This window comes from Pecten maximus, chromosome 7 (genome assembly GCF_902652985.1).
Source record: "Pecten maximus chromosome 7, xPecMax1.1, whole genome shotgun sequence".
Lineage (NCBI taxonomy): Eukaryota > Metazoa > Mollusca > Bivalvia > Pectinida > Pectinidae > Pecten > Pecten maximus.
The window spans coordinates 13,681,322-13,753,410 of NC_047021.1; the positions used below are offsets into that span (position 1 = coordinate 13,681,322).

General features: G+C 38.5%; 1 protein-coding gene across 1 annotated transcript; it reads right to left on the minus strand.

Moving 5' to 3' along the window:
- Nucleotides 1–14,059: 14,059 nt before the first annotated feature.
- LOC117331675 lies at nt 14,060–42,629 on the minus strand. The gene is made up of 6 exons (XM_033890507.1): nt 42,521–42,629; nt 37,976–38,055; nt 37,388–37,496; nt 17,623–17,848; nt 17,176–17,277; nt 14,060–16,814 (listed from the first exon to the last, which is right to left on the minus strand). Exons 3-6 carry the CDS (start codon nt 37,469–37,471, stop codon nt 16,357–16,359), a joined length of 870 nt encoding a protein of 289 aa, XP_033746398.1. The 5' UTR covers nt 37,472–37,496; nt 37,976–38,055; nt 42,521–42,629; the 3' UTR covers nt 14,060–16,356.
- Between the last annotated feature and the right edge of the window lie 29,460 nt (nt 42,630–72,089).

Below are 72,089 nucleotides of genomic sequence, written 5' to 3' on the forward strand. Positions count from 1 at the left end.
AGTATATACGGGTAGGAGTGACGTATCCGTACTATGTACCACAGGTATGTACGGGTAGGAGTGACGTATCCGTACTATGTACCACAGGTATATACGGGTAGGAGTGACGTATCCGTACTATGTACCACAGGGTACGGTAGGAGTATCGTACGGTGTACGGTAGGAGTGACGTATCCGTACTATGTACCACAGGTATGTACGGGTAGGAGTGACGTATCCGTACGGTGTACGGGTAGGAGTGACGTATCCGTACTATGTACCACAGGTATATACGGGTAGGAGTGACGTATCCGTACGGTGTACGGGTAGGAGTGACGTATCCGTACTATGTACCACAGGTATATACGGGTAGGAGTGACGTATCCGTACGGTGTACAGGTAGGAGTGACGTATCCGTACTATGTACCACAGGTATGTACGGGTAGGAGTGACGTGTCTATACGGTGTACGGGTAGGAGTGACGTATCCGTACTATGTACCACAGGTATGTACGGGTAGGAGTGACGTATCCGTACGGTGTACAGGTAGGAGTGACGTATCCGTACTATGTACGGGTAGGAGTGACGTATCCGTACGGTGTACAGGTAGGGATGACGTATCCGTACTATGTACGGGTAGGGATGACGTATCCGTACTATGTACCACAGGTATATACGGGTAGGAGTGACGTATCCGTACGGTGTACGGGTAGGAGTGACGTATCCGTACTATGTACCACAGGTATATACGGGTAGGAGTGACGTATCCGTACGGTGTACGGGTAGGAGTGACGTATCCGTACTATGTACCACAGGTATATACGGGTAGGAGTGACGTATCCGTACGGTGTACAGGTAGGAGTGACGTATCCGTACTATGTACCACAGGTATATACGGGTAGGAGTGACTTATCCGTACGGTGTACGGGTAGGAGTGACGTATCCGTACTATGTACCACAGGTATGTACGGGTAGGAGTGACGTATCCGTACGGTGTACAGGTAGGAGTGACGTATCCGTACTATGTACGGGTAGGAGTGACGTATCCGTACGGTGTACAGGTAGGAGTGACGTATCCGTACTATGTACGGGTAGGAGTGACGTATCAGTACTATGTACGGGTAGGAGTGACGTATCCATAAGATGTACGGATAGGAATGACGTATCTGTACGGTGTACGGCTAGGAGTGACGTATCCGTACGATGCACGGGTTGGAGTGACGTATCCGTACGGCGAACGGGTAAGAGTGACGTATCCGTACGATGTACGGGTAGGAGTGACGTATCCGTACGGTGTACGGGTAGGAGTGACGTATCCGTACGGTGTACGGGTAGGAGTGACGTATCCGTACTATGTACGGGTAGGAGTGACGTATCAGTACGGTGTACGGGTAGGAGTGACGTATCCGTACGGTGTACGGGTAGGAGTGACGTATCCGTACTATGTACGGGTAGGAGTGACGTATCAGTACGGTGTACGGGTAGGAGTGACGTATCCGTACTATGTACGGGTAGGAGTGACGTATCTGTACTATGTACGGGTAGGAGTGACGTATCCGTACGGTGTACGGGTAGGAGTGACGTATCAGTACTACATGTATGTACGGGTAGGAGTGACGTATCAGTACTATGTACGGGTAGGAGTGACGTATCAGTACTATGTACGGGTAGGAGTGACGTATCAGTACTATGTACGGGTAGGAGTGACGTATCCGTACGGTGTACAGGTAGGAGTGACGTATCCGTACTACATGTATGTACGGGTAGGAGTGACGTATCAGTACTATGTACGGGTAGGAGTGACGTATCCGTACTATGTACGGGTAGGAGTGACGTATCCGTACGGTGTACGGGTAGGAGTGACGTATCCGTATGGTGTACGGGTAGGAGTGACGTATCCGTACTATGTACGGGTAGGAGTGACGTATCAGTACTATGTACGGGTAGGAGTGACGTATCACTGCTATGTACGGGTAGGAGTGACGTATCCGTACTATGTACGGGTAGGAGTGACGTATCAGTACTATGTACGGGTAGGAGTGACGTATCCGTACTATGTACGGGTAGGAGTGACGTATCACTGCTATGTACGGGTAGGAGTGACGTATCCGTACGGTGTACGGGTAGGAGTGACGTATCAGTACTATGTACGGGTAGGAGTGACGTATCAGTACTATGTACGGGTAGGAGTGACGTATCCGTACTATGTACGGGTAGGAGTGACGTATCACTGCTATGTACGGGTAGGAGTGACGTATCCGTACGGTGTACGGGTAGGAGTGACGTATCAGTACTACATGTATGTACGGGTAGGAGTGACGTATCAGTACTATGTACGGGTAGGAGTGACGTATCCATACGGTGTACAGGTAGGAGTGACGTATCCGTACTATGTACGGGTAGGAGTGACGTATCCATAAGATGTACGGATAGGAATGACGTATCCGTACGGTGTACGGCTAGGAGTGACGTATCCGTACGATGTACGGGTAGGAGTGACGTATCCGTACTATGTACGGGTAGGAGTGACGTATCCGTACGATGTACAGGTAGGAGTGACGTATCCGTACGATGTACGGATAGGAGTGACGTATCAGTACTACGTACAAGTAGGAGTGACGTGTCCGTACGGTGTACAGGTAGGAGTGACGTATCCGTACGGTCTTCGGGTAGGAGTGACGTATCCGTACTATGTACCACAGGTATATACGGGTTGGAGTGACGTATCCGTACTATGTACGGGTAGGAGTGACGTATCAGTGCTATGTACGGGTAGGAGTGACGTATCCGTACGATGTACAGGTAGGAGTGACGTATCCGTACGATGTACGGATAGGAGTGACGTATCAGTACTACGTACAAGTAGGAGTGACGTGTCCGTACGGTGTACAGGTAGGAGTGACGTATCCGTACGGTCTTCGGGTAGGAGTGACGTATCCGTACGGTTTAAGGGTAAGAGTGACGTATCCGTACTATGTACGGATAGGAGTGACGTATCAGTACGATGTACGGGTAGGAGTGACGTATCCGTACGGTGAATGACTAGGACTGACGTATCCGTACGATGTACGGGTAGGAGATCGGTATCCATACGATGTACGGGTAGGAGTGACGTATCAGTACTATGTACGGGTAGGAGTGACGTATCAGTGCTATGTACGGGTAGGAGTGACGTATCAGTACTATGTACGGGTAGGAGTGATGTATCCGTACGGTGTACGGGTAGGAGTGACGTATCAGTACTACGTACGGGTAGGAGTGATAGTGAAAAAAGGAAAATGGGATTCTTTTATACTATTTTTGAAGTGCATTGGCAGGACAGATATATTTTCCCCAAATTAATATGGTCATGGGATTCGTGACCTGAATGTAAATACCACATTAATCAGAACTACACGAAGATAATTGAATGTTGCAGTATGGTATCTAAGTATGTGTTATGGATATTGTGCGTGCATATCATATTGATTAAATGTATATATATTGTTTCAATACTTTTTTCTGGTACATCAATATGCATCCTTAGTGTTTGTGTGTTACCTGTAGCTGTGAGTGTTCGTGCTTTTTATGACACCTGACAGACAGACATTTGATCGGTCCATGACTGGCTAATCAAATTAGTCGGAGCTTAAAGAGCAGGAAGAGCTAGGTGATATCTGAGAAGTCAGTCAGCTGAATAGTGTGTACGGCAGGACATGTACAGTCATATACTGAAGTGTCTAAGACTCAAAATGGAGTTGGCGGGGAAACCCTTGCCCAATTATGCAGGGGTTTGTGCTCGAGTCGAGCGACGTTTGCCTTTCACCTAAGCGGCCGGAGTTCGATTTCCCGATCGGACGTGTAAAGGTTAGAGGTCACCTGCCCGACCACGTGGGTTTTCTCGGGAGTTTCCTCCCACAATAAGACCCCCTCACGCGCTTCCATCCGGGCAAACAAGCATGACTGATATAAGTTGATATAACATGTTTTGCAATTGTTGTAAAATAGATCAAGTTTACTTACATACAAATCGACTGGGTTGTCTGTGTCATGCTTTTGACCCTGTTACAAATACATCATATGGACGTTTATTAATTATATCACTTCCTTATAAGGACAAATGATATTACATTATTGTTAATTAACGGAAGTTTTAATGTTTTTACAGAGCACGTTTCACTGCTTAATTTACCGGACAATTCTGAATAGTTTCTTTTCTTTTTAAATAATACATTTGTTTGGAATCTATGTTATATCATTAAGCCGATCCTTGTGTAATTGATTGGTATTTAACATTTCATGTAAGTAGCATGTTGTTGTACAAGGTCGAGTTGTATGTATATAATAAACATCCCTTTTCCTCAAATTCTACCGCTGTACACATTCAATTGACACGATGACGCACATACATGTAACTATATACATGATCATGCATTCTAATTAATCATATACACAAAAACACATGCAAACGTTTTATCGAGTGTAGTCGGATGTATCAAGGTAATCTAGAACACGTGGCCTTGGGAAATAGCTGACTAGGTTGTCCCTATACTGTTTCGTACATATGGCTATACGAAGGCTTGTAGGGTGAAAACGAAAAATTCTTCTTAATGATTACTTGTCTTTGTGTATAAAAATATAGGTAAGTGTAAGTTAAGACTTTTTACCTTTACCATCATCGTGTTTAAAATGAACTTAAATAAACATTAATTGGACCTTTGTCGTAATCGCCAGTTAACTTTTTACCTGAGATAATTCCACCCCTCCATTGCTATCATAGTTATCAACAGTCCATTATTGTTTGTTTAATCTACCCAGTACAGATAGGCCATTCTACACCATCAGGTGATGTACTCTTCTCCTATTGTACCCGAACATGGCACCTGCCTGCTCGCCTATAATTTCCATCTTCGCTAGCCAAGGCTTCTGATTACGTTACACTCCACGAACCCTTGGCGGATATAGTGGTGTTCAAACCATCGCGCCTTGGAATCCCAGGGCAACCAATCAAATCGCGTTTTACATTCAGGCTTGGTTTCGCATTACACAAAAGCTGCGGCATCCAGTGCAGAACTACATTGTCGACTATGTCATGGCATTTTACCTAAATACAGAGACGTACAATAATTGGAGAAACATTTACAGTGTTTGATCAATTTATATAAGTCATTGATCACACATCTCATCGAAATCGACACAAGCCTTCATGTGTGTCTGTAAACATCACCGATGAAGTACATTAGTCACGCTCATTTTGATTGGTCGAAAATTTCATGAATAAAGGGTGGTAATTTTGAATCTCCGCTAGAGGGCCAGAACTGACGACTATATCCGCCAAGGGTTCGTGGAGTGTAACGTAATCAGAAGCCTTGGCTAGCGAAGATGATAATTTCCTGTTATCCCTATTGGTATTCAGATCATGGTGTCTTCACATGTTATTATTTTCGTGCGAGTTTAAACCATAAGCACAGGCTCTAAAACGTCATGTAGTGCTGGACTTTTTTTCCACACAGAGTTTTAGGAATATTAAGCATCTTATTTACCGGACAGAAAGTTTAAAAAGTCTACATGAAGCGGAATGCGTCAAGCGCGAAAATTGTTATACTAAGATTATCACCTAAATGTATAAATTTACCGCACGTGAGATGGCCCAGTTTTCATTATCTTTCCATCTCTTAAGCAAATTCCTTAGAATAAGATTTTCAAAAGAAAAGAATTTCAGAATTTAAGAAAAATTAAGATTGTTTTCTTAAATCCAATAACGCTATAGAAAGGAAGCGTTGTCTTACTTAGAACGGGAGCGTGGTCTTACTTAGAACGGGAGCTTGGTCTTACTTAGAACGGGAGCGTGGTCTTACTTAGAACGGGAGCTTGGTCTTACTTAGAACGGGAGCTTGGTCTTACTTAGAACGGGAGCGTGGTCTTACTTAAAAAGGAAGCGTGGTCTTACTTAGAACGGGAGCGTGGTCTTACTTAGAACGGGAGATTGGTCTTACTTAGAACGGGAGCGTGGTCTTCCTTGGAACGGGAGCGTGGTCTTACTTAGAAAGGGAGCGTGGTCTTACTTAGAACGGGAGCATGATCTTACTTAGAACGTGAGCCTGGTCTTACTTTGAAAGGAAGCGTGGTCTTACTTAGAACGGGAGCGTGGTCTTACTTAGAACGGGAGCGTGGTCTTACTTAGAAAGGGAGCGTGGTCTTACTTAGAAAGGAAGTGTGGTCTTACTTAGAACGGGAGCGTGGTCTTATTTAGAACGGGAGCATGGTCTTACTTAGAAAGGAAGCGTGGTCTTACTTAGAACGGGAGCGTGGTCTTACTTAGGACGGGAGCCTGGTCTTACTTAGAAAGGGAGTCTGGTCTTACTTAAAAAGGAAGCGTGGTCTTACTTAGAACGGGAGCGTGGTCTTACTTAGAACGGGAGATTGGTCTTACTTAGAACGGGAGCGTGGTCTTCCTTGGAACGGGAGCGTGGTCTTACTTAGAAAGGGAGCGTGGTCTTACTTAGAACGGGAGCATGATCTTACTTAGAACGTGAGCCTGGTCTTACTTTGAAAGGAAGCGTGGTCTTACTTAGAACGGGAGCGTGGTCTTACTTAGAACGGGAGCGTGGTCTTACTTAGAAAGGGAGCGTGGTCTTACTTAGAAAGGAAGTGTGGTCTTACTTAGAACGGGAGCGTGGTCTTATTTAGAACGGGAGCATGGTCTTACTTAGAAAGGAAGCGTGGTCTTACTTAGAACGGGAGCGTGGTCTTACTTAGGACGGGAGCCTGGTCTTACTTAGAAAGGGAGTCTGGTCTTACTTAAAAAGGAAGCGTGGTCTTACTTAGAAAGGGTACGTGGTCTTACTAAGAAAGGGAGCATCGTCTTACTAAGAACGGGAGTCTGGTCTTACTTTGAAGTGGAGCGTGGTCTTACTTAGAAAGGGAGCGTGGTCTTACTTAGGACGGGAGCCTAGTCTTACTTAGAAAGGGAGTCTGGTCTTACTTAGAAAGGGAGCATGGTCTTACTTAGAACGGGAGCGTGGTCTTACTTAGAAAGGGAGCGTGGTCTTACTTAGAAAGGAAGCGTGGTCTTACTTAGAACGGGAGCGTGGTCTTACTTAGAACGGGAGCGTGGTCTTACTTAGAACGGGAGCGTGGTCTTACTTAGAAAGGGAGCGTGGTCTTACTTAGGACGGGAGCCTGGTCTTACTTAGAACGGGAGCGTGGTCTTACTTAGAACGGGAGCGTGGTCTAACTTAGAAAGGGTACGTGGTCTTACTAAGAAATGGAGCATCGTCTTACTAAGATTGGGAGTGTGGTCTTACTTAGAAAGGGAGTCTGGCCTTACTAAGAACGGGAGCGTGGTCTTACTTAGAACAGGAGCGTGGTCGTACTTAGAACGGGAGCGTGGTCTTACTTAGAAAGGGAGCATGGTCTTACTTAGAAAGGAAGCGTGGTCTTACTTAGAACGGGAGCGTGGTCTTCCTTGGAACGGGAGCCTGGTCTTACTAAGAATGGGAGTGTGGGCTTACTTAGAACGGGAGCCTGGTCTTACTTAGAAAGGGAACGTGGTCTTCCTTGGAACGGGAGCGTGGTCTTACTTAGAAAGGGAGCGTGGTCTTACTTAGAACGGGAGCGTGGTCTTACTTAGAAAGGGAGTCTGGTCTTACTTAGAACGGGAGCTTGGTCTTACTTAGAACGGGAGCGTGGTCTTACTTAAAAAGGAAGCGTGGTCTTACTTAGAACGGGAGCGTGGTCTTACTTAGAACGGGAGCTTGGTCTTACTTAGAACGGGAGCGTGGTCTTCCTTGGAACGGGAGCGTGGTCTTACTTAGAAAGGGAGCGTGGTCTTACTTAGAAAGGGAGTCTGGTCTTACTTAAAAAGGAAGCGTGGTCTTCCTTGGAACGGGAGCGTGGTCTTACTTAGAACGTGAGCCTGATCTTAGTTAGAACAGGAGCTTGGTCTTACTTAGAACGTGAGCCTGATCTTAGTTAGAACAGGAGCGTGGTCTTACTTAGAACGTGAGCCTGGTCTAACTTAGAACGTGAGCGTGGTCTTACTTAGAAAGGAAGCGTGGTCTTACTTAGAACAGGAGCGTGGTCTTACTTGGAACGGGAGCGTGGTCTTACTTAGAAAGGGAGCATGGTCATACTTAGAAAGGAAGCGTGGTCTTACTTAGAACGGGAGCGTGGTCTTACTTAGGACGGGAGCCTGGTCTTACTTAGAAAGGGAGTCTGGTCTTACTTAAAAAGGAAGCGTGGTCTTACTTAGAACGGGAGCGTGGTCTTACTAAGAAAGGGAGCATCGTCTTACTAAGAACGGGAGTCTGGTCTTACTTTGAACTGGAGCGTGGTCTTACTTAGAAAGGGAGCGTGGTCTTACTTAGGACGGGAGCCTGGTCTTACTTAGAAAGGGAGTCTGGTCTTACTTAGAAAGGGAGCGTGGTCTTACTTAGAACGTGAGCCTGCTCTTACATAGAAAGGGAGCGTGGTCTTACTTAGAACGGGAGCGTGGTCTTACTTAGAACGTGAGTCTGATTTTAGTTAAAACAGGAGCGTGGTCTTACTAAGAAAGGGGGCGTGGTCTTATTTAGAACCTGAGCCTGGTCCTAGTAAGAACTGGAACGTGGTCTTACTTAGAAAGGGAGCATGATCTTACTTAGAACGTGAGCCTGGTCTTACTTTGAAAGGAAGCGTGGTCTTACTTAGAACGGGAGCGTGGTCTTACTTAGAACGGGAGCGTGGTCTTACTTAGAAAGGGAGCGTGGTCTTACTTAGAAAGGAAGTGTGGTCTTACTTAGAACGGGAGCGTGGTCTTATTTAGAACGGGAGCATGGTCTTACTTAGAAAGGAAGCGTGGTCTTACTTAGAACGGGAGCGTGGTCTTACTTAGGACGGGAGCCTGGTCTTACTTAGAAAGGGAGTCTGGTCTTACTTAAAAAGGAAGCGTGGTCTTACTTAGAAAGGGTACGTGGTCTTACTAAGAAAGGGAGCATCGTCTTACTAAGAACGGGAGTCTGGTCTTACTTTGAAGTGGAGCGTGGTCTTACTTAGAAAGGGAGCGTGGTCTTACTTAGGACGGGAGCCTAGTCTTACTTAGAAAGGGAGTCTGGTCTTACTTAGAAAGGGAGCATGGTCTTACTTAGAACGGGAGCGTGGTCTTACTTAGAAAGGGAGCGTGGTCTTACTTAGAAAGGGAGCGTGGTCTTACTTAGAACGGGAGCGTGGTCTTACTTAGAACGGGAGCGTGGTCTTACTTAGAACGGGAGCGTGGTCTTACTTAGAAAGGGAGCGTGGTCTTACTTAGGACGGGAGCCTGGTCTTACTTAGAACGGGAGCGTGGTCTTACTTAGAACGGGAGCGTGGTCTAACTTAGAAAGGGTACGTGGTCTTACTAAGAAATGGAGCATCGTCTTACTAAGATTGGGAGTGTGGTCTTACTTAGAAAGGGAGTCTGGCCTTACTAAGAACGGGAGCGTGGTCTTACTTAGAACAGGAGCGTGGTCCTACTTAGAACGGGAGCGTGGTCTTACTTAGAAAGGGAGCATGGTCTTACTTAGAAAGGAAGCGTGGTCTTACTTAGAACGGGAGCGTGGTCTTCCTTGGAACGGGAGCCTGGTCTTACTAAGAATGGGAGTGTGGGCTTACTTAGAACAGGAGCCTGGTCTTACTTAGAAAGGGAACATGGTCTTACTTAGAAAGGAAGCGTGGTCTTACTTAGAACGGGAGCGTGGTCTTCTTTGGAACGGGAGCCTGGTCTTACTAAGAACATGAGCGTGGTCTTACTTAGAAAGGAAGCATAGTCTTACTTAGAACGGAAGCGTGGTCTTACTTAGAACGGGAGCGTGGTCTTCCTTGGAACGGGAGCATGGTCTTACTTTGAACATGAGCCTGGTCTAACTTAGAACGTGAGCATGGTCTTACTAAGAAAGGGAGCCCGGTCTTACTTAGAAAGGAAGCCTGGTCTTTGTTAGAACATGAGCGTGGTCTAACTTAGAAAGGGTACGTGGTCTTACTAAGAAAGGGAGCATCGTCTTAATAAGAATGGGAGTGTGGTCTTATTTAGAAAGGGAGTCTGATCTTACTTAGAACGGGAGCGTGGTCTTACTTAGAACGGGAGCCTGGTCTTACTTTGAAAGGAAGCCTGGTCTTTGTTAGAACATGAGCGTGGTCTAACTTAGAAAGGGTACGTGGTCTTACTAAGAAAGGGAGCATCGTCTTAATAAGAATGGGAGTGTGGTCTTATTTAGAAAGGGAGTCTGATCTTACTTAGAACGGGATCGTGGTCTTACTTAGAACGGGAGCCTGGTCTTACTTTGAAAGGGAGTCTAGTCTTACTTAGAAAGGGAGCGTGGTCTTACGTAGAACGGGAGCGTGGTCTTACTTAGAACGGGAGCGTGGTCTTATTTAGAACGGGAGCCTGGTCTTACTGAGGACGGGAGCGTGGTCTTACTTAGAACGGGAGCGTGGTCTTCCTTGAAACGTGAGCCTGGTCTTACTTTGAACGCGAGCCTTGTCTAACTTAGAACGTGAGCGTGGTCTTACTTAGAAAGGGAAATTGGTCTTACATAGAAAGGAAGCGTGGTCTTACTTAGAAAGGGAGCGTGGTCTTACTTAGAAAGGGAGCGTGGTCTTACTTAGAACGGGAGCGTGGTCTTACTTAGAACGGGAGCGTGGTCTTTTTTAGAACGTGAGTCTGCTCTTACTTAGAACGGGAGCCTGGTCTTACTTAGAACGGGAGCATGGCCTTATTTAGAACGGGAGCGTGGTCTTACTTAGAACGGGAGCGTGGTCTTACTTAGAAAGGGAGCCTGCTCTTATGTAGAAAAGGAGCGTGGTCTTACTTAGAACGGGAGCGTGGTCTTTTTTGGAACGGGAGCGTGGTCTTATTTAGAAAGGGAGCGTGGTCTTACTTAGAACGTGAGCCTGCTCTTACCAAGAAAGGGAGCGTGGTCTTACTTAGAACGGGAGCGTGGTCTTACTAAGAACGTGAGCCTGATCTTAGTTAAAACAGGAGCGTGGTCTTACTAAGAAAGGGGGCGTGGTCTTATTTAGAACCTGAGCCTGGTCCTAGTAAGAACTGGAGCGTGGTCTTACTTAGAAAGGGAGCATGATCTTACTTAGAACGTGAGCCTGGTCTTACTTTGAAAGGAAGCGTGGTCTTACTTAGAACGGGAGCGTGGCCTTATTTAGAACGGGAGCGTGGTCTTACTTAGAACGGGAGCGTGGTCTTACTTAGAAAGGGAGCGTGGTCTTACTTAGAAAGGAAGTGTGGTCTTACTTAGAACGGGAGCGTGGTCTTATTTAGAACGGGAGCGTGGTCTTACTTAGAACGGCAGCGTGGTCTTACTTAGAAAGGGAGCGTGGTCTTACTAAGAAATGGAGCATCGTCTAACTAAGATTGGGAGTGTGGTCTTACTTAGAAAGGGAGCCTGGTCTTACTTAGAACGGGAGCGTGGTCTTACTTAGAACAGGAGCGTGGTCGTACTTAGAACGGGAGCGTGGTCTTACTTAGAAAGGGAGCATGGTCTTACTTAGAAAGGAAGCGTGGTCTTACTTAGAACGGGAGCGTGGTCTTCCTTGGAACGGGAGCGTGGTCTTACTTTGAACATGAGCCTGGTCTAACTTAGAACGTGAGCATGGTCTTACTAAGAAAGGGAGCCCGGTCTTACTTAGAAAGGGAGCCTGGTCTTTGTTAGAACATGAGCGTGGTCTAACTTAGAAAGGGTACGTGGTCTTACTAAGAAAGGGAGCATCGTCTTAATAAGAATGGGAGTGTGGTCTTATTTAGAAAGGGAGTCTGATCTTATTTAGAACGGGAGCGTGGTCTTACTTAGAACGGGAGCCTGGTCTTACTTTGAAAGGGAGTCTAGTCTTACTTAGAAAGGGAGCGTGGTCTTACGTAGAACGGGAGCGTGGTCTTATTTAGAACGGGAGCGTGGTCTTACTGAGGACGGGAGCGTGGTCTTACTTAGAACGGGAGCGTGGTCTTACTTAGAACGGGAGCGTGGTCTTTCTTGAAACGGGAGCGTGGTCTTACTTTGAACGTGAGCCTGGTCTTACTTTGAACGTGAGCCTTGTCTAACTTAGAACGTGAGCGTGGTCTTACTTAGAAAGGGAAATTGGTCTTACATAGAAAGGAAGCGTGGTCTTACTTAGAAAGGGAGCGTGGTCTTACTTAGAAAGGGAGCGTGGTCTTACTTAGAACGGGAGCCTGGTCTTACTTAGAACGGGAGCCTGGTCTTTTTTAGAACGTGAGTCTGCTCTTACTTAGAACGGGAGCCTGGTCTTACTTAGAACGGGAGCGTAGTCTTACTTAGAACTAGAGCGTGGTCTTATTTAGAACGTGAGTCTGCTCTTACTTAGAACGGGAGCGTGGTCTTACTTAGAACGTGAGCATGGTCTCACTTAGAAAGTTAGTGTGGTCTTACTTAGAACGGTAACCTGGTCTTACTAAGAAAGGGAGTCTGGTCTTACTTACAATGTAGAACGGGAGCCTAGTCTTACTTAGAACTTTTGTTTTTGATCTGGGTTTTCACAACCTGATCTTTTATTTTTTACATAAAATCAAAACTCGATTTCGAGCAGATATTGAATCATCGCAATATCGAACAGGTCATGATTGACAACACATGAAAGTGCCACGGGACAAGTGACAATGGGAAGCAGAAAATAAATGCTTAGCATGTTACATTACAAGATTTATTTTGGTGCGAAACTTAGGAAAGCCGAGATGACGAGGTGACAAGACTTTGCCGAGTCATTTCGGCTTTCCTCACCAAAATTAACCTTGTATTGTGACATACTAGCCGTGCATTATATTTATCCTGCAACAACTTTTTACAAGTTGACAACATTCCAATGATGAATTTACTTCTACAAAACTATTAATGCGCTACTACAAAAGAGTTCCGGGCTTTTTCTGTAAATCAGACTTGAATTTCACTTATACATGTATAGAAATATAACACAAATATAAACTATTCCCAACTTAAACGAACAGAAGCATAATTTTACATATCAGAAGTAACTATTTCGCAATGCGTCGCTTTTTGTAATGCTGAATCTCAGTTACTTCCCTTTGTATGAATGTTACTTCTTTCACGTAAATGTTAATCGTGCCAGGTGTAAAACGTAACATAAACAATTACTGTCTGCGTATTAATGATAAAATGTGGACAATGGTGATTTGTAATTAATTGCGCTTTGTTACAAAATGATGATCATAGATACAGCGAACAGCTGCTTTCCGCCAACCTGATGACACAATGCATGTGGTATATTAATTAGCGAACAATTGATTTCATTCTGATAATATGTGGTATATTGATTAGCTGACAACCGATTTCATTGACGTGATTAAAACACATAATTTTACAATGACAATGTCTACTTGAGTTTATAATTTATTATGGACTTCAGATATGTACACGATCACGACATTTTGGATGGCAGTATGTTTGATTGGAAGTGTTATAATTAAATGGCGTTCTTTATCAGCTATATACAGAAAAATATGGAGGAAATATAAAGAAATAAATACAGATGATTTAAAATGAAGTGCATAGCCTTTAAAGAACTTCCCATGTGCAGTCCAGAAGTGCCGATAGATGTAAGAAAAGATCAATCAGATTTAGAGACAGTTTTGATTTATCTATTTACGTTATTTATGATCGAAAAAATGTTCAAAAGTCTTTCTTATCGTGTTTTATTGTTACCTTGATAGGAATATTTGTCCGAATATTTCCAAGTTGATTCTAGGTCAGTGAAACATTAAAGTGTACGACAGAGTAGAAATAAGAATGTTCTGGTCAGGTTTATACCGTAGTACTTCCAATTGTTGTTATCTAGGGGAGATAATTCACATACAAGAAAATGACAACCATTCTTCCCTCGGAATAGAAAAAAATTCTGAGCAGGTATTTTTGGCGTCTCGTCAAATATCGCTCTCAGTTAGGTTTTTAGTGTTCTATCTTTAAAAATATGTTCCAGTTTGGATAAGGGCACGATTCCTTTTCATGACTTCTTTGTCTGTAACAAATTTCCAAGAACAGAATTCAAAACTTAAAAATGAATCGTGAGAAACAGTATAATCACTAAATACACAATAAAACGATATGTTTTTCACTCTTGTTCATTATTTTTTTAATTTCGAAATACATTAAAAACACTCTCTCATAATCTCATCGGTTGAAGTAACAACTAGAAATGGATTATAGGTTGCTTACTGAGTAATGACAATCCTACACTAACTGTACTTCATGATGTACATAATAACATAGTATGTGTTTATAGCGCGGTTACCTTCATTGTAGTAATGACAAAAGTCATTCGCTCCTCGATAAAGGTAGCGATAAGTTTTTGTTCGATTTTTTAAAATTCTAATTGTTAAAAAAAAAAAGAAGAAAATAAATTGACAAAAGTCGAATTCTTACCCGCGTAAAATAATTTTACAAAACAAATTTGCTCATAGTTAAGTATTGAGACCATATAAAAATACAGAGTTAGTCAAAGTTCAAGGGTATACATATCTAGGTATATTCTTTAACTTCAAAGGCAGTTTTTTAAAGCCCTCCTAGCGAAAACAGACGGTCCGCTAAAACTTTTTTACAAGGAAACCGATTAATGACTTTCACTACAATAAAAACTATAAAAACGAAACCCAATCTTACAACACTTGAACCAGTTCTTATTATTCAACACAAAAAAAATGCTGTACACTGAGAAACAGTTATATATACATATTAAAATTATGTCAAATGTATAAATAAATTAAAGGTTTCTTACTTGGAATGAATTATTTCATATATCCCGCAATTATCGAATCTAATCTAAACCGCCCTTACTTCATCGACATGTAGCCGATAGCAATATCTTAAAAACCATTATACATGTACGTAATTTATCTGACTGAAGACAATGCTAACGCGTGAGTCTAAAATTCGCTTTAAATCTTCAACGTAACAACACACATATATTGACGGAATTAAAAAAGTGATTAATGGAGTTCTTTAAATGAAATTATATATCAGTTATCTTAGCAGAACAACCATGTTTTTATGTGACAGTTATGTACATTTTGATATTATGCAATGTCAGAGTGCCCTTGTTTAAAAGCAGCATACACCGGTATGTGTACGGTTGGTACCGAGAACAATGATGAGAGCAATACTGGAATGGGACATGTCTACAACTGTATACACTATATATGTATACTGTACCTAAATGATTTTGACGCGTTGTCTTTATAGAAATGTGCCAGAGAATGACATAGAACACAGGACAACAGAGACAGCGAGATTGTGATGTTCAGTTCGCATTCTGGTTATACCAAATGGACGTAGATTTAGTGTTAATTATCATATAGATATGAGTAGTAATTAATATTACATGAACATTTCTATTGATACTGACCTCATGAATAGATTTAGATATTACATACATCGTAATTGAACATGGAATTGTATAACGACAATAAGGCGAAAAACATCTATATGTATATTAACTTACTCGGTATCTAAACAGCTGATAAAGGGAGGTCTCAAAATGAAAAAGATAAGCATGGTACCATCTGGATATGCACCCTTTCTCGGACCTCATCGGCTGTCAAGCCATTGCCTCATTGCACGCGCAGTGCTTTTCGCGCTGATCAATCAGAGAACGCGACACATACACTAAGAGAGTGAAACGAAGGGAAATAACTCTAATAGATCAGAATGATTTGTATCATGATATCGCTGAACTACATACTGACCTCATCAACTACCTGTAATGGTAGATAAACTTGACAAAACCAATATAACTTGACTTTCCTGTCACTTTCCCAGTGTATAAACATTCAGATCAAATGTTTGAACAGCCGCGCAGAAACACTTTACAAATGAAAGAATTCCAGAAAGTAGCATTTTACAACTATTGGAGTGATTTCGAACAGAAAAATGATGAAATTCATCTTGCATTGATCAAATACAGAAAATAATACTGCTATCAAAGTGATACATATTGTCATTACATTCGTAAAATACGTCGACAACAAACCATGAAGATGAAATACAATGGATGTTTTAACCGTAAACATTTACAATCATACAAAGTGATACATCTGAGAGTCTGTAAAATCTAAATCACATGACGCCATAACAGGAAATCCAAAAGTAAGGTACATCTTAATATAATTTCACAGGTAATTTTGCAGTATACTTATCTACTTATCTCAATACTGTAATGTATAATGGCACAACAATGGTTGATTCTCGGTAACAGGCAATGCAATGTTGATTCCCTTATACGAATAACTCTACACTCCATTAGCACTATTTAAAACAAAAATACAGTTTAGTCCACACCCATCAAAATCACGCACTATTAACATACACTTCTGATTGCATTGATAAAATATGTCTCTAACCACACACATTCAGACCTCTGCCACGGCCGAACTAAAAATAGCTTTGTGTTGTCCGTTCGATAGGACCATATTCTGATCAGTCTCCTCAGTCTTTGTTAACATTCTACTTTCCACTTCCGCCTCACCAGGTAATCGAGGCTGTTCGGAAGCCCTCGCACATCGCCTAGCGATGCGCAGTCTCAGACGATATAGTCCGTAGATTAACATATGCATGATGGGACAACATACAAACACGTAACCTAATGAAAGAACCAGTGACGACACAGGTTTTTCACCCCAGTTTAAAAACGAATATACCACGTGACCGGATATAATCTGATATATAGTACAGAATATAATATAGATTAGATTGTATATAACGGGTATGTAAAAATGCTGAAATTTGATTGGCTTTGCCGTAAAAGAAACACACAAGATGACGTAGAGAGCGTTGATGCCGTGCTTGTTGATGGACGTGGCTGCAAATGCTGTGAGAACAGAAAAAAATAGGCAATTACGTTTAATACAGACATATTATTGATACATCTCTAACACGTTGTCTTGGAGTTCATTGCTTACCTCAGAAATAAAATTATTGCAGAACTGTCATATAATAGCAGAACATTAGTGTTCCGGCTTGAATGTAAGGCGTATGAGATTTTGAATATTTGAATTGAGTTTACTCTGTTTGGTTCGTTTGGACTGAATGAATTTTTTTGCTTGTTTAACCTAAATGTTGAACATTTTATCAGTTTGACCAGTCATTGCTGCGTTTTGAAATGTCTTTGAGTTGTTTCAAGTTAACTTTGGAAGCAGAGCTTGATTTGGGTCTGAGTTGCCATTACGTACATTTCGCCAGGAGAACCCAGTACGTCAGTGTTAGTAGTATGGCCGAGGTGTTCATCGTGTTGAAGATTACCCAGTTAACCTTCATATACCACGGCATTTCCTCTGAAAAACACCATAAAGTGGATTTATAAGTAATTCAGCGATAATTAAATTCATATTTGATATACATGTTTGTGAACGGTTTGCTTGAAATTAATTTTAGTATCCATAATATGTTTAATAAAATAAATACATGGTAAGTTAAGAAGTAAGAAATTGTGGGTGGAGTAGCTTAGCGACTAAGACATTGTGTTTTGGAACAGGTGGGCAATTAATGTCTCTCTTATCACATGTAGACAATTTCTCTTTGTTTTAACAAACTTTAAAGTTTCTCTGGCGCGTCACAAGACTTTGAAATTGTTTTCGTGATATACTATATTATCTGCCAATTCAGACTTAAATACTTACTTTCTGTTTTGTCATATTTGTAGAAGTGGGTGTAGCTAGCGATGATGAAGTCGATGAAGGAATGGACTGTTATAAGCGTGTAGGACCAGTTGGTGAGGTAGACCAGCCACGAGGCTGGGTGTACGTCCCAGGTAGCGTTGAAGAAATAGGCATCGTAGGCACACCAGATCAGGTGGAACATCGTCCAGAAGGATGACCATATTAGGTAGTGAACTCGACTTCCCGCCTGTTACAAGGTAATAAAATCAATACGGTCATTAATTTCCCTCTCAAGGACCTAAAGAATCAAATTCCTGTCTTACCTACTGTATAGAAGTCACATATTTATTTGGATATATGAATATTCGCTCTGTATTTATGTTAGCGCTTTGTTTAATGACCGACGAGATTATAGCGAGATTTACTTCCTCTCGATTATTAGTATTACCAACTAAACAGCATTGCCCAGAAAGGTTCGTCACGCTAATTGTTACGTTCATCAGACCAAACGGTTCGGTTTCATGCTGATACGGTGTGATAACCGAATGTTCCGAAAGTCTTCATTTTATTCACAGTTATCAAATCTGCATGGAAAAGATTACAAAACGACATTATATAACGGAGTTATTTATAATTCCTCCTTTCTATAAGATATACATTGTATGTAAGTATCGGATATTTGGAGGCTAAGGAGTCTGGGTTGTGGTAGCTCAGGTCAATGAGAGTATCATCTCACTAGCTCAGGTCAATGAGAGTATCATCACACTAGATCAGGTCAATGAGAGTATCATCTAACTAGCTCAGGTCAATGAGAGTATCATCTCACTAGCTCAGGTCAATGAGAGAATCATCTCACTAGCTCAGGTCAATGAGAGTATCATCTCACTAGCTCAGGTCAATAAGAGTATCATCTCACTAGCTCAGGTCAATGAGAGTATCATCTCCCTAGCTCAGGTCAATGAGAGTATCATCTCACTAGCTCAGGTCAATAAGAGTATCATCTCACTAGCTCAGGTCAATGAGAGTATCATCTAACTAGCTCAGGTCAATGAGAGTATCATCTCACTAGCTCAGGTCAATGAGAGTATCATCTCACTAGCTCAGGTCAATGAGAGTATCATCTCACTAGCTCAGGTCAATGAGAGTATCATCTCACTAGCTCAGGTCAATGAGAGTATCATCTCACTAGCTCAGGTCAATGAGAGTATCATCTCACTAGCTCAGGTCAATGAGAGTATCATCTCACTAGCTCAGGTCAATGAGAGGTATCATCTCACTAGCTCAGGTCAATTGAGAGTATCATCTCACTAGCCAGGTCATGAGCAGCAATCATCTCACTAGCTCAGGTCAATGAGAGTATCATCTCACTAGTCAGGTCAATGAGAGTATCATCTAACTAGCGGCAGGTCAATGAGAGTATATCTAACTAGCGCAGGCAATGAGAGTATCATCTCACTAGCTCAGGTCAATGAGAGTATCATCTCACTAGCTCAGGTCAATGAGAGTATCATCTCACTAGCTCAGGTCAATGAGAGTATCATCTAACTAGCGCAGGTCAATGAGAGTATCATCTAACTAGCGCAGGCTAATGAGAGTATCATCTCCCTAGCTCAGGTCAATGAGAGTATCATCTCACTAGCTCAGGTCAATGAGAGTATCATCTAACTAGCTCAGGTCAATGAGAGTATCATCTCACTAGCTCAGGTCAATGAGAGTATCATCTCACTAGCTCAGGTCAATGAGAGTATCATCTCACTAGCGCAGGTCAATGAGAGTATCATCTCACTAGCTCAGGTCAATGAGAGTATCATCTAACTAGCTCAGGTCAATGAGAGTATCATCTAACTAGCTCAGGTCAATGAGAGTATCATCTCACTAGCTCAGGTCAATGAGAGTATCATCTCACTAGCTCAGGTCAATGAGAGTATCATCTCACTAGCTCAGGTCAATGAGAGTATCATCTAACTAGCTCAGGTCAATGAGAGTATCATCTAACTAGCGCAGGTCAATGAGAGTATCATCTAACTAGCTCAGGTCAATGAGAGTATCATCTCACTAGCTCAGGTCAATGAGAGTATCATCTCACTAGCTCAGGTCAATGAGAGGTCGTTAGTACGAGCCCAAGTGGGCAGTGTATCGTTCTTAATACAGTCTCTGACATTGTTTAGAACGACATGACTAAGAATTTTAACATAATTCAGTTTAATACTTGAGTCATTAACCCATTAGTCAGGTATTGTATTGACGGTCGTTCGACAATTTGAGTCATTAGGACATTAAATAAGGTTACTGTCAGAGGAAACCATTGTTAAATATAAAATCAGGAACATCATCACATGTTACACCAAACATTTGTTTTTGTGTAGATTTTCACGACTAATTAGGGCACGACGAGACTGCATCTGACACGTCATTGAAACGAAGATAAACCGGAAGCTGAGACCGGAACAGGACAAGAGCACATAAGGAAGAGCCTCTTAAAAGGTCACGGAAAGGTTTTGGTAGTAATGCGTGTTTAATGAGAAAGATGAGTTAAATCAGCTTGCAAATATGATATATCTTGACCTTTGTTTCGGCAGTTGTTACTATTTGCTTAACTAAGCCTAAATGGAGTATTCACGTGGCGAAGTTGTAAGGTTTATGAAGAAGGACAACATTTCATGTACACATGTTCTAATAGGCGTTTCTGCTAATAGCCGCAGGTTAGCGTTAGCGAAACTATATGTAACAGGTAACTCATTCTATATCGGACACAAATTTGACAACATATTCTGAATCTTACGGCAAAAAAACATATTATATATTTATTACAGTCTGTGTTAATCACAGACCCTTATACGTCCCGGATCTTTCCTTAAACATGTATTTATCTAGATCGATAAAGGATATGGCACTGCAATTTGTCATTTTGTGTTAAATCAATCCTATAGCTGAGTGTGTAGGTCATATTGTGTTAAATCAATCCTATAACTGGGTGTGTAGGTCATATTAAGTTAATTCAATCCTATATCTGGGTGTGTACGTCATATTGTGTTAAATTAATCCTATAACTTGGTGTGTAGGTCATATTGTGTTAAATCAATCCTATAACTGGGTGTGTAGGTCATATTAAGTTAATTCAATCCTATATCTGGGTGTGTACGTCATATTGTGTTAAATTAATCCTATAACTTGGTGTGTAGGTCATATTGTGTTAAATCAATCTTAGAGCTGGGTGTGCAGCATACACTATGCTTTCTATTGCCTGTATAGTTTAAAACTATTAGTTTGCTAGACTTATCAAACTTGTGCTCACAAAATTTAATTTTATTAGTTTGCAAAGCGCATCAAACTTGTATTTGAACAGTTTATCACTATTAGGTTGCACGATCTATCAAACTTGTGTTTGCACAATTGAACATAATTAGTATGCTTGGATTGTCAAACGCGTGTTAAGTTGATTTTTAAATGGATTTGATTTTGAGCTACATTTCTTCTTGCCAGCCATACCACAGTACATGTATATAAATTAAATGCTTCAAACAGGGCTGCAGAAAATTGAAATATTTTACCATTAAAACCAATTGCCAATTTCATCAACATTAAATGCAGTAGGCAATCATGATAGGGGAATTATGTCAATCATAACAGCTTGCCAGTCATATTGAATGCCAGGTTACGTTATATCAATGTGTCTCCTTACGATAGGGTGAAGATTTTGACGATATTTCAAAACTGTGGAAAATGTCGACCGCACGATTGAAAGATATAGGCATATTCTTTCATACGAGCTGTTCAACAAAAATCCATTAAAATGTTCTTTTTAATACAATTTTAAATTGAAAGACGAAATTGTCCCGACATAATAAACGCATGTTTAGATGTACCAGGCAGTGATATGGCGCCATACAATGGCGTCACGCCGACAGCAGGGCTACATGCCATTTTGATAGGGTGTCTCAACAAAAGCCTCTCGTTTTTGCCATTATTTGATACTTTTTGCTTTCAAAATTAATATCAACGTTGTAGTTGAATGAATACATAAATATATATAGCTCGTTTATCGTCGCTTCATTTGCATATCATTATGGCTGCTACAGAGCATACCATTTTGCATCAGTACAGACTCAATTCAATTCAACTTTATTCCGTAAGTTTTACAACTTATTGGATAACATAATATACATTTGTACATACATTTAAGGACAAAGGCATCCACTCTTACATAATTCATTATTCATTCTAAAAAAAAGTACTTACTCTCTTCACATACATCTACAGTCAACAAAAATAAATCTTACAACAATCTTACAGAACAATATAACAATTAATATATTATTAATGTAATAAGTTGAAAATGAATATATTTTAATTAAGATTTGATAACAAATCTTTCCTACGTTTATTACAGACCTAGTCCTGAAAACTAGTATATCCTTTTGTTTCCATTTCTTTCACATTTCACTGGTTTACTTCAGTTACAAACATTTGCTTTGCTTTGTTTTGTTTTGATAACTGGCCTGTGTTTACTGTACCGTGTCAAGTATAAATGTGTAACATCGCCCAGTGTTTACTGTACCGTGTCAAGGTTAAATGTGTTACATCGTCCAGTCTTTACTGTACCGTGTCAAGTATAAATGTGTTACATCGTCCAGTCTTTACTGTACCGTGTCAGATATAACTGTGTTATATCGTCCAGTCTTTACTGTACCGTGTCAGGTATAAATGTGTTACATCGTCCAGTCTTTACTGTACCGTGTCAGGTATAAATGTGTTACATCGTCCAGTCTTTACTGTACCGTGTCAAGTATAAATGTGTTACATCGTCCAGTCTTTACTGTACCGTGTCAAGTATAAATGTGTTACATCGTCCAGTCTTTACTGTACCGTGTCAGGTATAAATGTGTTACATCGTCCAGTCTTTACTGTACCGTGTCAAGTATAAATGTGTTACATCGTCCAGTCTTTACTGTACCGTGTCAGGTATAAATGTGTTACATCGTCCAGTCTTTACTGTACCGTGTCAGGTATAAATGTGTTACATCGTCCAGTCTTTACTGTACCGTGTCAGGTATAAATGTGTTACATCGTCCAGTCTTTACTGTACCGTGTCAGGTATAAATGTGTTATATCGTCCAGTCTTTACTGTACCGTGTCAAGTATAAATGTGTTACATCGTCCAGTCATTATTGTACCGTGTCAGGTATAAATGTGTTATATCGTCCAGTCTTTACTGTACCGTGTCAGGTATAAATGTGTTACATCGTCCAGTCTTTACTGTACCGTGTCAAGTATAAATGTGTTACATCGTCAAGTCTTTACTGTACCGTGTCAAGTATAAATGTGTTACATCGTCCAGTCTTTACTGTACCGTGTCAAGTATAAATGTGTTACATCGTCCAGTCTTTACTGTACCGTGTCAGGTATAAATGTGTTACATCTTCCAGTCTTTACTGTACCGTGTCAAGTATAAATGTGTAACATCGCCCAGTCTTTACTGTACCGTGTCAGATATAAATGTGTTACATCGTCCAGTCTTTACTGTACCGTGTCAGGTATAAATGTGTTACATCGTCCAGTCTTTACTGTACCGTGTCAGGTATAAATGTGTTACATCGTCCAGTCTTTACTGTACCGTGTCAGGTATAAATGTGTAACATCGTCCAGTCTTTACTGTACCGTGTCAAGTATAAATGTGTAACATCGTCCAGTCATTACTGTACCGTGTCAAGTATAAATGTGTTACATCGCCCAGTCTTTACTGTACCGTGTCAGGTATAAATGTGTTACATCGTCCAGTCTTTACTGTACCGTGTCAAGTATAAATGTGTTACATCGCCCAGTCTTTACTGTACCGTGTCAGATATAAATGTGTTACATCGCTCAGTCTTTACTGTACCGTGTCAGGTATAAATGTGTTACATCGTCCAGTCTTTACTGTACCATGTCAAGTATAAATGTGTTACATCGTCCAGTCATTACTGTACCGTGTCAAGTATAAATGTGTTATATCGTCCAGTCTTTACTGTACCGTGTCAGGTATAAATGTGTTACATCGTCCAGTCTTTACTGTACCGTGTCAGATATAAATGTGTTACATCGTCCAGTCATTACTGTACCGTGTCAAGTATAACTGTGTTACATCGTCCAGTCTTTACTGTACCGTGTCAGGTATAAATGTGTTACATCGCCCAGTGTTTACTGTACCGTGTCAAGTATAAATGTGTTACATCGCCCAGTGTTTACTGTACCGTGTCAAGTATAAATGTGTTATATCGTCCAGTCTTTACTGTACCGTGTCAGATATAAATGTGTTACATCGCCCAGTCTTTACTGTACCGTGTCAGGTATAAATGTGTTATATCGTCCAGTCTTTACTGTACCGTGTCAGGTAGAAATGTGTTACATCGTCCAGTCTTTACTGTACCGTGTCAAGTATATATGTGATGTGAACCATGCGGTATTACCAAGTGTTAGTACATATATATTTGATGTGAACCAATTCAGTGTTACCCCGTTCAGGACATCGCTGATGTGATCACCTTCTGTCAATCCCTTGGAGACGACAAAAACATCTATAATTGGTAGCAAATTATTTACATTGTCTGTCTGACGAGTTTGACAAGTTTTATACATGGCACCTAAAATAATCTAACCTATCTATTATATATATCCAGATGATTATGTCACCCTCCTAGTAGACAGCGAATGCAGGTGAGCATACAAAGGTAAGGTTAACATATAGCACGCTCTAAAGCAATATACCAATAACAGCGCTCTTAACGCAATAAATCAATAAAATCACTGCTTTATAAGTCACTAAACCAGTCATGTCATTACTAAATAAGTCAATGAACCAGTCACATCACTGCTAAATAAGTCCACGAACCAGTCAAATCACTGCTAAATAAGGCCATGAACCAGTCACGTCACTGCTAAATAAGTCAATTAACATGTCACGTCACTGCTAAATAAGTCAATAAAGCAGTCACATCACTGCTAGTAAATCAATTAACCAGTCACATCACTGCTAAATAAGTTAATAAAGCAGCCATAGCACTGCTAAATAAGTCAATGAAGTAGCCATAGCACTGCTAAATAAGTCAATAAAGCAGTCACATTGCTGGTAAATACGTAATTAAACCATTCACAGCACGGTTAAGTTATTAACCTAATTAAAACTTTGCTATGGCGTTAACCCAATCACTGCACCTTTACGTCATCAAACCAATAACAGCAATGTTAAGTCATTTAAACAATTGCAACTTTGCTAACGCATTAAACCAATTAAAGCACTGTTAATTCATTAAACCAATTAAAGCACTGTTAATTCATTAAACCAATTACAACACTGCTAAGCCAGTAAACAAATTTCCACTTTGCTAAGGCATTACACTAATTACAGAACGCGCTAAGGCATTAAACCAGTTACAGAAAGCGCTAATGCATTAAACCAATTACAGCACGCGCTAAGGCATTAAACCAATTACAGCACGCGCTTAGGCATTAAACCAATTACAGAAAGCGCTAAAGCATTGAACCAATTAGAGCTAATTACAACACGCACTAAGGCATTAAACCAATTACAACACGCGCTAAGGCATTAAATCAATTATAGAAAACTCCAAGGCATTAAACCAATTACAGCCTGTGTTAAGGCAATAAACCAATTACAGAAAGCGCTAAGGCATTAAACCAATTACAGTACGCGCTAAGGCATTAAACCAATTACAGGACGTGCTAAGGCATTAAACCAATTACAGTACGTGCTAAGGCATTAAACCAATTACAGTACGTGCTAAGGCATTAAACCAATTACAGCCCGTGTTAAGGCAATAGACCAATTACAGTACGTGCTAAGGCATTAAACCAATTACAGCACGTGCTAAGGCATTAAACCAATTACAGTACGCGCTAAGGCATTAAACCAATTACAGTACGTGCTAAGGCATTAAACCAATTACAGTACGTGCTAAGGCATTAAACCAATTACAGTACGTGCTAAGGCATTAAACCAATTACAGTACGTGCTAAGGCATTAAACCAATTACAGCCCGTGTTAAGGCAATAGACCAATTACAGTACGTGCTAAGGCATTAAACCAATTACAGCACGTGCTAAGGCATTAAACCAATTACAGCCTGTGTTAAGGCAATAGACCAATTACAGTACGTGCTAAGGCATTAAACCAATTACAGTACGTGCTAAGGCATTAAACCAATTACAGTACGTGCTAAGGCATTAAACCAATTACAGTACGTGCTAAGGCATTAAACCAATTACAGCCCGTGTTAAGGCAATAGACCAATTACAGTACGTGCTAAGGCATTAAACCAATTACAGCACGTGCTAAGGCATTAAACCAATTACAGCCTCTGTTAAGGCAATAAACCAATAACAGTACGTGCTAAGGCAATAAACCAATAACAGTACGTGCTAAGGCAATAAACCAATAACAGTACGTGCTAAGGCAATAAACCAATAACAGTACGTGCTAAGGCAATAAACCAATTACAGTACGTGCTAAGGCAATAAACCAATAACAGTACGTGCTAAGGCAATAAACCAATAACAGTACGTGCTAAGGCAATAAACCAATAACAGTACGTGCTAAGGCAATAAACCAATTACAGCCTGTGTTAAGGCAATAAACCAATAACAGTACGTGCTAAGGCAATACTTGCTGAGTACTGTTAGGGCTAAAGCTAAGATCATACGAATACGATGTCCATAGCTTACTTGCCCAATCATGAACATTTTATAGGACCATCATACTGAAATACCATTCCGGTAAACGGTTAAATGAAACCGTACCCGGTCACGCTATCCTAGCAGACGCCAACAGAAAGCAAAGTATCAACTTAACTGTGATTGGCCTTGGTCAGATGACGTATCCCATAATCTGTCTCGCTTTGCAAGACGTCAAGTTAAGTTCCTTGTTTAAATAGTTGAGAAAACTGTTTGGGAAGTTCAGAGAAAGTATTCCAAATGTAAAGGGGGATGGATCAAATTTATTTGTGTCGAGCTTTAGTCCTCAAGAAGACTACAAAAAAGCAATACCGCAATATTGCACGGGTTACAACAATACTAGCCTCTTCGCATGTGCCTTGGGTAGCAGGTGTCTATTTTCTCACTCCATTCCCCGACTTGTAGGGGCACAAGGCAACATGGATAATATAATCTTATCAATTTGTATTTATATAATATTTATGGTGCTAACCCAACCAGATAATTTGAACTCATGTTACTTGTATATATCCCGAGATGACTTGTATGGTAGTAAGGAGATGTACCAGCTGAACGAGTTGTTTTTAGCTTAGGTGACAACTATACACTATGTATCACGTATGTTTCACGTAAAGACTACCGCTACTAGGTAACGGTGTGTACATGCGTTAATGTAACAAAAACAGTTCGATTATGCAACACGAATTGTTTTCTCACGGTCTCAGTGCGGTACGAGTCTAATCCCTGAGAGTCAAACATTGTACACCAGTGTCTCCTTCACAGAGTTGTTGGTAAGTGTGAGGGAGCATATATCGTAGACTTTACTTGAACACCCAGGATGTGTAATTCTAACGGTTTGTCCAGTGTTGTATTGATTCTTTGATGCTTTTTCATGGTATGGGTTTCTCGATTATTTTATTATTACTGAATACATTTTGATGATTTTCATTGTGCTATCACAGACGATGATTGTGTGAATACCGTTAAAACAAGTGTACCCTACGCCGTTTCCTGATCCAGTAGCGTGTTTGTAACACCCCTGGCATCAGTAACGTGTATGTAACACCCCTGGCATCAGTAGCGTGTGTGTAACACCCCTGGCATCAGTAGCGTGTGTGTAACACCCCTGGCATCAGTAACGTGTGTGTAACACCCCTGGCATCAGTAACGTGTGTGTAACACCCCTGGCATCAGTAACGTGTATGTAACACCCCTGGCATCAGTAGCGTGTTTGTAACACCCCTGGCATCAGTAGCGTGTGTGTAACACACCTGGCATCAGTAACGTGTGTGTAACACCCCTGGCATCAGTAGCGTGTGTGTAACACCCCTGGCATCAGTAGCGTGTGTGCCCACCCCTGGCATCAGTAACGTGTGTGTAACACCCCTGGCATCAGTAACGTGTGTGTAACACCCCTGGCATCAGTAGAGTGTGTGTAACACCCCTGGCATCAGTAGCGTGTGTGTAACACCCCTGGCATCAGTAACGTGTGTGTAGCACCCCTGGCATCAGTAGCGTGTGTGTAACACCCCTGGCATCAGTAACGTGTGTGTAACACCCTTGGCATCAGTAACGTGTGTGTAACACCCCTGGCATCAGTAGCGTGTGTGTAACACCCCTGGCATCAGTAGCGTGTGTGTAACACCCCTGGCATCAGTAGCGTGTGTGTAACACCCCTGACATCAGTAGCGTGTGTGTAACACCCCTGGCATCAGTAGCGTGTGTGTAACACCCCTGGCATCAGTAGCGTGTGTGTAACACCCCTGGCATCAGTAACGTGTGTGCCCACCCCTGGCATCAGTAGCGTGTGTGCCCACCCCTGGCATCAGTCGCTGCTCTTACTCTCCTTAACATTGACCCCACCAAGATGTTTATTGCCCTTTGAGGGTTATTATTCAACTCCTAAATAAGGGCCTGTGTGAGTTGAGCGACGTTATATGGCACGTTGACGCGCTTCCTTCCTAACCCTCCTGTCTAGCTCGTCCTACAAATGCTCGATTGGGGACATATCTGGACTGTATGGTGGACATCTAGAACTGGAACATTGTTTTGAGCCAGAAAGTAACGAAAAACCTTAGCAACGTAAGGCTACGTTGATGGAAAAGAAAAGAGACGTGTGGTCCCAAGGTAGCACACTACAGTATAACAGCCTGGCCATGGGTGATTTTCTAGTTAAGCAAATAACTCATGTATTATGATGTGCGGAAAAAATGAACAAAAAAATATAGGTTTTACATTTGTTAAAAAATTGAGAGAGAAAATTGGTTACGTATTTTAAATTTCCGAATTTTCCGAATGTGTTTACACATGAAATTTAGTTCAGCAGAAAACGGTACTTTGCACATACAATGTATGTCAAAACAAGTTTAATGCTGTCTTTGGGATAGGTTTCAGAAAAAAATGTGTAAGGCATTGTGCCATTTTGATATTTTGCAGTTTTTAATGATTTTTTTTAAGTGGATACCATGGTTTTTACAAGTCTAAAAAACATATCAAAAAATAATTATACTTATTCTTCACAGCTGTATCAACATTGTAAATGTTGTATAGATTACAAATGTATGTACTTTAGTATAGGTAATATGTAAGGTTAACTGGCTATGTTTACTTAACTTAATTATGTGCCTCATTTTTCAGAATTGGGCATTTTTACTATACACTGCATTGAGATATCCCTGCCAATACCATAACATCCCTCCTCCCAATCGGTCGTTTTCTGTTACGCAAGCGTCAGATTATCGCTCACCACTACGTCAATCGACATGTTGTCGTCCATCTGACATGTAAAGCATAAATTGAGACTCGTAAGTGAACAACACGCGTCTCCAACGGACCAAACGAAACTAACTACATGTACGTGTATGTGACAGCAGCCCCTGCGTAAGTAGGGGCCAGCATACAATGTAGGGACGTCGTGACCTTAAATAAAAATCCGCAACCGATTCCTAACCATTCCTGGACACACTGACCGACAATGAGAGCCGACAGTTTGAGGTGCTGTCGCCGTCGCCGCCTAAAATCGGTACCGAGGCGCGAGAGACGTCTACCTGTATCTTGACGTCGCGATGTATGCGCTGGCGTCCGCTCCTTGGACGGTCCAGGAGTGGACACCTAATCTCCCTGTGGCTCTGACACGCGCAGTACATCACATAGCTGGGCTACCTGACGTTGCGAATGCCCGTGCATTGTCAGAGTAATGACCTAACCCTATCGAGTTCACTCAATCGTAGCATTTCGCTGTACAATCGCTTCGAAAAGAAATATGGCGTGACTGATATGTACTGTTCGAATGTTCGATTTACCACATATGGTGCAAGAGTACCCCGATACACGCTTTCTTGAAAAATCTACTGAAAGCATGCAACGTCGAGCGAGGTCACAGTCGACTGAATTATAACGGAAGAACATTTTTGTAGTGCACAGAGGTAGCTCAGGTATAATTGACATCAGACCACGTGTCTAAAAGGTTTATTAGAAAAAACGAAATTGCGATTCTTTTTTCCAATAGTATATTTGGTACATGTAGTAACATTATAGAGACCTTCCACACAGCTGGTCTAGTGGTGTAGCTTGGTGTAATTATAGAGACCTTCCAAACAGCTGGTCTAGTGGTGTAGCTTGGTGTGTAATTCTAGAGACCTTCCAAACAGCTGGTCTTGTGGTGTAGCTTGGTGTGTAATTATAGAGACCTTCCAAACAGCTGGTCTAGTGGTGTAGCTTGGTGTGTAATTCTAGAGATCTTCCAAACAGTTGGCTCTAACGTATATTAATATTTGGACAGGCAGCGATGATTGATACTGTGGGCATGTTTGTAGATACTTCATACATTTCTGACAAAACAAATAAATTATAATCCTGTTAGTAATAAGATGAAATAGTCATTAATCTTTGAAATGGCGCTTGTAAGGCTGACACGCCATGCCTGACACATTTGAATCATAGTTTGTGTCCACTTCAGGCCCTTTTAAAGTTTGGGCGGACTCCAGTGTAGAACGTCAGGCCAATTATAGATTCGGTTATCCACGTCATTATATCAACACTGCGGACATGTGTCGGGGTAGTCGTCCGAAAATACCGGAAGTGCAAACATAGCCTCTGTCATAGTAGGATATATATATAGAGCTACTTCGGTCTCGCGGCACCACATTCAGTCATAACATCCTGGTGAGCGGTAAAGAATGCACCGGAAGCACAAACACGACCTCTGGAAGTATTGAGTAGTGGTAACCACTCCATGCTTTCAATATAGGCAACACTTAATGCATTGAACCCAGTGCTCGAGGATCGAAATATAGGCTAATTGGTGTTGATGTATATCGTCAGCAGAATCATTATCTTTAATTAATAGTTCATTTCTTATATTGACAATGGGTCAAGAAGAACGGGAAATCTTTAAATACGGAGTTGTCGTTCCTTGAATCCAATTTCAATGGCAAAGTTAACACTCGACATATTTCAGTCAATTTAACAAGAATAGTCTTAGTATGATCAAAAATTAGTTTTATCTAGGAAGACCAGACACGGTCTATTTGGCAATGGTCGCATTTTGTGGATGACCGCGGTAAAAGAGAGTGTACGTTGGGTAAAGACGAAATGGCGCAACCCACGTATCCGAATCTGTCAGTGCGTCTATGAATAGCCCAGATAAAGGAAATACCGAAGGTATTGCGTCAAACAACAACATATATCTAGACAGGTATTAACTGGTATTACAACCAGTATGTGCCTGGGTCGGGGTGTTCAATTTATTTTGAATGCAGGCACACATTGAACATGTGGAACCTGGATAAAAGCCAAAACCGACTGCATTGTTTAAATATTTATGATGTAATACAGGTGATCATGGTAAAAAGGTATATTTGAAATGTCGCCAAATCGAAAAGTTTACCATCTGTCTTGTATAAGATTCCGGAAGATAATTCCGAGATATTGGTACGAAAATGTACCAAGCATGATATCGTCCCAATTTGAAAAGTCATCTTTAGCATCAAATTGAAATCGCGCTACTGATAGAGTCTATTACATTGGTCAGTTTGGTATTGTAGTCGGTTTATTGGTGCCGTTTATTCAGTTATTTCGCTTGGCCTTGAGCTGGACAGTGATCCACTGTTGATTCTGTTGATTCCCATAGGTTTTAACCTTACATGTTTGAACAGAGAGACAAGATATGAAACAAACAATTTAATAACAATTTAATTGGAATTGACTAAAATACCGTGCCTATGAGTCTGATAGGAATTAGTCCATGATTATAGGAACTTTTCCTTACGTGTTCCCTAGACACCAACTACTTCCTGATGGGAACACTTGTTGGACTTCGGTTACGAAACTGGATTCTCCCTGTTATTGTATCAATGTTATCTGTCTAGTGTTATAAGTACAGTTACGTTCACGTAAGGGATTAAATTACGCATGCTTTGCTATAATTTGAGACAATTAGAATTATAAATACTCTGGTATAGTTTGAGGTTAATAAAAATGTTATAGTTTGAGGTTATCATAAATGTTATAGTTTGAGGTAATTATGATACTTTGTTATAGTTTATAGTAATTATAAATACTTTGTTATAGTTTATAGTAATTATAAATACTTTGTTATAGTTTATAGTAATTATAAATACTTTGTTATAGTTTATAGTAATTATAAATACTTTGTTATAGTTTATAGTAATTATAAATACTTTGTTATCATTTATAGTAATTATAAATATTTTGTTATAGTTTATAGTAATTATAAATACTTTGTTATAGTTTATAGTAATTATAAATACTTTGTTATAGTTTATAGTAATTATAAATACTTTGTTATCATTTATAGTAATTATAAATATTTTGTTATAGTTTATAGTAATTATAAATACTTTGTTATAGTTTATAGTAATTATAAATACAGTACTTAGTTACTGTTTCCGTTATTTGCCATGTTTGTAGGGGTTCTGGTATAGGTAGAGATAACACAGGTACATCATGTTATGGTTGGCGGTACCGGGATAACACATGCAATGCTACTAATGACAAGTTGTTCTCAGGTGAGTGGCGATGTGACCAAGTCGGGTAGATTATCAAATATAACGGACAATCAACCCAATGAAAACAGCTCATGGACAAACTAAATGTCAACATTTACCCTATCAACACAGCACATGGACAAACTATAAGTCAACATTTAACCCAACCAACACAGCTCATGGACAAACTATATGTCAACATTTACCAAATCAACACAGCTCATGGACAAACTATATGTCAACATTTACCAAATCAACACAGCTCATGGACAAACTATATGTCAACATTTACCAAATCAACACAGCTCATGGACAAACTATATGTCAACATTTACCAAATCAACACAACACATGGACAAACTATATGTCAACATTTACCAAATCAACACAGCTCATGGACAAACTATATGTCAACATTTACCCTACCAACACAGCTCATGGACAAACTATATGTCAACATTTACCCAATCAACACAGCTCATGGACAAACTATATGTCAACATTTACCAAATCAACACAGCTCATGGACAAACTATATGTCAACATTTACCAAATCAACACAGCTCATGGACAAACTATATGTCAACATTTACCAAATCAACACAGCTCATGGACAAACTATATGTCAACATTTACCAAATCAACACAGCTCATGGACAAATTATTTGTCAACATTTACCAAATCAACACAGCTCATGGACAAATGATACGTCAACATTTACCAAATCAACACAGCTCATGGACAAACTATATATCAACATTTACCCAATCAACACAGCACATGGAAAAAATGATATGTCAACATTTACCCAATCAACACAGCTCATGGACAAACTATATGTCAACATTTACCAAATCAAGACAGCACATGGACAAACTATATGTCAACATTTACCAAATCAACACAGCACATGGACAAACTATATGTCAACATTTACCAAATCAACACAGCTCATGGACAAACTATATGTCAACATTTACCCTACCAACACAGCTCATGGACAAACTATATGTCAACATTTACCAAATCAACACAGCTCATGGACAAACTATATGTCAACATTTACCAAATCAAAACAGCTCATGGACAAACTATATGTCAACATTTACCCAATCAACACAGCTCATGGACAAACTATATGTCAACATTTACCCCACCAACACAGCTCATGGACAAACTATATGTCAACATTTACCAAATCAACACAGCCCATGGACAAACTATATGTCAACATTTACCAAATCAACACAGCTCATGGACAAACTATATGTCAACATTTACCAAATCAACACAGCTCATGGACAAATTATATGTCAACATTTACCAAATCAACACAGCTCATGGACAAATGATATGTCAACATTTACCAAATCAACACAGCTCATGGACAAAATATATGTCAACATTTACCCAATCAACACAGCTCATGGAAAAAATGATATGTCAACATTTACCAAATCAACACAGCTCATGGAAAAAATGATATGTCAACATTTACCCAATCAACACAGCTCATGGACAAACTATATGTCAACATTTACCAAATCAACTCAGCACATGGACAACTTATATGTCAACATTTACCAAATCAACACAGCTCATGGACGAACTATATGTCAACATTTACCCAATCAACACAGCACATTGAAAAAATGATATGTCAACATTTACCAAATCAACACAGCTCATGGACAAACTATATGTCAACATTTACCAAATCAACACAGCTCATGGAAAAACTATATGTCAACATTTACTAAATCAACTCAGCACATGGACAACTTATATGTCAACATTTACCCAATCAACATAGCAAAGACCAGTATAAGACATTCGGGCCACACTGTGTATAGACACGGCAGCAATAGCAGATAAAGTTACATGTATATGTCCACGTTGACTATACTATACCGATAGTTGCCAATTACAAATCTACTAATCTGCATTATACGACCTTACCGGGGACATTCTATACAATTACTGACCTATTTATGAGGATTTTATTTCCGTGGATCTGATATCCAATACTTGGCAGCGTGTGCACTGTATGGGGATTACCACCCAATTTAACAATACAATTACCGAAACATTATTTTAGCTTATATAGAATTTTTCAACGTTAAAAGAAATACTATAGAATGCGTTGGCTAAGAATGATAAGATTTCTATGATGTTGCATGGTCTTTAAAAGGACACAAAGGAAAACAATTACTGACGTTTACGATATAAAAGTTTTTTTTTTTTTTTAAACTTTGGGTCTGATTCAAAACATGCTTTCCAGTTACGTATCAGTATCAGTCAGTACCGTAGGTAATATTGTATATAATATAGAACCAAAGCTTACCGACTTCTCCAGATTATGACATGTACAAGGCGTGTCAATTTAAAAGAGGAAGCGTAATACACTGATCCGTAGCTACCATTTTTGTCGATGTCCTTTTTGTAAGGTACTTCGCCTTCGGTTGTAGGGACTCAATGTAATATTTAGGCCTTTAACTTGTTCATACCTAAGTAAGGTCACTCTCCCTTCAATCCATAAAATTATATCACTTATGTCACCCGCCGTACTGGACCGGAAGAAGGGTGATATGATTACACCCCACCGGCAGATCCCTACTTTTCATTATGGCGTGCTCACTAAAACCGGAAGTAACATACTTCGTATTTTAAACCTATATGACTGGTACAATGGTATGTTGAAGCTTTGCCGTCCCGTAATGACCGGATGTGGCGATCCTACTAGGTATTCTATGCCATGTACTAGATAATGAGATACCTTCCCTGGAACTTTATCACTCATTGACACACGATGTAAGGGCCAGATGTGGTGTTCATACCAAAGTGGTATGTCAGAAGATTTTAGAGAAAATATTTTGATGGAGTTGATTTGTTACGACAATACAATGATATACACATACACATATCTGAAGTTGTGTACACACAGTATTTCGTTTTATCTCTTTGAGATGGGAATGACAGTCTTCACCCAGCTCCCCTCTTCCTTTTTATAATTCTGATTGATTTTAACTTATCACAAGTTACAGCCAAAGGATAGGACAGAAATCAACTAGATATGATTATGTTATATGTAATCCCATTATAGATCAATATTGTAAATAGGCCTAAGTTTATATGAATTGGTGTTTATATTTGAAAACATTTTCGTGCCGCAGACCGAAGGACAAACACCTCCTGCTGTCTATTTACGACATAATGGGAAATATTTAGGCCGACTTACCGGAGTGTACTCGATTGAATTTCTTTTGCTATCCACAGTGACAACACTTCAAAACAGTAATTTGTCAAATATACACGAGGGAGGACAAGCATTGACAGATCTATAGTGTACCCCTAATACGTTACACGTTACCCTTGTATATGTCAATTAACTTCAATTAACTTCAATAAACGTTTGTTATTAGTTTAAAATTAAACCAGCGTTAACTTTATCACGAATTATAGAGTACTTTAATACTCTTAGGTACAATGTTTGTTGAACCTCCCGGTGTCCGTCTGTCGTGTTTACCAAATGGTATTATCTGATACTTTTTTTCCATGTCTCTCTGACTGACTGTTATAAAAGTTCTCCTAGAATCCTTATTCTGTAACAGTGTATTATAATTAGTATCAATTCTGTGATTGGGCGCAGCCCTTGTAAGATTAAGTGGTTACAATGTATTTTTTTTTGCTGATGTTGCCAGTAGACAATATGGTTGATTAATATTCCTCATAATATAGTACATATGTCGGTTAATCGGTTTCCGTATTTAATTATAATAAGTCAATTACGTTTTGTAATTTTATTATAATACATGTTGTATTCATATATATATATATATACATATATAAATACATGTATATTAATTTATGTACTGATGGGTCATAGACCTAAAGTCAATAAATGAATTGAATTGAATTGAATATTTCCGTATCGTATATCTTCACTGAAAAAAAAATGATTCGATAGGTAATTATGTATATTAAAACAGGATGTAAAGTAAATTTAATGACGAATGAACACGTTTCACATTTTAATATACTAACTTCAGACCAAGTGGATGACAAGGTAGGTCTACATATTTTTTCGTTAAAATCAATCCAATTTCGGGTACCGCCTTAATTCTCCCTTTACGTATGTATCATCACACTCGCTTCTCAGTTATCAGACATTAAAGGTATTTCACTGATGTTTTCAGGTACAAAATGTATTTTTCAAGACAATAATCAAAATGAATATCTAACCCTAGAAAGTAAACGCCAGAAAGGCACTTACCCCAGGGTGGTATACGACAGAAAGTCAACTACCCCGGGGGAGTATACGAGAGGAAGACATCTACCCCAGGGGAATAGACACCAGCAAGACACCTACCCCGGGGGTATACCACAGGAAGACACCTACCCCTGGGGGTTATACCACAGGAAGACACCTACCCTGGGGGGTATATGACAGGAAGACACCTACCCCAGGGTAATATATGACAGAAAGACACCTACCCTAGGGTAGTATATGACAGGAAGACACCTACCCCAGGGTAGTATATGACAGAAAGACACCTACCCCAGGGTAATATATGACAGGAAGACACCTACCCCAGGGTAGTATATGACAGGAAGACACCTACCCTGGGGGGTATATGACAGAAAGACACCTACCCCAGGGTAGTATATGACAGGAAGACACCTACCCCAGGGTAGTATATGACAGGAAGACACCTACCCCAGGGTAGTATATGACAGGAAGACACCTACCCCAGGGTAGTATATGACAGAAAGACACCTACCCCAGGGTAGTATATGACAGAAAGACACCTACCCCAGGGTAATATATGACAGGAAGACACCTACCCCAGGGTAGTATATGACAGGAAGACACCTACCCCAGGGTAATATATGACAGGAAGACATCTACCCCAGGGTAATATATGACAGGAAGACATCTACCCCAGGGTAATATATGACAGGAAGACACCTACCCAAGGGTAGTATATGACAGAAAGACACCTACCCCAGGGTAGTATATGACAGGAAGACACCTACCCCAGGGTAGTATAAGTTTCGTTATTTTCCTTACCTGTAATGTAACGAAGTCTTTGGGTTGCTGATGTTCCAATCCGAACTTATGGAGACGAAAATGTTCTCGCGTACAGCACACCATGATCAATCTAGCATTGGCTTTGTTACTGCAAAATATACAAAACACGTGCTGTTTGGCTTTAAATCCCACACAAATATCAGATCGCGGGATTTAACCGAAGTTAATGTCGAAGCTCGCTCATGTACAACTAATGGGAAGTGAACAAGTTAAATGTATATGTACACATACATACTATTTATGTTCGCTAAGAGCAGTTCATGGGTCATTGACAAGCCCCATTGGTCGTCATTGAAGGGCTGTGGCGGTATAAGATAACAGCTCAAATATAACTAAACTATTGAATTAACTCGATGTTTGATTGGATTACCTTAAAAGGAAGTGTAACACCCATTCTAATCTCCGTATGCTAATTCGCTGTCATCAAAACACAAATAAATCACGATATTTAAACGTACTAAACAAAGCACGAACTTAATAAGATTCTACATGTTATCAGCGACCAGATTTCTAACGTATACATTTAACCGGTTTGCTGTCCATTTCCATGTACAAAAAGAGACACACCTGCCGACCTAGAGAATGGCGGGGGTTTCGGGGGCCAGGCGTTCCGGTAAGAGATTGCCAAACATATGTCCTCCTTATATCTGCAATATAACCAAGGCGGCTTATTAAATTTGTATGAATACACTCTGTGTGTTTTTATTTCATTTCTAAGTGTTTTGTATCAGAATGATCCTGTCTATTTGTTCATTTTGTACCAGAAGTCCAGGCTCGAGTAGGTCTGTATATATTGGGGTCGGTCACCCCTCATCTGTTTTATAAATACACAGTTTACATACAGTGAGAGCTCGAGATGACATACGTAATGAATAACATATGATACTATCCATATGTATATATCTGTCATACTATACAATGATAGCATACTGACTTAAATACCAATGTCTATTTGACGCGCGTTAAACAATCAATTCAGGTCGACAGCACATCTTGGTCAATCTCCTAGAGTACAATTCCGGAACCTAAATCAGGCCTAAGTCGGGAATGATTGGTGTTGGTATTTAGTATTTGATAATTTGTATCGGACTTTTGGGATAAAAGAGTAGGTTGATTTATGTCGATCTTAAACATTTGACACACAAAAGTACATCGAATAACTAAATTTATCATCTGCACATATGCCTAAACAATATCGTGATACAAAACAGAATGTCCTTTAACAATTGTTATACCGATAATTCAGGTTCTACCACACATTGCACGCGTATCTTCTGCTTTCCTCTGCTGGCGCACGCACATTTCACGCGAGAAGCAATATACTAAAATGTAAGTTAAGTGTCTGTATGCTCTACACAGGAATGCCAGTGTCTATTTTATCCCCAGCATCATTCATGGGATGCCCTTTTTGGATTCTCGTGACGTCATATTTCCCCCGTGATCATCAAACATATACGTTAAAACTGTTCAGTATCTAACTAGGGGATAGTAAGTTGTTTTGAGTGGCTATACTGGCGATTAGAACATGAAATTTGGTTTGAACTCGAGACCGATAGGTCGAGAGTTTAAACCAAATTTCATGTTCTAATCGCCAGTATAGCCACGAAAAACAACGTACTATCCCCATTCTAACACGTTTACTATCGCATATATTGAGAAACATTGTTTTACAGCGCTACAAGTACGCTGTTAAGTACTCTGTGACCTCCGCTAGTGACGTGTCATACTGTGGCGGATTGACCAACCAGAAAGAAGCTATCAAAGTCGGTCAATTGGCCACGCCCATACTGGCGAGAGCTCGGTCTGTATGTTAACGAAGCGGGGTATTTGGATTGTTGTGAAAGTCCTGTTTCCGAAGATTTAAAGACATATTTGGATTTACGCAGCATGCTTAACGACATGTGCATTTTAACAAAGTCAGGGTTGATGTGTTTCTACAGGCTCCACCGTTATGTGAAGTTGTGTGCACTTGTTCCATTTCATTTCGGATTTTACTTGACCTTAGATGCTTACACACGGACGAAATGAAAGTTTCAATCAATAAATGACGGTAAGAATGAAGTTAACGATTTTTATTAAATTTATTAAGTTAATTCATTCTATTCGATTTCTTCACTTTCGATTCCAATATCACGGGTCATCAATCATAAAAATGGTGCAGAGTGTTGAATTTCGCTACGAGTCGAACTTGACGCCATATTGTTTTGATTAGAAACGGGGCGTGGCTTAACACGATATGTTATGGTTCTATCGCAGATTAGAAGTCGGTCCGCAACCAATCAAAACACGCGTTGCAAACGAATCGTGTTAGAATTATAGAACACGTAAGGATTGCGGCAATGTTAAAACAAGACGATTCGGCAAATTACAGTCCCCTACCGGATGTGAAATCATATGGCAGGAATGCACACTGAATAATGATGAATTCGAATAGAAACTAAATTCTACAAACTGAATGTTTGTCTAACTCATCGTATTCATTAATTCAATATCTGCATTTCGAGGTTAGATGTGAATAAGTTCAGGAATATCAGAAGTTTAGTATAAGTGAAGTCACGCTTCAATTAGTGCTTGAGATGTAACCCGGACACACGTTTTTCCTTTGATATAGGTCAAAATGTAGGTCAGAGTGACCCACTTTTGATATATGACGCACCGCCTCACCAAGGTGAACCAATACCCTAAGTATGAAGTTCCAGTGGAGGCAGTGTATGGTGAAGGAGGTAACGGAGGACAGTCTGACGGACACAACGCTTCCCCCCCCCCCCCCCCCCCCCCCCCTCCCCCCAGGATATCCCCAAAGTCTCATAAAAAGCATATGCTCCTTAATTTTCTTACCCTGTTGGTCCTCTTATGTGTAAAACTGACGTTACCCTAATGCAGACATTGCTGACGTGACGTTTTTGAATTGTTAATATGACGTCATTGCAGCATTGCTGTGACGTCATTAATTTGTTATGACTTGTTTTAAATACCTCGTCTCCGGGGTAAGCGTACGAGACTTTTTCATACTTGATGTATGTAGGTCTAAAGGACGTGTAAAATCCACCCGGGGGTTACAAAATGCGGTGACACTCGAGGCCTGTCTAATTTTGTGACCCCCGAGAGTTTTAACAACATTTTGTTATCTCGAGGGTTTTACCACATTTTTTACCATGTCCTTCATACTCACATATGAAAGATCGTTTTTCTCTCATATCTAGCTTTTCAATCGCGACATCTCCCCCCCACCCCTTTCAGTTTTCAGTTTTGACAGGTTGACGGGCATTTGTTGATGCCATGACGTCATTATTCTTCATTGTGACGTCCTTAGCAATGTCATGAAGATTTATTAAAATGTATATGGTGAGTAATACTACCACAGAAAACATGAATTTGTTTTATGGGATAAACCAGTATTTAACCCGTAGGTATGAGAGCAATATTGACAGCCACAAACCCAGTCTCAGATCATTTTTGTAAGATGATATTAAAGGGAGGGATTCACAAACAATTTATACTTCAATAATAGGTAAACAACAACATGGTTTGGATGCATATGATACTGTTTGTTGAATGCAGGTGGCATTTTAAAAAATGCAAATCCTGTTTTTACAAAATGTAAAATAGAAGTGTAGAATTTCTATAATAGTCTATCGTCTTTTTTTAACGCAAATTATTTTAAAATATGTCAATGATATGTTAATAAAATGACCATAAAACTTTAAATATACCCTGATATTGTTTTTATTACATCACAGGGGTAGGAACCTACGTCACATGCATGGATTCCGTGACACAAAAATGGCGTCTCCACGGCCCGTTTCGGAGTAAGTTTTTACATATATATTACTTTGTTTTCCGTTCAATTTGCATATCGACACATAGCCTATTAAATTTCTATACCAAAAAGGACTACTCGATCGAAACAAATAGCGGACGTCAGTTCTTTATTTAGCCAAAAATTGGAAAACAAATATAAAATCATACCTAGATATAGGGAATACACTCGACGATGTTTCATGAAATTTGGCTATAAATGACGTGATCACACTATATATTGAAACCATTCTATCATCCGATTAATCTAAATATATAACCACTCCCATAAATGTATAAATGAATACAAGAATGTTGTATTTTAAACGAGAAATTATCAACCTAAACAAAATGATAGGCGTTTGGCAGGATCTCGCCGACTTTACCTAAAGCTGCCATAAAAAATATCATTTGTCCTCGGGCATATTATCGATAAAACTGAATTAATGCAATTGTGGATGTACAAGGAAGGTACAGAATGAATGAAGTGTGGGATGAATGAATTTGATGAATTACATATTTACAGAATGAATGAAAGAAGAGTGGGATGAATAAATTATAAAATTAATGAATTACAGATTTACAGAATGAATGAATTATAGAATGAACGACGTGTGGGATAAATGAATAATGAATTTAATGAATTACAGATTTACAGAATGAATGAATTACAGAATGAATGAATTATGAAATGAATGACTTACAGAATAAATGAATTACAGAATGAATGAATTACAGAATGAATGAATTACAGAATGAATGAATTACAGAATGAATGAATGATGAAATGAATGACTTACAGAATAAATGAATTACAGAATGAATGAATTACAGAATAAATGAATTACAGAATGAATGAATTACAGAATGAATGAATGATGAAATGAATGACTTACAGAATGAATGAATTACAGAATAAATGAATTACAGAATAAATGAATTACAGAATGAATGAATTACAGAATAAATGAATTACAGAATGAATGAATTACAGAATGAATGAATTACAGAATGAATGAAGTGTGGTGAATGAGAGCCCTCTTGCGAGAGGACACTTATTTATTTGTACGGATACTGAATCCATGGTCCCAATCTGGACAGTAGTCTATACCTATACAAGTATGACTGTTCTGAATGGTAGATTGGAACCTCTGTGGAGTCCATGTGTTTAATACTCTCTCCCAGAGTGCTAAACCCTTACAGATATTTACATTTCAATTTACAGTACATCCTAAATCGATCGAGTTGATAAATCTCCGAACTGCATTGGCCTACTATGTCTACAGTACAGGTTACTAAAGTATGGACACCTACCGCCCGAGACGACCAACGAAATCACATTCACATTCCATTCCATCACCTGGGTAAAACAATGCCAACAATTCCGCGTCGAATCTATCATAATATAGCAGTGTGTCTCTGTGTCATTGCACGTCAGACATCCATTGGACAAAGTGCTCAATAATGCGGTCAAGAACAGCAACTCTGACTGAACTTGGCCTCCAGAAAGTGACGTCAGCAAATGTGACGTCAAAGGTGCTTTCACTACTAGAATTTGAAAATACAACGCATTTTGCGTATGCACTTCAGCGTGTAAAAATAAGGCAAATGGAAAACGCAGTTAATTGATGAATGTTTTATAGTGATGTGAGCTTATTTTCATGCGCATGAGCAGCCATGACTGTTTATAATAAATATAATTAGGTTGCCTTTTTGAGAGCTATATATATTTAATTTATGCACGGCAAAACGAATCTTACAGAAGTGTCTATTTGATTTAAGATACGCTGTAAATGCGGTCTAAAATTGAATCCTGTATTTCAAATTATCATACGCGTCTCTAATTTATCTTACAACGTAGGATTATTTTGGCGTTAACAATACCTATCGACATTATGAACTATTTTAATATTGAATATATAAATCATTTAGTGTGACTCTTATGTACTTACAAAAGATGGCCGTTATTGTCGGATTTTAATGACATCACCAATGGCAACGCTTTAATTATTTCTCAGACTTTAACGAGATGATTAATTGTATAATCCACATCAATATCATTCGTAATTATTAACCATGAGGTTATGTTGTATAAACCAAAGTTTCGCTTACTGAAGGCTTTATCAGCTTATCGTATCATCGGCGATATTATCAAAATTTCGGATTTTCAGAAGTGTCGAAATATGTTTCATATTGCGTTTTGAATAAAAAAAATCATGCAATTTCAATTTTGAATTCTATATTTTAAAACTATAAGATGAAATATTTGTATCAAGCTTCCATGAAATGAAATATATACATATTTTTCTTTGGTGTCCTAATGTAAACTTTGTTTATTTTACAACAATTGCGAAACAAGTTACAGCAACTTATATCAATCACGTTTGTTGGCCCGGATGGAAAGAGTACCCGGGGAAAACCCATGTGGTCGACAGGTGACTCCATACCTTTTCACGTCCAGTCGGGGAATCGAACCCCGGTCGCCTAGGTGAAAGGCTAGTGTGTTGCTACTGTGCCAACTTACCAAAGTATGGTGTCTTGCTTCAAAAGTTTTGAATTCTGTGGATAATTTTTTTTTTCATCTTTTTGAAGGTTTTTGAAAAGTTTTTTTGTTTAAGATCCGTTTTTCCTAATCATGATTTTAAATATTTCGGTGTTTGGCTGATTATATCTGATGTAATGTTTTATTATTTTACTACACACACTGTGCAAGTGTACATAGATGGGGCCCAGAGCTGTAAAGGCGCCGAAACAGCAGTATTACAATGATTTCGTTAATGAATACGACTTACTGATATATACACACACACATGGGGATATAAACCAAGCAGTGTGTCACCTGTACGCACATCACACTTATGTATTTACCATGTACTTGTAACGAGTGTGTATGTTTTGTGTGTAATATGTATCTTGTACTAACAGATTTATGATTTTTTTTTAGAAATTAACATATTTTTATCATTCTATTTTTAACTTACTGTACATAGTGTGAATAAATATCCTATGTAAATAAGCACACAAAACAGTTTTCAAAGACTTACCAAAAGATGCCAGTAAAGAGAATCTAGATCCACGTGTCACACACCTGTACGTCGTACCTGTGACCACACACACCTATATACATATATAACACCTGTGCCGTCACGTCTGACATTTATGTTTCACTCCCTGTCATCGGCGCCGTCTCTTTGCCATCCGAATAACGGCAGTGTAACAGACAAGTCAGAACTCAGTGAATATTATATGTTTTTTTGTCGTTGATACATCTCTTAGTCTACACGCACGGAACTACTCACAGATATACACTCGGCACCTACCTCGTATATCATTACACGTGGAAAATACATATTTGGCTGTTTTTGTACGCTGTTTGATAACAAGGAAAGAAATATCTGTGATCAGTAATTGAGGTATCTGAATGAAACCACAATATTCTCTACAAAATTATCGAAATCGAGTATTGAACCTCACCACAATCTCCTAAAGGAACATGTCATGGTGATAACAAAAAATGAAGAGTAAAAATGTATTTATAAAACGCAGTGTTGAAAATCCTTCACAAGTAGGGCCAACAGCGATTTTAGAGTTGTTTCCCTTTGTTGCGTCGTCGGTGTGTCTTTCGATTAGCCGTAGCAGCCCCTGTCATTAAAGTCTCATTGTATCACAACCAACACACAACTATACAAAATTATCGTGCTTGTGAAATTGAAATCATTCTAAGGCTTCATTATTGAGATCGGTACACTGTGGCAAGGTTCGTTGGTTGGTTGGTTAGTGGTTTAACGTCTCCTTCCACGGCGTGGGCTGTGTTCAGGCGACGTGAGGGGGCCGGTGGTCGAGTGCCTCCGGTGCCTGTGTCCCCCTCAGGTGAGTCTTGTCCTATCCATCCGGTACGTCCACAGGGCCGGACATCTCCCTGGGACGGACATGGGCGCGGCTAGGTGGTCCTTCTCGGTCCGATGTCGAACTCCATATGTGTGGCAAGGAAAAGCATAGTCAACTTGATACTATAACTAGAGCATAGTCAACTTGATACTATATCGATTAGTCTCTGTAACATATCTTAAGCATAGTCAACTTGATAATGTAACTGACTTGCGTACACTAAATTGTAGGCAGCTTAACACACACGTAGTTCAGATTTCGTCATTATGGTTACACTGTACACCATGTTAAACATTTCCTTACAGACTTTGAATACAATGCCATACGTAATGTATATGGCTATAAATATTTGAATTTTTTCGATATCCGTCATTGATACTGCTCTGCGAATCATCAAAATCTTGTTGATATGATCTCGTGTCTAGAAATATTCTTATTCGTAATCATACCACGAACTTGAACCTTTTTATAATCAGAGAGCGCGAGTTGTATTCTATCAGTCAGTGAGGGTTTGGCACGCGCCTTACACGTGTTTATTGTTTATATGAACCAAAAACAGATTTACGGCGGTCATATCTCAAGCCGTAATACAGGTTAAACCCTTTCTAATTATTAGGAGTACAGACGTTCCTAGTCATATCTCAAAGTTTCGAGTATTTTACTGCAGAAAAATACTTGTCATCTCTCAATGATTGGCGTATTTCAAAACCAAACCTTGGATTTATCTGTGTACAAAAATCCCTCGACTTATCTCAATGTTGGTATATCTAATGTCAACCCTTGGAATCTAGTTAGACAGACTTACCCATTAATATTTAATGTCAATCCTCGGAATCTAGTCAGACAGACTTACCCATTAATATCTAATGTCAATCCTCGGAATCTAGTTAGACAGACTTACCCATTAATATCTAATGTCAATCCTTGGAATCTAGTTAGACAGACTTACCCATTAATATCTAATGTCAATCCTCGGAATCTAGTTAGACAGACTTACCCATTAATATCTAATGTCAATCCTCGAAATCTAGTTAGACAGACTTACCCATTAATATCTAATGTCAATCCTTGGAATCTAGTTAGACAGACTTACCCATTAATATCTAATGTCAATCTTCGGAATCTAGTTAGACAGACTTACCCATTAATATCTAATGTCAATCCTTGGAATCTAGTTAGACAGACTTACCCATTAATATCTAATGTCAATCCTCGTAAACCTAGTAAGATAGACTTACCCATTAATATCTAATGTCAATCCTCGGAATCTAGTTACACAGACTTACCCATTAATATCTAATGTCAATCCTCGAAATCTAGTTAGACAGACTTACCCATTAATATCTAATGTCAATCCTCGGAATCTAGTTAGACAGACTTATTCCTTTATATCTAATGTCAATCCTCGGAATCTAGTTAGACAGACTTACCCATTAATATATAATGTCAATCCTTGGAATCTAGTTAGACAGACTTACCCATTAATATCTAATGTCAATCCTTGGAATCTAGTTAGACAGACTTACCCATTAATATCTAATGTCAATCCTTGGAATCTAGTTAGACAGACTTACCCATTAATATCTAATGTCAATCCTCGGAATCTAGTTAGACAGACTTACCCATTAATATCTAATGTCAATCCTCGGAATCTAGTTAGACAGACTTACCCATTAATATCTAATGTCAATCCTCGGAATCTAGTTAGACAGACTTACCCATTAATATATAATGTCAATCCTCGGAATCTAGTTAGACAGACTTACCCATTAATATATAATGTCAATCCTCGGAATCTAGTTAGACAGACTTACCCATTAATATCTAATGTCAATCCTCGGAATCTAGTTAGACAGACTTACCCATTAATATCTAATGTCAATCCTTGGAATCTAGTTAGACAGACTTACCCATTAATATATAATGTCAATCCTTGGAATCTAGTTAGACAGACTTACCCATTAATATCTAATGTCAATCCTCGGAATCTAGTTAGACAGACTTACCCATTAATATCTAATGTCAATCCTTGGAATCTAGTTAGACAGACTTACCCATTAATATCTAATGTCAATCCTTCGAATCTAGTTAGACAGACTTACCCATTAATATCTAATGTCAATCCTTGGAATCTAGTTAGACAGACTTACCCATTAATATCTAATGTCAATCCTCGGAATCTAGTTAGACAGACTTACCCATTAATATCTAATGTCAATCCTCGGAATCTAGTTAGACAGACTTACCCATTAATATATAATGTCAATCCTCGGAATCTAGTTAGACAGACTTACCCATTAATATCTAATGTCAATCCTCGGAATCTAGTTAGACAGACTTACCCATTAATATATAATGTCAATCCTCGGAATCTAGTTAGACAGACTTACCCATTAATATATAATGTCAATCCTCGGAATCTAGTTAGACAGACTTACCCATTAATATATAATGTCAATCCTCGGAATCTAGTTAGACAGACTTACCCATTAATATATAATGTCAATCCTCGGAATCTAGTTAGACAGACTTACCCATTAATATCTAATGTCAATCCTCGGAATCTAGTTAGACAGACTTACCCATTAATATCTAATGTCAATCCTTGGAATCTAGTTAGACAGACTTACCCATTAATATCTAATGTCAATCCTCGGAATCTAGTTAGACAGACTTACCCATTAATATCTAATGTCAATCCTCCGAATCTAGTTAGACAGACTTACCCATTAATATCTAATGTCAATCCTTGGAATCTAGTTAGACAGACTTACCCATTAATATATAATGTCAATCCTTAGAATCTAGTTAGACAGACTTACCCATTAATATATAATGTCAATCCTTAGAATCTAGTTAGACAGACTTACCCATTAATATCTAATGTCAATCCTTGGAATCTAGTTAGACAGACTTACCCATTAATATCTAATGTCAATCCTTGGAATCTAGTTAGACAGACTTACCCATTAATATCTAAGTAATTTAAATCAAAGTCAAACCTTAGATTGTTTTAGTACAGAGATTGTAGAGTCTGATTTTCTACCATAACACGAACATAACGATAATAATAGTTGTGATATATGTCATAATGTGTACACACAAATCTTAAAACCGAACGTAACTTTATGTATAATAACAGTGTTTATTTTATAATTTTTCAATTTCTGCTCAAGTTGGACTCAATGAAACTACCAAACTTAATCTGTTTCATTTTCTCATGAATTTGACCAGAATAACATTGATCAGTGCGTATGAATACCTAGACAAAATCCTTCCGCGAAACGATTTCACTTTTTCTACATTGTTTTTATAAACATGGAATAATTATCAAAATTATCAAATTTATAATGTATTCTTGTATTTTTTGAAAGACCAGATATGCTAAATACTTTTATTTTGATAAAATAATGCTGTTTTTTAAATCCTAAAATGGCGGACTATTTTACTCGACAGACTAGACAGGCACAATTCGGAACTACTCGGGCTTTTCTGCATTTGGACTTGCACAAGCTTCGAGACATTAATATCTAGACTGACTTTTTTATTCGAAAAAAAACAAAAACAATTGAAATATAAGGGTTGAATCTTGATTTGGTCGATTTCATGGGGTCATGAATTGAGTTGCTCTTGAGACAAATTCAACATGAACTGCGAATTTGTCTCAAGAGCAACTCAATTCATGACCCCATGCATGAAATCGACCAAATCAAGATTCAATCCTTAAATGCAAAATACGTTCAAAATTTGTAAGATGTTAAATTTAGCACGGTCAAAATTTTTTTTAACCTTAGATTTTACGCACTAAACAAATCGTATGCCATCTCCGCAAAATTAGGCAATAATTATCATTTCAACATCCCATGATAATTTTGATAATTTATGTAGTACAAATTAAGTTATTAACGCAAATCAGGATATATTATTTATGGCAAAACATGAATCACCAGGCCCGGCCAGGATTTTCGAAAGGGCGGGTGGTCCAGTAATTTAGTAATAATGCTCATTTTTTTTGCCTTTTTTTTTTTTTTTTTTTACGAGGGGTCTGAGGGGCCGGGCAGCGACCTGATAGGGGGTTCAAGGGGGTCTAAGCCCTCCGCGGAAAATGAATATAGCACATTTCCAATAATTCGGGATCAGGCGCGGATCCAGGAGTTTTCGAAAGGGGGGGTCCAGTAATTAAGTGATCATGCGAGCGCCGTAGGTTCGAGCCGATTTTTTTCCCCTTTTTGCGAGAGGTCTGGGGGCCACCCAGCGGGTCCCAGGGTGGCGAAGCCCCCCTGTGGATCTGCAATCGAAAGGGGGCAGTAATTTAGTGATAAAGCGAGCGCCGTAGGCGCGAGCTGAATTTTTTTTTGTATTTCCTCGTAGAGTGGGGTTACGTAATTTCGCACACTTTCGGTATGTTTTTAAATACATTTCCGTCAAATCAATTTCAAATCAAGAAAGAATACCTCACATTGTTAGATGTACAAATGTTTCGTAACATACAAGTGTGCAACCTGATATGCGCACACGTATCACTGCGTAGGGGAGCTGTTGTTAACTTGTGTTTATTGCTGGGTTTGAAGACAATCGGGTACGTAATTTCGCACACCCATCTAACTTCTTTAATTTTGTAGGTAAAAATAGTTTTCAACCATTTTGTAGACAAACATCCTAAACTAAGATAAAGCCCAATGACACGATTAAAAAAATCTTTAAAAACAAAATAATGTAAACTTGGAAAGAGTCAATTTACCGCCATTTTTGCTTTAAATAATGACCGCTCCCTACGAAGGTAATGTAAACAAGGCGGTGAAAATGACGGGGTGTCTACAGGTCAGCGCTGTTATTAGTTATACTTCGTGGATTTGTATTAAGTTTTGTTTATAATCTGATCAAATGATATTTTCCTTAAATATTTGCAAATTCTCATGCCAATCAACAACTGGGATTATTTTAAATAAAATATTTAATCATCCGGTATCCATTTTATCGGACGAGAGTCGTATCAGTTAAAATTTGTTTTCAAAACGAATTTAATCTGAAAAGATGTACTTAAAACGGCAAATGTTCCATTAAAGGTTAGCATTAGTCAACATATAAACAAAAAAACACAGTCCTCGACCACTTGGAGCAAAAACGCAAAAAATCGTCAGGTGTGCGAATTTACGTACTGTGCGAAATTACGTACCCTTGCTCTACCTGTCGGTAATTAGTATCACTCTATTCACGTTAAAACCGCGCATTCCTATTCATGTTGTGTTTCTGTCTTGTTCTCATTATGAACTCAATTAACTTCACAAATTATCATCAACTTATTGAATCTATGTGATGAAGTTAAGCAAAATTTCGTATTAAGATATAAATATTGACTTACCAGGCTATTGCAGACGACAGACACACAGGTCTGAGGATCAATCGGAACACCTCGCCTCCGTCTGCCAACGTGACGAGGGGTTCCGATTGGTCTGAGGATTGATATACTAGTATAAAAGTCGGAATGTTCCGGATGTACAAGATACAGTTTTTATCGTTGCCTTCAAGAAAACATTATCGGTTCGAAAATATACAGATATTTATCGAAATGAATATATAAATTCGTGTTCCGGGCATTTCGCAATTGTGACACCACCAAGGACTTTGTAGAAAGCAGTTCGTTATTGTAACTGACATATGTAATGCATTTTAATCAACAAGACAGATACTTAATCATGCATAAAAGGTGCTCAGGTGTTTGACTGGTCCTATCGACCTTGAATGGTCAAAAGATAATTCAAACAACCGACGGAGGCCGACGAATCCACTGCTGCACACTAGGCCAGTACGAAGCAATGCCAATGACAAGATTTCATTCTAAAAAAAACCGACGCCAGTTTACACAGAGTAGATTTTACCATTGTAAAGAAGGAACGGGACCTTGAAATATTACTACAGAATAGACAGAGTCCGGATTAGGCAGAATTAACAATAGATAAAGAAATTTTCATGACCAAATGTAATGGCTGATTTAGGCAATGGATAGTACAGCGAAATTCCTGGTCAAAATCAAACTGTTTGGCTATGATCGGGATTTTAAATAGTTTTCTATTTTCACCATTTGCTTACGCAAAGTTATGAATTCTTCTTTCTTTTGCAGAAACGAGGTTCAATTTTCATATGCATTGTTATTAAATTTCACACATTAACGTTTAAATAATTGACTCTGCATGTTATAAATAATCTTGTATGACTGACTTGTTCCGCAGTCGCTTCGCATTCCCGGAAACCAACAAATAATACCGACATAATGACGAAACCATAGTTCAAACTAAAAGCTAAATGAATAAATATAATTAATGAGATTTACGTTTTATTCAGACTTCATCACATTAACTCCAACCATTAATCCCTCGACTTATTAACAGAACATCACGTGGTTTGGTCACGTAGTTCGGTAGTTAAATCTATAATATACTTAGATTCATTAAGCCTTTGCATTTTATTATCCGCTCTGCTGACGTAAATTCATTGTTAATGACGTAATATTGTAGTTAATTAACATGTCGTGTTTGTGTGTATATGGTGTTTCCAGTAATTAATCACTCTATTCCAAGTAATTAAGATAATCGGTTATTGCTATAGTCCGTATTAAGCTAAACATTTCTGGAAGTACACGGCTTCACACATTATCGATGTTATTACTAAAGCATATCAACGTGATGTTCCTCTGTGATAAATGTGGCTATAAAACACTGGAAATTTAATTTCACATCGTTAAAATAAATCCTCCTGAAATAGTGTTATTGTCATCCACGTCACGCGGCGAATACGATTGGAGACGAAGACCTATAGCCCCTGAAACTGTTACGTTTTAGGATGTATACTATAGTGAAAGGAATCGATCCAAAATTTTATTATGTCGCGAACATAAATTTGCAAATGTTAAATAAATACGGTTTGTGCATATGATGACGAGATGGTAGAGGAAATGGCGAGCAATCAACATAGGAGTCTTTGTTTTTCCCGAAATATATTAGTTTCCGTGAGGAAAATGTAAAATATATGATTAAAATTCTCGAGAATAACATGTAACCCAAAATTCATCCGAGAACATTAAAAGAATGACAGAAAGTTAAAAGTATAACAGTAAAATAAACACAGAAACTCAAAATATTCGTAATATGTTATTCTACACACAAACACAAAATAATATGTTCGGTGAGGAAACAAAATGTCGGCACCTAGAATGGCTGACTCGAGACAGAAATATAGCTCTAAAAGATGAGTTTCGATTCTGTATATTTACACCTTTTGTAAAATGACATATAACTGTGTCGAAAGAAAAACATACAAACACAACCAAATTCAATGTCAAATTGCAGTGTATAACAACGTACGTTACTTAAGTATAGACTAGCTATTTATACCTGATGTAACACAAGCTCTCTTTACCCGAGGTAACACAAGCTCTCTATACCCGAGGTAACACAAGCTCTCTATACCCGAGGTAACACCAGCTCTTTATACCTGAAGTAACATCAGCTCTTTATATCCGAGGTAACACCAGCTCTTTATACCCGAGGTAACACCAGCTCTTTATACCTGAAGTAACATCAGCTCTTTATACCCGAGGTAACACAAGCTCTCTATACCCGAGGTAACACAAGCTCTTTATACCCGAGGTAACACCAGCTCTTTATACCCGAGGTAACACCAGCTCTTTATACCTGAGGTAACACAAGCTCTTTATACCTGATGTAACACAAGCTCTCTTTACCCGAGGTAACACAAGCTCTCTATACCCGAGGTAACACCAACACTTTATACCCGAGGTAACAAGAGCTCTTTATACCTGAGGTAACACAAGCTCTTTATACCCGAGGTAACACAAGCTCTTTATACCTGAGGTAACACAAGCTCTTTATACCTGATGTAACACAAGCTCTCTTTACCCGAGGTAACACAAGCTCTCTATACCCGAGGTAACACCAACACTTTATACCCGAGGTAACAAGAGCTCTTTATACCTGAGGTAACACAAGCTCTTTATACCCGAGGTAACACAAGCTCTTTATACCCGAGGTAACACCAGCTCTCTATACCCGAGGTAACACCAGCTCTTTATACCTTAGGTAACACAAGCTCTTTATACCCGAGGTAACACCAGCTCTTTATACCCGAGGTAACACAAGCTCTTTATACCCGAAGTAACACGAGCTCTTTATACCCGAGGTAACACCAGCTCTTTATACCTGAGGTAACACCAGCTCTTTATACCCGAGGTAACACAAGCTCTTTATACCCGAGGTAACGCAAGCTCTTTATACCCATGGTAACACAAGCTCTTTATACCCGAGGTAACACAAGCTCTTTATACCCATGGTAACACAAGCTCTTTATACCTGGGGTAACACAAGCTCTTTATACCTGAGGTAACACCAGCTCTTTATACCCGAGGTAACACAAGCTCTTTATACCCGAGGTAACACAAGCTCTTTATACCCGAGGTAACACCAGCTCTTTATACCCGAAGTAACACGAGCTCTTTATACCTGAGGTAACACAAGCTCTTTATACCCATGGTAACACAAGCTCTTTATACCCGAGGTAACACCAGCTCTCTATACCCGAGGTAACACAAGCTCTTTATACCCGAAGTAACACAAGCTCTCTTTACCCGAGGTAACACAAGCTCTCTATACCCGAGGTAACACAAGCTCTTTATACCCGAGGTAACACAAGCTCTTTATATCCGAGGTAACACAAGCTCTTTATACCCGAAGTAACACAAGCTCTCTTTACCCGAGGTAACACCAGCTCTTTATACCCGAGGTAACACAAGCTCTTTATACCCGAGGTAACACCAGCTCTCTATACCCGAGGTAACACAAGCTCTTTATACCCGAAGTAACACAAGCTCTCTTTACCCGAGGTAACACAAGCTCTCTATACCCGAGGTAACACCAGCTCTTTATACCTGAAGTAACATCAGCTCTTTATATCCGAGGTAACAAGAGCTCTTTATACCCGAAGTAACACAAGCTCTCTTTACCCGAGGTAACACCAGCTCTCTATACCCGAGGTAACACCAGCTCTTTATACCCGAGGTAACACCAACACTTTATACCCGAGGTAACAAGAGCTCTTTATACCTGAGGTAACACAAGCTCTTTATACCCGAGGTAACACAAGCTCTTTATACCTGAGGTAACACCAGCTCTTTATACCTGGGGTAACACCAGCTCTTTATATCCGAGGTAACACCAGCTCTTTATACCCGAGGTAACACAAGCTCTTTATACCCGAGGTAACACCAGCTCTTTATACCCGAGGTAACACCAGCTCTTTATACCCGAGGTAACACCAGCTCTTTATACCTGGGGTAACACAAGCTCTTTATACCTGAAGTAACACCAGCTCTTTATACCCGAGGTAACACCAGCTCTTTATACCCGAGGTAACACCAGCTCTTTATACCCGAGGTAACACAAGCTCTTTATACCCGAAGTAACACGAGCTCTTTATAACCGTGGTAACACAAGCTCTTTATACCCGAGGTAACACGAGCTCTTTATACCCGAGGTAACACCAGCTCTTTATACCTGGGGTAACACAAGCTCTTTATACCTGAAGTAACACCAGCTCTTTATAACCGTGGTAACACAAGCTCTTTATACCGAGGTTACACCAGGTCTTTATACTTGAAGTAACACCAGCTCTTTATACCTGGGGTAACACAAGCTCTTTATACTTGAAGTAACACTAGCTCTTTATACCCGTGGTAACACAAGCTCTTTATACATGAGGTAACACAAGCTCTTTATAACCGTGGTAACACCAGCTCTTTATACCCGAGGTAACAAGAGCTCTTTATACCTGAAGTAACACCAGCTCTTTATAACCGTGGTAACACAAGCTCTTTATACCGAGGTTACACCAGGTCTTTATACTTGAAGTAACACCAGCTCTTTATACCTGGGGTAACACAAGCTCTTTATACCCGAGGTAACACAATCTCTTTATACCCGAGGTAACACAAGCTCTTTATACCCGAGGTAACACAAGCTCTTTACACCCGAAGTAACACAAGCTCTTTATACCCGAGGTAACACCAGCTCTTTATACATGAGGTAACACAAGCTCTTTATACCCATGGTAACACAAGCTCTTTATACCCGAGGTAACACAAGCTCTTTATACATGAGGTAACACAAGCTCTTTACGACCGAAGTAACACGAGCTCTTTATAACCGTGGTAACACAAGCTCTTTATACCCGAGGTAACACGAGCTCTTTATACATGAGGTAACACAAGCTCTTTATACCCATGGTAACACAAGCTCTTTATACCTGAGGTAACACAAGCTCTTTATACCCGAGGTAACACCAGCTCTTTATACCTGAGGTAACACAAGCTCTTTATACCCGAGGTAACACAAGCTCTTTATACCTGAGGTAACACAAGCTCTTTATACCCGAGGTAACGCCAGGTATTTATACCTGAGGTAACACCAGCTCTTTATAACCGTGGTAACACAAGCTCTTTATACCCGAGGTAACACGAGCTCTTTATACCCGAGGTAACACCAGATCTTTATACCTGGGGTAACACAAGCTCTTTATACCTGAAGTAACACCAGCTCTGTATACCGAGGTTACACCAGGTCTTTATACCTGAAGTAACACTAGCTCATTATACCCGAGGTAACACCAGCTCTTTATAACCGTGGTAACACAAGCTCTTTATACCGAGGTTACACCAGGTCTTTATACCTGAAGTAACACCAGATCTTTATACCTGGGGTAACACAAGCTCTTTATACCTGAGGCAACACCAGCTCTTTATACCCGAGGCAACACCAGCTCTTTATACCCGAGGTAACACCAGCTCTTTATACCCGAGGTAACACCAGCTCTTTATATCCGAGGTAACACAAGCTCTTTATACCTGAGGTAACACCAGCTCTTTATACCCGAGGTAACACGAGCTCTTTATACCCGAGGCAACACCAGCTCTTTATACCCGAGGTAACACGAGCTCTTTATACCTGAGGTAACACCAGCTCTTTATACCCGAGATAACACGAGTTCTTTATACCCGAGGTAACACCAGCTCTTTATACCTGAGGTAACACCAGCTCTTTATACATGAGGTAATACCAGCTCTTTATACCCGAGGTAACACTCGCGCTTTATACCAGAGGTAGCACCTTATCATTATCAGAGTCTATTGAATAACCAGTAGTTGGACTACAATGGTCGTTTAAGGAGAATCTAGTAATTTTCTTGTCAGCTGCTTTTTAATCGTCGTTTCAGTGATAGTCTGGTTGCTTCTCACGTTCAGCCTGTTAAATTTCCTTTCAACAATATTCTGTTAGACAAATAGTGAGTAATCCAGAGGCATTCAACAAGTTCTGAATGGAAAGTACACAAAGGGCTGGTACGTATAACATCTAACGCACGTGGATGTGGGTGTTGTAAGTGTTATATAAATGTGAACATTACTCAAAATATTTTATCGGTGTCGTTTGTTTTGATTAGAGTGCTGTATTTGACGTATTGAATGTGTGCTTATGCTGTGATTTTAATGGTTGTCTATTTTATCAAATCCAATAAGAACATATTCCATACTCCTTTTTGTTTTCCCATAGACCTTTGTGTTAACGTTTTGGATTATTTCATTCAAATTCTTGAATTGAATATGACGATTATGGTTTATAACAAAAGCTTAGGGTCTGATATAACACCTAATCAAAAAAAAAAGTTGGGTCCTTCAGCTCAAATTTTCTCCAGGGTAGCCATTTTGAAAATAGGTGAATTTCGCAGTAAAAATTCTCAAAAATCTTAAATGTTTACCTGTTTACTATTATTACGTGAACTTTTGGGAAAAAAACCAATCGGACTTAAGAAATTTATATCAACATTTCTTATTGATAGTTACCTATCAGGCTACATATCTATTTTCTCACTTCATAACATACTGGCCAATCAGTGGCTGCCAGACATTTTATCCTTGGTTCAACGTTCTATACACAGGGACTGTTTCAAAAAAATATTTTTTCAATTGGTTGGTTGTTCCCTAAAGAGACGTTTCCTTATTGAAATACTAATATCTAATAAAACAAGTACGTTTGCTAACGATTTTTCCATACATGTGTCTTTTTTTTGTGTGTAGATGTAGGCCTATATAATTACACAGAAGGTCACCCGACATTTTTGTCCGAGTTATGTGGGACGAAATGACCCAACTGCGAAGATAAACAAAAACATTTGGTATTTCTGGTTAGGCGATTGGATGCCACAGATCTTGGGTTCGAGGCCCAGTCAGGGCACGAGTCATAAACTTGTCTTCTGTCATTTGTGTTACTATGTTATGTATCTAATTATTAACAGTGTATCAGTTGCACTATGCTTTTGATCCGAAGGTAAAATATTTGAATTTCCTGTCGCAGTTATACTGTGTTGAGTATATATATTCTAGGTTGATATACTAACGTTTTAGAATCGTTAAATTACTTACCTTAATTTAGTACTGTTCCTGTTGATCTTAAACTCAGTTCTAGCACGACATTCCCCTTATTATGGCATGTCACCCTGTGGGCTGAATATTGATAAACCATAAGTAAACATACCCTCATATTACCTGTTATCAGGTGCGTTTTGTGTTATGTAAATGTCATTATCGAAACAGTCATATACAGTTTTAAGGTGACACTCACAGGTATATTTTAGACTATCCTTCCCACCACACATACCTATTACCGCCCCTACTAAGGAAGGGCAGATTATCAGATAGTGATTTCAAATGTATAACGATATAATCAATTTCAGTCCGGGTGCACTGGATAGAGTCCCCTTTTAAGATAGCTTTTGATATTTTATGGAATTTTCATTTTAAATCCTAAAGACGCAATGCACACAATGTAATCTTAAAAAGACCACGAGTAACGAAAAAGGTCTTTCAATTTTTAAACATAAAAAGAATAAAGAAAAGGCCTATGAATATGCATGAATCAGGGTGACTAACTTTTCAAATAATGTAAAACGCCTGTTTTCGCCGATCGTGACGTAATATTGCCTAGGTATGGTTTGCATTGCGCTTGGACACAAATCAGTATGTTGTAAATAGTAATGGTCAACCAATTCCTTACAAAAACGGATAAACAGCTGTAGCGGTGAACAAATCTAATGGTGTAGTAAAAGTATAGACCGATGTGTACAAAATTACATTTAAAATTAAGTGTTCTAACAAAAATACTTACTAATCGAGTTGGCAGAACAGACTTTCCTCTATGACTAGTTACTTGAATTTGAGGGAGAGACGATGTTCATCGGACAATGGTCGGGACACACTTTGAATCACTGCGCTTTTCCAGTTTCAATTAGGCGAGGGCGAGCATGTGATTGATCCTCACAGTTGAAGGCAATACAACACCATGTCTAGTTCCACACAGTCGTCAATCTGTCTTGGTTTTGTACTCCCCCGACAAGTCAATTTTACCCCCATTTGCTTCACCACAAAATACCAAACAATGATTTATGTAGTTTAAGAAAGACACAATCACAGTTAAAACCAAACGTGCATTGCTTCACTCCCTTGCTCCAGAGTGTTGTTTTATGAGTGCATTCCACGCCGTGGTACTGTTTGACTACTGATCATTCAGGAAAGTTAATAAAAGGGTACCGGTACTCGAGACAGCCAGAATATAATGTGGCCATACCTCGAATCAATGATGGCTGTGTATGCTAATGTCCAATAGCTCCTCTACTAAAACATACAGTCACGTGCTGATTCCATAAGTATTATCAAACATTTGATAAAACACTTTTCATTGGAAAAGGAAAGTATGTGAACAAAGGCGTAAATTTTGTAAAATCAATAACGTTTCCGGTTTAAAAATCTCAAAACGGTAAAGATGTGATGTAACCGTAAGTTTTCACATTAAACGTTGTAATACACCCTCCATCCCCCTCATTAAAGGAGTCAAGCTACTTATTATCCCCAGTAAACTTGTCATTTACCCCAAGAAAGCTGCTTATTAGGAATCTCATTGACACGGAGGTCTCTTTTCCTTATTTCTAACCTATTGGAATGTGTAATAGGCACTTTAGTAGTATGACTTGTAATACCCCGTTGGTTTCAGTCCAACACAACAACGTTGTCTTTATTCATGATATACACCTTTATAGTTACATAAGTATGATCTATAATTGACAGCTTTTACGCTCTCCACTTCCTTGGTGTTCAGTTCAATCTGAAACGTGTCCTGGATCAGATATGTTTTTTCTATCATGAAGAAGAAACCGTCGTCAGATAATGGGCTAAAATCATGATGTCCCCTAATAAGGAGACGGACTCCCTGGGGACCGGACATGGTCCAACTCCACGGTACTACCTGTTGGACGTTGGGGACGCTGACGAGAGGCACGTGCGAAGTGATTATCGGCTGATTGGTCCCATGTGTCGGTAGTAACACGAAGATCCAATCCACTGTTTCAGGTTTGTCGCCTCGTGTGCAGGCAGAACCCTTACATTTTACTGCTTTAAGCCGGCGTTTTTCCATGTTCAATGTTTTGGAAATAATTAATTGTTACGGAAGGCTAGAGAAGATCATTCATCACTGTCACGTGCAGTGTGTTTAAAGCAGCGTGTTCCCTTACTGATCTTATAAACACGACTTACGTTATGTAAGCTTGATGGACGAGGTTTAGTGGACGTCCGGTAATGAATAAGTGCCTTTAGTATTATTTGAAATGTAAATATACGCAAGATTGTAAAATAACCCACACAAGGCAACATCCACTTTAAATACTAATTAAGAGCACGAAACAGTAACCGAATAATTAAGGTAAAATTACATTAATTAAACAATGGTGTTGTCCTTTTAACACTTTTCAGTGATGTAAGATGTAAGAAGATTAAAATGGATTGAATGTAAAAATATACATTGGACGGTAAACTATATGCCTCATGAAATGTATTTGGTAATCTTTGAATATTGGATGATGGGTAAGCTTCAAATTATATGATCAACAATATTCCCTATAATGGCCATTACTTATCCTTCTAAACAATAGATTTCTGGTACATTTCCTCTGAGAAAAATCGACACTTATATTTTAAAGATGAAATGTCAATTTCAGCGAGCAGCAAAATACAATCACCAAACATAGAGTGCCTTTAAGGCTCTGAGGACTTGGTGATCAATGAAAACTCAATCATATCCCCGGCCAGATTGCGCGCCATTGATTGAGATTCAGATTTGCCTCGCTTGGAGATGAAATTGTCAAGGGAAGATGCTTTTATTGTTATTTACAGGGACTTAACCGATTATTTCATATAATAAAAACTCATTTAAATGTGCGTTAACTGGCTATATAATATGGGACACAACAAAGTATGTATATTTGATTTGTAATTTAGTTTGTCCATAAAAGAGAATATTTACGATGGAAATATTAAAGCTCTAAACAGTTTTGACTTTGTGTTTTCCTGTCACTCCTTAGTTGTCTGGAATGAATACTGATATTGTTGTTTTATCATAGTCGTGGACTATTCCAATTTCACATACAGGGGAGGCACGTTTTATTTAGGGAGAAATAAAGACGTACGTTAATTTGAGTATCAATACAAGCGCCGTATGAAATATGGCGTAATTTGGTTAGCATTGACATGTCTAAAACTACAAGGAGTTTAATGTATATGTTATAGAGCCCCAGTATGTCTACAGTATCCGGACAACCAAAACACAGTCATAAACATACATCCATGCTACTTTGTGTTAGATTCCAATCTTTAGATCTCTTTTGCCTGTTTTTCTTTACAATAAACACATACAGTGCAGACTCTATACAGAACCATCAAACTAGCTAGTCCTGTATAGTTTTATTTAAAAACAATCATTTTAGTCTCCCGATGTTTACCCTATCCTGGTGATTTCTTTGAAATGCTGAAATCTTTTTTCGGTTGTCGCCATGATTTTTTAAGACTTTGCAGAAACATTTGTGATGTTCAGTGTTTATACTCTTAAAACATTCCTGCCGTTCCGTAGACATGTCTTTAAGTGGATGACAGGTGCGTGAGTTATCAGTCAACTTTATAATAAAGTAAAGCTTATGATGTACTTTCACATTTCGAAACTACAATGGAAAAATTGTTTCAAATATCACTCTGGTGTTTACATTTTATACGGGAAAGCTTTGATAGAAGGCGGTAAGTATACAGTCACTCGTCTATGGGCGAGTTGATATCCTTACACATGACTGTCAGAGTTATCTTCCCTGTCCTTTACTGACAACCTTACATGTATAACAACACAAACTAGGAAGTTATGGAATGCACAGTTGATTCATCATCATCATCATCATCATCATCATCATCATCATCCGTATTTTCAAACCAATGATATACAAAGATTGAATTATCGAACAATTTATAATAAAGCAACAGTATGAATGATTTAGCAATCGAATACGAAATAAAATGTGTTCTTTCTATATAGCTTTTCATTGAAGTATTGATGACGAATCTTTGTTATCTACACTATGTATTATTACAGTTTAAATAAAAAAAACAATTATAAAATGATGAAATTGATCTTAATACATAGTTTATATACACTTTATTGTCATTTGATCATTGCTGTATATCTCTGGCCACCAGTCCTTATGTTCCGCCCTGGGACTCGTATGAATATTTATGATTACCTGGGTTAACTCTACCCCCGTAGGTTTGCTTAAAAACGTCGAACCCCTTACTATTTTCATTCTGTAAAATACGATAGTATTACATTCATATCGAGCTTTTCAAAACGATAAAAGGCGACCACAAGGTAAAATAAAGTAAATCTGGAATAATTTAAATGCTTCATATTTACATTAATGTCATTATAACCAATACACTTCGTATGACAAAGATATTAAAATATTTGTTCTTAAAATAACATGCTTAACTACCTATAGTTCTCCTGTGTGCGTGCAAGCGTGAGTGAATACATACATGCGGTTGGGCTTTAATTGTAATTTGTATTGCTGTTCACGTGTATTACGATTTTGTATATTATAATATGTACTAATGGGCAATATGACCCACAGTTAATAAAGAAATTGAATTGAATTGATTGTGTTGAAAATCAAGCAAAGTATAATTAGTATGATACCGACTTGCAAAGTTTTATCCGCCAGATGACGATGCTAAAGAACAGTATAGTTGTTCATATCCTGGATATTTATATCTTGATTTAGATTTTCCATTAGATTTACCAGAACATATTATAATGATTTCCATAATACATGAATAAGTATAAAGGCTATTGAAGTGATTTCCGATACGTTTGTTACTTTGAAGGCAAAGATGAAGCTTTAGAGAATTAATCTCCAATATACTTACCAGCCATATTTGTAAGAGTTGACCAAGCATAGGCTGAGACAGTTGGGTTGCACATCTGACATACATCTACAGGGATTGGGTGATATTCGCCTCCATATTTAATGTCAATAAAACAATAACCTTACCATGGAAATGGAGTATAATACAATGTAGGGTGTAGTACTTATTTTTGCTTATTATCATTATCAAATTTTGACATATTAGTATATTAATGAATTGATATACTCACAATGCTTCAATCGCGAAATGGCTACAGTGATGTAACTGTTAAATGATGCACGTGAAGTTAATATCTCACTTGTAATGAGGATATCAAATATGAATTTAACGATATGGTTTATTTTGGCTATAATCTAAGAAAAAATCTAGGGAGTTATTTGTTTGCGGTTACCGTCATTATAAATGCTTTCCTTCAGATAGTGTAGGGACAATGTGTGCACATCTCCAAACTGGATACCGTCGTTACTGAGAGACACATTTTAGACTTCAACAAAAACTTCTACGGGTTGACCGGAAGTATCTATCATTCGTCTGGTCAAGGTCAAAGGGCAAAACGGTTCATAACGGTTAGGATGACAACAGCCACAACCTTTCCTTGTTCGGTATGTACTTGTCCACTAGTGTCGTTCTAAGGGAGATAATAAAGGTTGAACTATAAGGCAATGATTTTCTGCAATGGTAGACCAATGATTCAGATGATCAGGAAGCTTGTCTTTTACATTGTGTAGCACCATTGATTGTATATCCTTATTATGAGATCTTATTTAAAGGAAAAACCTGTTGTTCAGCCTTTTGTTGAATAAATGAAATATATTCGAAATTAAGAAAACAAAAGGAATAAAAGACTTATCCAGAATTGATGTAACCCCCCTCCCCAGCTATAAAGTCATCTCCTGTTGGCATGCTGACATTGCCTCTGGTTTGTCATACATATCATTGTCTAAGAATTCCTCGAAACATGGCTGAATGCTGAGATCTATACAGCAGTCGATTCCCCTAAATCCGTTCTGACAATCATATATACCTAGATCATTTATAGTAAATTCAAGTAGGTCACGGTTAAAAGATTGATAAATACTACTTTATTAGAAATGGACATTGCTAATTACTTTAAAACCATGTTATGCTTTGACAGGGGTTGCCAGAGTAAATGACTCATTATTGCGGTAATATTCTGATTATTACAATGTGAACAAAATATTACTTGTGAAATGAAAACGCATTATGAATATTTTGACTACATGCGAACAAGAATGAAAGATTGTTGGGTATACGTTTTGTTATCTGATGGATTTTGTTTGATTTTTTTCCTGTAGTTTCTTTCTCTCGTTTTTGTCTTACTTCTTTTTATGAATCCCCCATGTCAAGAAAAAAGTGAAAGGTTAAAAACTAACTCCCCTTTCGGAAAAATTAAAATGCTATATACAATATGTTTAATACCTGATAATATTGTAACCTTAAGCATTTGTGGTCATCGTAAACATATCAGTTAATATAATATGAAAAGTGAGTCTAATGTGCACTCAATTCACAGATATTAATTTCTAATTTTAATAATCGATGATGTAACATTTAAAACACGGACAACGATAAATGAATATTGGATTTGTTATTTTGTTGTACGCTATACACGTGAAGGGAAATACCTGTGTGAGAAATGAAATACACTCAGCTTAGACATTGCCTTTAATTTTAACTAGCGAGTCTAAACAGGCCGCTCTGCAGTAAATATTGATATAGCTTTAATTAAATCAATACACAGTGATTTTTTTCGTGAAATATTTAAGGTTTCATATAAATATTCTGAATAGACTCCTCTGGGAAAAGTGTAAAGACACCAAACTGAAAGGATAAAGAAATACAATTAAAAATTGTCCGGTTTATTCGGGAAATAAAAATATGTTATAGAACGTAATAATTGTTCAATCGAAACAAAGGGAACCATCTGTCGGCTGTGAAAACTTACGTTTGGTACCCTCGTAAAATTTCAGTTGATCCTCCCCATGAGCTGCATGACTCTTTTGTGCGTTGGATCAATCAGGGTATTGACCCTCCTCGCTGGTGTACGGTTCCATTCCTCATCCAGTGCCAATATCAACTGAGCGGATTGGAGCGCTCGTCTTCTTCTTATAATTCTGTCCAACTCGTTCCATAAATGTTTATGTTAACTCGACCGTAGGGCTACTTATCTCGTTCGTACGACTATTTATCTCGTTCGTACGACTATTTATCCTGTTCGTACGGCTATTTATCTTGTTCGTACGACTATTTATCTTGTTCGTACGGCTATTGATCTTGTTCGTACGACTATTGATCTTGTTCGTACGACTGTTTATCTTGTTCGTACGACTATTGATCTTGTTCGTACGGCTATTTATCTTGTTCGTACGACTATTTATCTTGTTCGTACGACTATTTATCTTGTTCGTACGACTATTTATCTCGTTCTTACGACTATTTATCTTGTTCGTACGGCTATTTATTCTGTTCGTGCGACATTTTTACTCGTTTTTACGACTTTTTATCTTGTTCGTACGGCTATTTATCTTGTTCGTACGACTATTTATCTTGTTCGTACGGCTATTTATCTTGTTCGTACGGCTTTTTATCTTGTTCGTACGGCTATTTATCTTGTTCGTACGATTATTTATCTTGTTCGTACGGCTATTTATCTTGTTCGCACGGCTAATTATCCTGTTCGTACGACTATTTATCTTGTTCGTACGGCTATTTATTTTGTTCGTACGACTTTTTATCTTGTTCGTACGACTATTTATCTTGTTCGTACGACTTTTTATCTTGTTCGTACGACTATTTATCTTGTTCGTACGACTGTTTATCTTGTTCGTACGACTATTTATCTCGTTCGTACGACTATTTATCTCGTTCGTACGACTATTTATCTTGTTCTTACGACTTTTTATCTTGTTCGTACGACTATTTATCTTGTTCGTACGACTATTTATCTTGTTCGTACGGCTATTTATCTTGTTCGCACGACTATTTATCCTGTTCGTACGGCTATTTATCTTGTTCGTACGACTATTTATTTTGTTCGTACGACTATTTATTTTGTTCGTACGACTATCAATCTTGTTCGTACGACTATTTATCTCGATCGTTCGATTTTTTATCCCGTTCGTGCGACATTTTTACTCGTTCTTGCGACTTTTTATCTCGTTCGTCCGACATTGTTACTCGTTCTTACTACTTTTTATCTCGTTCGTACGACTATTTATCTTGTTCGTACGACTGTTTATTTTGTTCGTACGACTATTTATCTCGTTCTTACGACTATTTATCTTGTTCGTACGGCTATTTATTCTGTTCGTGCGACATTTTTACTCGTTTTTACGACTTTTTATCTTGTTCGTACGGCTATTTATCTTGTTCGTACGACTATTTATCTTGTTCGTACGGCTATTTATCTTGTTCGTACGGCTATTTATCTTGTTCGTACGGCTTTTTATCTTGTTCGTACGGCTATTTATCTTGTTCGTACGATTATTTATCTTGTTCGTACGGCTATTTATCTTGTTCGCACGGCTAATTATCCTGTTCGTACGACTATTATCTTGTTCGTACGGCTATTTATTTTGTTCGTACGACTTTTTATCTTGTTCGTACGACTATTTATCTTGTTCGTACGACTTTTTATCTTGTTCGTACGACTATTTATCTTGTTCGTACGACTGTTTATCTTGTTCGTACGACTATTTATCTCGTTCGTACGACTATTTATCTCGTTCGTACGACTATTTATCTTGTTCTTACGACTTTTTATCTTGTTCTTACGACTTTTTATCTTGTTCGTACGACTATTTATCTTGTTCGTACGACTATTTATCTTGTTCGTACGACTATTTATCTTGTTCGTACGACTTTTTATCTTGTTCGTACGACTATTTATCTCGTTTGTACGACTTTTTATCTCGTTTGTACGACTATTTATCTTGTTCGTACGACTTTTTATCTTGTTCGTACGACTATTTATCTTGTTCGTACGACTGTTTATCTTGTTCGTACGACTATTTATCTCGTTCGTACGACTATTTATCTCGTTCGTACGACTATTTATCTTGTTCTTACGACTTTTTATCTTGTTCGTACGACTATTTATCTTGTTCGTACGACTATTTATCTTGTTCGTACGGCTATTTATCTTGTTCGCACGACTATTTATCCTGTTCGTACGGCTATTTATCTTGTTCGTACGACTATTTATTTTGTTCGTACGACTATTTATTTTGTTCGTACGACTATCAATCTTGTTCGTACGACTATTTATCTCGATCGTTCGATTTTTTATCCCGTTCGTGCGACATTTTTACTCGTTCTTGCGACTTTTTATCTCGTTCGTCCGACATTGTTACTCGTTCTTACTACTTTTTATCTCGTTCGTACGACTATTTATCTTGTTCGTACGACTGTTTATTTTGTTCGTACGACTATTTATCTCGTTCTTACGACTATTTATCTTGTTCGTACGGCTATTTATTCTGTTCGTGCGACATTTTTACTCGTTTTTACGACTTTTTATCTTGTTCGTACGGCTATTTATCTTGTTCGTACGACTATTTATCTTGTTCGTACGGCTATTTATCTTGTTCGTACGGCTATTTATCTTGTTCGTACGGCTTTTTATCTTGTTCGTACGGCTATTTATCTTGTTCGTACGATTATTTATCTTGTTCGTACGGCTATTTATCTTGTTCGCACGGCTAATTATCCTGTTCGTACGACTATTATCTTGTTCGTACGGCTATTTATTTTGTTCGTACGACTTTTTATCTTGTTCGTACGACTATTTATCTTGTTCGTACGACTTTTTATCTTGTTCGTACGACTATTTATCTTGTTCGTACGACTGTTTATCTTGTTCGTACGACTATTTATCTCGTTCGTACGACTATTTATCTCGTTCGTACGACTATTTATCTTGTTCTTACGACTTTTTATCTTGTTCTTACGACTATTTATCTTGTTCGTACGACTATTTATCTTGTTCGTACGACTATTTATCTTGTTCGTACGGCTATTTATCTTGTTAGCACGACTATTTATCCTGTTCGTACGGCTATTTATCTTGTTCGTACGACTATTTATTTTGTTCGTACGACTATTTATTTTGTTCGTACGACTATCAATCTTGTTCGTACGACTATTTATCTCGATCGTTCGATTTTTTATCCCGTTCGTGCGACATTTTTACTCGTTCTTGCGACTTTTTATCTCGTTCGTCCGACATTGTTACTCGTTCTTACTACTTTTTATCTCGTTCGTACGACTATTTATCTTGTTCGTACGACTGTTTATTTTGTTCGTACGACTATTTATCTCGATCGTTCGATTTTTTATCCCGTTCGTGCGACATTTTTACTCGTTCTTGCGACTTTTATCTCGTTCGTACGACATTTTTACTCGTTCTTGCGACTTTTTACCTCCATTGTAAGCCTTTTTTTACTGACCAGGTAACATTTACGTAATAAGAAACAGTTAAGAAAGGCAGAGAAATATGGAGACACGTCTGAGAAAGTTTTATTTCAATAATTGTAATGTACTGTTGGTAGTTTCATTGATAATTTAGAGTTTGACTTTCATTCCTATTATGCCTTAGAGCTAGAAATATAATACAAAAGAGCAAAAAGCACTGAAATATATTTCAAGAATTCAAAACAATTGTGAACTATTATTATATACTTATGATCATCAAATAATACCCCTGCATTTGCAAACTATATAAGGATCATATATATTGGTATTCTTATGGAAAAAAAGAGTGGTTCTCTCATATCTGAAGATAATGTTTTATTTTAACTTGTTGATTGTTCGTTTGAATAATATACTAGCTAATGAGTCTATCGTTTATATTTAATATAAAATCATTATTAATATCGTTTATATTTAATATAAAATCATTATTAATCCCTTCATTTCTATTTCATCAATCAAATGTAAAACAATAACATAACTACCACTAATGTTCTATAATTATAACTGAACATATTTTCTAGCCTGCTTAATAAGTACTTACCTTCAACAATTCATTATTTATCAAAGATAACCAAAAAGAAATAAACTCGAAAACCCCCCAGATATTTAAGAAATAATTAACGATGATTCATGTATTGTACTAAACAGTACATGGTAGAATAGAAATAATCAACCGCAGGCCTGAGTTATTAATTAAAATTGCAAAATATCCGAGTCCGAGTTGTATATCCTACAACAATACACGAGTCAAAGTTGATTATTTCTATTCTACCCTGTACTGTTTAGTTCTGAGATCGACCTCTTTCTAATAGAAAAAAAGCAAAGAAACCCCGAGAAAACCTTGTAATTTATTTCTAGAGTATTGCATTATTTGTTGATGAAATATGCAGGCAATACAGTACTACGATACGATCAAGAGCATCTATCATATGGCATTGATTTTGAAAAAAAAGGATAAAAAAAAATTAAAGGGGGGTGGGGGGTGGAGTTCGTAGGATTCGAACTCGCATCGTGATAAAAAATTATTGAAAGACTAACCCATTAGCCCGCTCGGCTATAGTAACCTTTTATAAATTGTGTGAATATTAGATATAAAATTGTAACAGCCGTGACTCACTACCGTGTATTATTGGCACGAGCGTGGGTTATTGGAAAATAATACATGGTTTTAAACCAATCAAAACTGGCGTTACATAGCAAACATGGTAGAATTATGGTTTTACACTAATTATCAACTTAGATCCTTGTATGGATTTTGAACGGGACGAGAAGATGGACATAGGGCCGCCACTTACTCACCAACAGATTTCTTTGATAATGCCACCAACGTCTGGTACCGTGATCACAAAACTGGTAATGAAGTGTAGGCCATTCAAATGACCGTCAGATGTCCGAAATCAGGCAGCTGTAGTGCAACATCTATATGGCTGGAAGGTATTTGTGTTTTAGAATATAAAATTGAAGAAAGGGGAAATGGGTTGATAGAACACATAAGTCATATATTTTAACCTGCAGTGAGAGTCCTTTCCCGTCTTCTGATTAAAGATCTGGATTTAGCTATATATAGCTATACCAAAATCTGTTTGAGGTCTTTCGATTCGCTCTGACTAAATTAAATTGCAATTCTAACTATTTGAATAAATACCGATTTGACATTGGACAATTTTGCGGAATTCATTTTCCAAAGTTACATTTTACTCAAATATTGTCAACATTTACTAACTCATTATGATCCAGATGGTAGGGAATGGAAAAAGTTAAAAAGTCAATGAAAATTTTAAAATAACAGTCAAGTTTATTATGACAATTGATGTATTTTGATGTGGTTCAATGATTAGCTGACTTGGATTGATGAATATTTAAAAAGTTACATGCATTTGTAGGAGGTATACCACTCACTGTATTGATACCGACAAAGTCATTATCTAGGTCATTTTACCTTCACATTGTTGAGTTAATATGGCACGTGTACACACGCATATTGACGGAATCAAACAGCTGATCACACCGCCGTTTATAAAGCTTCAGAAAAGACATATATCGCAATAAAACTTAGTAGGTGACGCAGATCTCAGCTATACGTATAAACGTAAATGCATCTTCATTTTGGAATCAAAATAAAACGTGCGTTTTGTCATTTCTATAGCGATTTATATGAAGTTATCAACCAACATGTGGATATAAAATGGTAAAAACTTTTGTTGAAAGGTAGAACTTGTTTAATGTAATAAAAGATAATAACAACATTAAGCTTGTAATATGTTTGACTTTGATGTGTTTACGTTTTATGACAATTTCTTATCTTAGGGAAGCCGAGATGCAGATATATGATACCTGTCGATTTCTATTGGATGACTCGCATCATACAAAACAGAATAGCAACATCATTAGGTCCGTAGATGGTTGAGAGGAATTATTTTATATAAAGATATGTTTACTCTTACATAGAATTACAAACAAGATTCGGAAGACTTGGCTCAGTGTTTGGGAGTGATATAGGTTAACGCTTACTCAGCTATTTCGTAGAAATACATTTACCGGGTGACATGTGATAATCTGTTACCATTGCTTGTGTTACTTCCCCTACGTCTATACTGACAGTATTAAGCACAACTTCATCGCGTTCAAGAAAATTAAAAATGAAGGATAGTTTGCCCATTCAACTATAACAGTTTATTTAAATTTAAAAAGTGATTTTTGAAATAAATTTATACTATGAGAATATCTTCAAATAAGTATATATATATGTTTTATTGCAAACTACTTTATGCAGAAAAAGTGTCAAATTTCCATTGTAGTGGTGTGATAGTCAGGAAAATCAAACGTCAAAAACTTTGTTCCCAAACGTTTGATGAAGACTAATGTCTCGTAATGTTACGATGGCAACCATTTAGGGTAACACTTGTGTACAGTTCAGCGATCTTTCACCAAAAGACGGTTTCGCTATGCCTTTCCCCGTAAAATTGTACAAAAGAAAACAAAGTGAGAGTTAGATACGGTAGAACCAAAATGAATTGAAATACATCCTGCAACTATTTCTTCCTTCCAGGACTCGGGACTCGTGTGTGATGCTAGGGTCGCCATACCGATGTTTAGTACTAGGACTCGTGTGTGATGCTAGGGTCACCATAGTACTAGGACTCGTGTGTGATGCTAGGGTCACCATAGTACTAGGACTCGTGTGTGATGCTAGGGTCACCATAGTACTAGGACTCGTGTGTGATGCTAGGGTCACCATAGTACTAGGACTCGTGTGTGATGCTAGGGTCACCATAGTACTAGGACTCGTGTGTGATGCTAGGGTCACCATAGTACTAGGACTCGTGTGATCCTAGGGTCACCATAGTACTAGGACTCGTGTGTGATGCTAGGGTCACCATACATATGTTTAGTCTTAGGACTCGTTAGTGATTCAATGATCACAATACAGCTGTTTCGTTCTTCTAGGACTCGTCAGTGATGCTAAGGACATCATACAGGTGTTTTATCCTTCTAGTACTCGTCAGTGTTGCTAAGGAAATCATACAGCTATTTTATTCTTCTAGTACTCGTCAGTGTTGCTAAGGACATCATACAGCTGTTTTATCCTTCCAGGACTCAATGATGTTAAGAGAGACGACCAAAACAAAAGCGGAATAGGCCGAATGAAATGCAGGATGATGAGGTGAAAAGACCAACAATTCAGTATATTTTATAATTACCAATAACAAATGAGCATTATTTACCATATTGGACAATAGAACATGTGTGTACTCTTAACCTTGTCACTATTCAAATTGATAAAAAAGTGACAAGTCAATCAATAAAGGAAACCGGACTTTTTATCCGGACTTTATAGAAGCGAGATTTTTTAAGATATTTATATTGATAATAAGGTCTATATATTCAAAATGTATCAAGTATGTACCATGTATATATAAAGTGGAATGTGTGAAATATATATAAAACAGAAGTAATGAGTGAAAGACAACAGATTGAGAATATTTTTGTATTATGGACTGTAGCTGGAGCTGCCTATCTCCAGACAGTCCATTGTATGGTGTATAAATGTCTAGGCAAATAATATTGTATATAACCTTAAAAAAAAAAAAGAAAAAAAAGTGACAAGTAGGTTACAAGTTAAACCCCGGAGACTAAAATGTCGCATGA

Bases quoted from the DNA above. Each gene is read 5' to 3' on its own strand.
- LOC117331675 (XM_033890507.1), bottom strand. From the start codon at position 37,471: ATGGTGTGCTGTACGCGAGAACATTTTCGTCTCCATAAGTTCGGATTG. The intron at 17,849-37,387 runs GTAAGGAAAATA...ACCTTGTAACAG, and splicing joins AAGACTTCGTTACATTACAG to GCGGGAAGTCGAGTTCACTA. The intron at 16,815-17,175 runs GTACGTAATGGC...CTGTTCTCACAG, and splicing joins CTGGGTTCTCCTGGCGAAAT to CATTTGCAGCCACGTCCATC.